Here is a 72089-nt window from a genome sequence, read left to right as displayed (position 1 = left end):
AAAAAGTGGCATGCACAATTTTAGGTGCATTGTGACCCATTGAAAATGAATGGGCTTTTTAGTGCAATCAAGTAAAGCACATGATAATGCTTGCTCAATGTGAGTGCATTAAAGAAACGCACAAGTGTAAGCTGGCCCTAAATTTTTGCCTAAGCTGTTGAGCTCTTTAAACAACAGGCTTAGGCTAAAATGCAATGAAGGTAAAAATAACCTTCTCTATGTAGCAGTGCCCCCAACACTTACCTGAGCCCCATCCAGATCCATCAGTGTCCACGAGAGCCTCGGTTCTCCAAGAGCTCTCACTCCTGATTGGCTGAGGCAGCAGTGGGACCCATTGGTTCCTGCTGCTGTCAATCAGGGTCAGTGATCCAATCAGAAGAGGGAGGGGGCAGGGCTGGGCCATAGCTCTGTGGGTGAATGTATATGAACAGTTGCGGCTCAGGAGCAAGCCTGCTCAGGTGACCCCATATTAAGCTGCTTGCTATGAAGGCACCCGACAGGAGGGAGGGGCCAGGAGCTCCAGTGGGAGAGAAGGATTTGGGGTGGTCTGTGCAAAACCAATGCACAGAGCGGGTAAGTATGACATGTTTGTTATTTTAAAAAAAGAAACAATTTGAAGCAATGTTATCACTCAGTTGTTGCTGTGTAGAAATACAATTGGAGGACCTTTCAAGCTTGAGAAGAAATACATAAAATGAGTGTGCTGCAGGAACTGTTACTGTGTATCCTGCTTGAGAAGCAATACAGAATAGAAGTGTGCTGCAACCATCTGAGTATGGGGGTCATTCATTGTTTAGATATATTTACCTGTGTGTATGTTCAGTTTGAGCTACTGAGCTCTATATACAACAAACTTTTCACATCAGAGAAGCTAATGAGAACCTGGAAAACAGCTACTAGTTTATTATCTATCTACAATATTTATCTGTCTATTCATCTATCTATCTAGGTCTTTTACACTTTCTTAAGACGGTATCTGTTCACCTGTATACCTATATAGACAGACAAACAGAATGAGTGATAAAATAGAGAAAGGTAGATCGATTTACAGATATGTAGATAGGTTTGTTTTGTTATACTTTGTTGCACATTGCATTCTTTTATATTTCACAGAAAGCTTGCTATGTAAATACTAATAACACATACAAGACATGTTGGTGAACTGTGACATGCATACTCGTCTGGCAATCCTTCAAAAAATGTTGACGCATTTTAGGAGATATGAAGGTCATCCCCAAAAAGGGGACTGTGGGGGTGGGGAATTACCTAAAAGGAGACTACCAGTCTACAGAGGTCATTGTTAATTGTAGACCTTTCCCTCCTACACGTAAACAAGGTGTTCAGTTCCTGGGAACTATGGACTAAAAAAGAAGCTGATGATAAGTAGCTGAGCTGGTTGTCAGAAGAAAAACAGGATGTTTTAACCACAATTGACCACAGACAAACAAAGAACTCGAACGAGTCAGTGTCAGTTGGCTTCACATGAAGGGACATTTTTTGACAATATGAAAAAATGTTCCTGGTTGATCACAAGTGCCTCCATCTGCCTCATGTGCTCTTTATCATCCACTAGGAAATTCCATAATTATCTCTGATTAAAATTGAGAGTGCAGGCAGTTTGTGGCCAGTCTAATTCTCAAAATTCTCAGCAAGAATTTTTAAAACAAATTAACAAATTTGTATCATGAGAAGAAAACAAGGAAGTTGTATACCAATGCATTGCAAGCAAAACCTCAACGGACCCAGTTTTCTAGAGTGCATAGTCGTACTTTGCAGATCGCTGCAACTTAGGTGTGTTGTTTAATGCATTGGAGATACATTTGAAATGAATGGTACCAAAGACCTTATCTAAGAGTCCTGGAGCCCCATAACAAAATTTTCATGTGGTCCCCCAATTGAAGCTCTCTGCACCAGCTGGTAGTGTCAACGTTCATTGATCTTAAACTAGAAGTCCAGTCAAAGCCTAAACCTGCCCTCAACCTCATTCTAAGCCCTAAGCTAAATATCCTGTAGAGCAGTAGTCTCCAAACTTTCTAAACATAGGGCCAGTTTACTGCTCTTCAGTCTTTTGGGGGGCCAGAGTGGCCAGTGGGAATAAAAAAATGCCCCGGTGTCAGTGGGAGTAAACAATGTCTTGGGCTTGGAGAAGGAATAATGCGCCATGATTGATATTATTGGGAGGAATAGTGTCCCATCATTGGTATTAGTGGGAGGAATAGTGCCCCATCATTGATATTAGTGGGAGGAATAGTGTTCTATTATTGGTATTAGTGAGAGGAATAGTGCCCCATCAATGATGCTACTGGGAGGAATAGTGCCCCATTATTGGTACTAGTGGGAGGAATAGTGCCTCATTATTGGTATTAGAGGGAGGAATAGTGCCCCATCATTGCTATTAGTGGGAGGGATAGTGCCCCATCATTGGTATTAGTGGGAGTATTAGTGTCCCATTATTGGTATTAGTGGGAGGAATAGTGTCCTATTATTGGTATTAATGGGGGGAATAGTGCCTCATGATTGGTATTAATGGGAAGAATAGTGCCCCATTATTGGTATTAGTGGGAGGAATAGTGTCCCATTATTGGTATTAGTGGGAGGAATAGTGTCCCATTATTGGTATTAGTTGGAGGAATAGTGTCCCATGATTGGTATTAGTGGGAGGAATAGTGTCCCATTATTGGTATTAGTGGAAGGAATAGTGTCCTATTATTGGTATTAGTCGGAGGAATAGTGACCTATGATTGGTATTAGTGGGAGGAAAAGTGCCCCATGATTGGTATTAGTGGGAGGAATAGTGCCCCATGATTGGTATCAGTGGGAGGAATAGTGCCCCATCATTGGTATTAGTGGGAGAAATAGTGCCCCATTATTGGTATTAGTGGGAGGAATAGTGCCCCATTATTGGTATTAGTGGGAGGAATAGTGCCCCATCACTGGTATTAGTGGGAGGAATAGTGCCCCATCATTGGTATTAGTGGGAGAAATAGTGCCCCATTATTGGTATTAGTGGGAGGAATAGTGCCCCATCATTATTATCACTGGGGCAATAGGGCCTAATTGTTTATACCAATGAAAGGAAAAATGCCTCATTGCTGGTGTCACTGAGAGATATGGTTCCCCACTGTTGATGTCATTGGAAGGAATGATGCCTCCTTGTTGAATAGTGCCCCATGGACTGGAAAAGGGCAAGCAAAGGGCTGCATTCAGCCCATGGGCCGCAGTTTAGAGACCCCTGCTGTAGAGGAAAGATTCATATACTGTACTTATATATTCTCTGGCTGCTTCAGTTCGGTCACATGATTAGCTTCCAGCGTTGGTTTCACTGTAGAGGAGGACCAACTGACAACGGATGCCCCATAGTAAACCTATTGGTGACATGATCGCATAGGCATTGCAGTCATTGTTGATGGTCTCTTCTCAACACTGAAGCAGGACACTGGGGAGATCGCATGACCAGACTGGAAACAGGTAAGTATAAGCATCTTTTCTCTACAGGGTAGCTAATATAGGGATTAGAATGGGCTCGGAGCAGAATTAAGTTTAGTTTTTAACCCGACTTCTACTTTAACAAAAAGTATTCCTAAATCAAGGCAAGGCAACAGGAGAGCTATCAGGATAGTCAGACTACTAGGGACCAGTGCTTTGGATAAATGTCATAGTTGTAGTAGCAATAATTATAATAATACTGACCATAAAGATATTTGTTTTTTTTTTTTTTTATTATTATTATTATGTCAAAATGATTAATGCCATTGTGCATAATTATTCTATAAACGTAATATAAACTATTGTTTTAAATAAAACTGCAAACCTCAACTACTTAAGGTTTTAAGGAGGAGGAACTCTGGGAAGTCTGACAGTATTAGGCAGTCTGTAGCAGAAGTTCAGAGAGCAATATATCTACACTGCTAAGACATATGAGCAAATGTTCCCGAAGAACATACTAAAAGAGGCACTGGGAACATAGACTTGCACATGTGGTCAGATGAGGGAAAACTTCAAACAAGCTCAATAGCTCTGGTGTGGTGACTCCCACACGACAAGACTTCCCTTGATGGGCACCCAAGAGTAGCTCAAAGCATAAAAATACTGAAAGGAGCACCTGACAAAAATCAGATAAGAGTCCAAGATCATTTTAATTGTACGCAGCAAACTCATATAAAAACATCCAATGTGTTTCGAGGGCAACACCGCTCCCCCTTCATCAGGGTTACAAGAATAAACATAAAACACAGTGATAATGATGTCTGGATATGCATTCTGTAATAGTATATTATAATTATTATTACTGGTTTTATGCTGTATAGCGCCAACAGTTTGCACAGTGCTTTACATTCTAAACTGCAAATTCTACAACATAACATAATAACAAAAACTTGTCACATGTGCTTTATTTGTCTTAAAGCGGAGTTCCAGCTGTTTTTGTGTTTAATAAAAGTCAGCAGCTACAAAAACTGTAGCTGCTGACTTTTAGTAAACACACACTTACCTGTCCCTGGGTCCAGCGATGTTCTCACCCGCACCGTCTCTTCTCTCCACGGCGCTGGCATCTCAAATGTGGGCACCAGGCTATGACAGCTTGCGGCTTCACAGCCGGGTGCCTACTGCACATGTGCGAGTTGCGCTGCACATGCTGATTGGTCCGGCAGTCTTCTGGAACCTGTGAAAGTTCCCAGGAGACTATGGGAGGAAGGAGGGTGTCCAACCTATGACTCAATTGGCCGCGGAAAACTGAGCCAGAAGTGGGAGCGGGTACCTGTCAAAACCAGGTACCCGCTTCCCCTCCCTAAAAAGTTGGCAAATATTGCAGTGGAGGGGGGGGGGGGGGGAGGAGGCAAACAAGCAGAGCTTCCACTTTTGGGTGGAACTCCGCTTTAATTAAATTAGAAATGTTAAAAGATACAAATGGTATACATAGTAAACCATCAACAAAAGAAAGCAGATGTATAATATACAAATGATACAAATGTAACATTTTACATGTCATTATATACTATATCTCCTTTCTGTATTTGATGTTCTATTATGTTTATAATTTGTATTGTTTAACATTTCTAATTCAAGACAACTAAGTTAAATGAAGATAACTAAAGTTCATGTGACAAGTTTGTTGTTGTTATTATGTGATGTTTTAGAATTTGTAGTATATAGAGAACTCATATTCAGATCTAGACATCAGCTTTCATTATGGCTATGCTTTAAAGTTTATTTTTGTAGCTCTTATGAAGGGAAAGTGGTGTCCCTGAAACATGTTGACCCTTTTTTTGCCAGCAGTTAAATTTATCTTGAACTCTTTCATTCAGTTTTGATCTTGGCTGTCCTATCTGTATTTCTATAGATATGTATGTAAATACTTCTTATGTATATACTACTTTTTAGTGCACAGGAGATCTTTGACCGGCCACGATCCTGATGTCAGTCCTTCTATGATGGAAACTTCACAGTTTATGGCACCCAGCGAATTGATGCACTTAAAGTGCATTATCGCACAATACTTTTAACCATTCTTATTCTCATTATTATTATCCTCATCATTATCTTTTAATGCAGTGGCTCTTTTAATGCTGGACTGAACTTCTGCTGAATCTGTATACATGGACTGAAATCCGCCAGTTCAGCAGGGACCGAACCAGGGGCGGACTGACCATTTGGAAACTCGGGCACTGCCCGAGGGCCCGGGGTCAGTAGGGGGCCCCATGATATGCCCCTGGTACCTTTTTCATAGGCTTTTTTGAGTTTGGGCAAGACACAGGGGTCCCATGATCCCCTATTGCCCGGGGGCCCCATGAATTGTCAGTCCGCCCCTGGACCATACAAATCTTGATCCATGTGTGGCCACTGTGGTTGAACGGAAGTGAATCTACTAATCGACTTCTGTTCCACCAACTTCTGTTCTTGCTCAGTCAGTGCTGCAGGCAATAGACTGCAGGGATGATCTGTGTATTCTGATGCAAGAAAGTCTCCCCACTGTCAGAATACAATGATACAGTGTGAAGGAATCTCCATCCACACACTCGATGTGGATGGGGGAATAAGGTCAGCTTGGCCAGCTTTATGCACTCATTTTGCTATACATGTTAATGTTCTGTTTGTTAAATAGTTTTTCTATCCTTCTATATTATTACACATGTATCATTTACCTTACACACAGCTACAGGACATGATGTTTGGAGGCCACTGATTTAGAGAATCATGAGCTACAACAAACATTAAAAAAATAAATGCCCGTCTACTGCCCTATGCTATCCCTTGGTACGCACTGTGGGCAATCTAAAACTATATGGAAAATGCAACAGATGCTAAAAAATACTTGGGGAATATTTATCAATGCCTATCAAAGGCTCAATAAAGGATTATCTGGCAGTACAAGGTCCATCTAAAGCTGGCCAAACACTAGTAGATTTTTTTCATTCAGGCTACAGGCTGAATAAAAAAATCAAAGGGATTCCCCCATCCACACTATACAGTGCGGTTGAATGAATGTACAGTGCCTGCTATTGAATAATCAAACAGCAGCTACATTTTATTGGATGCAACTGCTCTCCAGCCAAAAATTTTGCGGTCAAAGGATATCGGGCGGGAGGGAACTGACAGGGCCATCTACAAAGAGAATTTTGGCCAGTTCATCAGAAGCATTCACTCAGTGGGGTTGACTTACTAAAGGCAAATAGACTGTGCACTTTGCAAAGCGCAGTTGCACACTGCCAGTGCAGTTGCTCCAGAGCTTAGTAAATGATTATTTTCCTTATTATTTTCCTTGCACGTGATTGTTTATAAAGTTACACTTTACCTCATTTAGGGCTTGTTCACACTTCTAACTCTTGCCAAACACCCCTATAGCATTTGACAGGCGTTAGACAGGGGTTTGGGAAGCAGTTTTAACGCTCCCCAAACGCCCTATGAGCGGTTTTGAGGCATTTGATAGGCGTTTGCCAAGCGTTAAAACCATGCGCCTATAATAAAGTTAAATGGTATTAACACTCCGCAACCGCGTCGCAAACGCCTGCCAAGCATTTGAGGAGCGGCACCATAGACTTGAATGGGAGGCTTCAACTCCTCCTGACTCAACATGAGGCATCAGTTTTGCCGCGACAGAATGCGATGCTACGCTTCAGTGTGAACAGCACTGTGTGCTGCCATGTGCAGAATTTTCATAGGCGTTTGAGAAGCGTTAAAAACGCTTCCCAAATGCCTGTCTGATGCCTGCTGACAAAGCTAGTGTGAATGTAGCCTTACTAAGCTCTGGAGCAACTATACTTGCAGTGTGCACAGTCTATTTGCCTTTAGTAAATCAACCCCAATGCATGACCTGCTTTACACTCAACATCTACAGCAAAGACTAGTCTAAAAACTAGTGCCCTGTTTGAGTGGTTCCTATTCTCAGCCACAGTCATACATTGCCATCTACTGGTAAAAATGCAAAACACTGCAGGTGTTGTGTTATGATCAATATGAGTTTTATGACAAAAAGTATCTGAAAGTGTAGGCTGTAAGGAATGTTCATATAACCAGTCATCTGCCAACTGTCCTTTCTCCGGGGCTGGTGGGAAAAGGAAGAGTTGGATTTATGTGCAATCAGATGCTTTGGTAGATAAAAGTTTTTTTTGTTGTTATTTTTCCCAAGAGACCACTAGGTATCACATACCTGGTCAAGGGGGCTTCCTTTTATACCTCTAGCCCAAACACCCCTGGAGTAGTGTCATGGGGTGTAGGAGCCCAGAGTGGCCTGGGTGCCGAAAATCCAGACTGGCCTAGAGAGAGAACCTGCAAAGGAAGACTTGAATGTGTGGTACTCATGAGGACCAACAGACGGATCAGGATCAGAAGACCGTGGTTGAGCTGGAAGGCAAAGCTTGGTAAGGCTGAGACCAATAGCTGGCTAAAGATGGAACCAGACAGGCTGGAAATCGGTTTTGGTTAGAAGACAAGCCAGGTCAGCAACTAGTAGACAGGAAAAAAACCATGATCAGGAGACAAACCTGAGTCAGGAACAGGAAGACAGGAAAAAGCTATGGTCAGGAGACAAACCAGGTCCACAACTAGTAGACAGGAAAAAGCCATGGACAGGGGACAAACCAGGTCCACAATTGGTAGACAGGAAAAAGCCATGATCGGGAGACAAACCCCTCAGCAACTAATAGACAGGAAAACCCCAAGATCAGTGGACAAACTGGGTCAGCAACTGGTAGACAGGAAAAAGTCATGATCAGGACACAAACCAGGTCAGCAACTGGTAGACAGGAAAAAGCCAAGATCAGGAGACAAACCTGGGTCAGCAACTGGTAGACAGGAAAAAGCCAAGATCAGGAGACAAATAAGGTCAGCAACTGGAAGACACGAAAAAGCCAAGATCAGGAGACAAACCTGGGTCAGCAACTGGTTAACAGGAAAAAGCTACAGTCAGGGGACAAACCAGGTCAGCAACTGGGAGACAAAAGAAAGTCACGATCAGGAGACAAACTAGATCAGCAACTGGTACACAGGAAAAAGCCAAGATCAGGAGACAAACCTGGGTCAGCAACTGGTAGACAGGAAAAAGTTACGATCAGGAAACAAACCGGGTCAGCAACTGGTAGACAGGAAAAAGCCAAGATCAGTAGACAAGCCTGGGTCAGCAACTGGTAGACAGGAAAAAGTTACGATCAGGAGACGAACTCGGGTCAGCAACTGGTAGACAGGTAAAAGCCACAATCAAGATACAAACCAGGTCAGCAACTGGTAGACAGGAATAATCCAAGATCAGGAGACAAACCAGGTCAGCAACTGGAACACAGGAAAAAGCCACAATCAGGAGACAAACTGGGTCAGCAACTGGTAAACATAACAGGGTACTCACATTACATGGAAAAACAACCAGGTTTCGAGCTTTAGCTCTGATCCTTAATACAGAATTAAAGGCAAAACTTTTTCTTTTTCATTTTAAATAGACTAAGAGAGGGTTATAACCTCAGGGTTTTTTTGCCATCTGTGTCCCATTGGGGAGATTTTCCTTCTCTTCCTGTCCTATAGCCAAAACAGTACGTGAGAAGAATACCTCCAAAGTGAAGGAATCCTCTCCACCAGGGTCATCAGAGCTAGTGGGCCAATTTGAAGAATTCCCCTCTATTTCTGTTCTGGTGACTGGGATTTTCTTTCACCCTCACCCCTGGTTATCCCTAACTGGGGTACAGACAGCAATAAAAACCAGACATGTGTTTTCACCTATCTCCACTCTCTCTAAACCCAAAAAAGTGGTTTGCCTTTAGATATACTTGAGGTCTCCACCACCCCTTGAGGTTTCCACCACCCCTGGGCCTGTTGAGGGCTGGGCTGCACAGCAGGGGGGATGGCAGCAGCAGAGAGAGCCAGCACAACTTGCACTGCCACCCTCCAACCACCAGAGGGTAAATGTAATACATGGCTATAGGTGGGTATATACAAAAACAAGTGTCTTAGGCTCCATGTACACGGGACGTTTGGAAAACTCTTCTGAACGATGGAAACTGACTGCTGGAAAACGTAGGTTAAAAAACGTCAGTTTAGCTGCATTTGCATACCGTGTTTATGCACGTTTATGAGCATTTGCATTTAGAAGCGTTTTTTAAACATAACCTCAGGAGACCTTCCAAAATGCCCAGAATGCACTGAAAAACAGTAAAAAAAATAACTATTTCAGACATTTTGAGAGAAATCAAGAGAGCAGAAGCAGAGAGAGCAGTATTTGTTGAGATGACCTGTCTTTTCTGGTAGTACTCACTATGGGTCCCATCATGAGCATAATGCGGCACGTTCTACCATTTATTCCTTCACGGAAAACCTGGAACTGACTGCGCTGGTGTACCGGGTCCATTTGAATACATGGAAAACACTTTGCATGCATTTCTGCTGATGAAAAAAGGCTCTGGACAGCATCTGGATATGGAACAGTTAAAAAACGCTTCTAAACGCAAACGCTTATAAACGCGGTTAGCTGCGTTTATACGCATTTACAAGCGTTTGGCGTTTGAAACGCTGATAAAATCTACTCCTGAACGCAAGTTTGGTGTGTTAAAAAAAAACGACTGGAAACTCAACTGCCTGTAAACGATTGTAAACGACTATGTGTACATGGACACACAGGAAAACATTGGGGAGAGTTCAGGGGCTGCTAAAAAAAAAAAACAGAGAAGCTCCTAAACATCAGTTGAGGAGCTGTAGTGTACATGGGCCCTTAACCTCCTTAGCTGTATTCCCGAGTGTAGCTCGGGGTAAAATTTGAGTACCAAGAGCGGTAACCCCGAGCTACACTCGGGCTTACCATGCGGCGTTGCTCAGGGAGTCCCTGCAGCGTACAGGCCGATGCCAGCATCCGGCTTCCGTGTTCCGATCCCTGTGACGTCGGGACGTACGGGCGCCGGAACCGGCGGCAAATTTGAAATTTTTAAAAAATGTCATTTTTTTAAAAATGATTATTACATAGTAAAACATTGCTGTTTCAATGCAATTCACATACATTTTGTCCCTACTGCTTTGTCCTGTGCCCTGCCTGCATTTTGACTGTTCTTTCTGCCTGGAAACTCAGAAAAGTGGCGCCCATGGCGTCCAAAAAGCGCCCCGTTACGTCAAAAGCAGTTTTAGACCAGCTAGAGAATGTACAGCGCTGAGCGAACTATTGGCGCTTTATAAATACTGTATAATAATAATAATAATAATAGTAAATCAGAACCACTTGCAGAATTGAGTGATAATGATTTGTGGGGAAATTCGTCATCAGACACTGAAAACAATTTTGGGACTTTGCTCAGTGATGTGTGAATTTGCCTCTGTATTTCAAATTTCAGTGTTTTTGGTTTGATTATATTATTGAATTAAATTTATTATTATTATATTATTATTTTTTATGATTATTTATTAAATTATAATTTATGATTTTGTCTTTCAAATTTTAACATACCCAGGATGTTTACTAGACTCTTGTTCAGACAGATTTCAGTGAGTTATTCCTAAAAATTACAGCCTACAATAAAAAAACTACATATTTCCATGCGAAAAATGTTACCGCTTTCAGCACAAAAAATCAGAAAGAATCATACCGCCAAGGAGGTTAAAAGGTGGATAATCCTTTGGAAAAATAGACAGTCAACATTTCTTGTATACGGTTTTGTACTGTCACTGTAGATAGATGATAGACCTACTGTTATGATTTCCTCAGTAACAGTCCTGTAATTAGACCCATCATGCGTGGGAGGGGAGGAAGACTGGCAGCAGATCCCTCAGGCCAATCCTGGGATATCCAGGCTATGGAGAGGTGTTCCTAGGAATTTGTAAAGCTATACTGTGTTTTTTTAGCTCTCTAAATATAGAGATTATACAGAGGAGGATTTTATTTCTGCGTAATAATTATCCATTGTCCCAAAGGTGTACGTGACGGCTTAAAGCAGCATTAAAGCAGCATTAAATCCAAACGCAAACATTTATTATATTGCAGCTTACCAATTCTTAGATGTGATGGCTGCATTCGTTTTCTTTTTTTGGGCTTTCTTTCTTTTATTTTCTCCTGGTGATCCAGCCAGAAAGTCTGTTGCTTTTCAACAGAGCAAGCTGTCCACTGAGAGGGATACTTAAACTGGTCAGCTTTTATTTATTTATCTAAAACCTTTATCCCAAAAGGAACAAAACTGTTGCTGTAACTGCTTATAAAGTGCAAGCTAGAGTTTGATGTTAATTTGTTAGTGTATCTAAATCCACTAGTACATCTAACACTCCCCCTCCCCCCAGGCTGACAATATTGCTGTCCAAAGGTTCCCTTGTGTTCCTTTATCCAGAGTGGGGCACTCTAATACAGGAGGTGTGTTACTGGCCAGATCATCAGGTCAAAACAGAGGGTAAAAAGCCTAAAAAATGAAAACTAATGCAGCCACCGCATCTAATGATTGGTAAGCTACAATAGATTACATTTTTGGTTTTGGGTTTAATACCACTTTAAGGACCATATGGGCCAGAAATAGCATTTCTGAGTTACTGAGTTTCCCCCCAAAAATGCTGCAGATTCTGAATGTTATGACTTTGGATTCAGCAGAATGTACTGCCAGAGCTAAAATTAGCAAATAGACTTTAGCCAGGTGAAAGAAACCATTTTCCTTAGCAATCATTACATCGTGGTGAATGCCTAAAGTGGTTATAAAGGTTCAGCTTAAAAAAAAAAAAACAGATAGGCTACTGGTCTAGGGTTTTTGGTTTGCTGCAAACGTTATTTCATATTACGGTCCATAAGGATGCAAGGGTGGCCCTCCTGCATTGCCCAATTTTGGGTCTGTCTAGGTCTCAGCAGAAATTGGCATCCTACCTATTCATTTCGGCCAAACGTGCTATAGCTCAAGCTTGGAGAACCCCTTCAGTTGTCTTCCAGGGGGTGAAGACCCGGATGAACGCTATGCTGATCAATGAACAGATGTCTAGTGTTCTTCAAGATTCTCATGTGAGATTCCTTAACGTTTGGGAACCTTGGATACGTTATTCCCTGCCATCCCTGCCTCCTACTAGTTATGGCCTCTTATAGTCGTTGCCTATGCTGGCCCTGGATTCATGACTCTTCTAGTCTTCCTTTCTTCCATGTTTTCTTCCTGAATCTTTCTTCCTTCCTTATTTCTTTCTATGTTCTTATATATATTTTTTTTTTATCAGTTTGCCGTTTTTTTCCTGTATGTTCTGAGCTGATACTTCTCGGTAGAGGTTTTTCCTCTTTGTTTTTTTTTCCGGTAATATGATGGATTGCTGCTTCTACTATTTGGTTCGGCTTTTTGCTGTCCCTCCATGGTGTCATTGGACATTCCGTTATTTGGCTAATACAGGAGGACTGGTGGTACCCTCTTACCCACGGCCCTGCTCATATATATATACATGATTTTGTATTTCCGGGTAGGGGGCACGTGCACTACTCGTGCTGCCATTGACGGCTTCAGCTGTTGATCACTGGGTTCCGGCCGGAGATTCCCTGCTTGCACCCGGCGATCGCCTAGTATCACTGCCGGTAGGAGAGACCTGTATGTAAACAATACAGATCTCTCTCCCGTCAGCTCCAGCACGCTGCTTTGTATGGCTCTCCATAGCACAGCCATACAAAGCAATGTGCTTACACAGTAAAGCACACACAGTTAATCCTTTAATTGCCCCAGATATTAACCCCTTCCTGCCCAGTGCCACTAGTACAGTGTCAGGGCTTTTTTTAGCACTGATCACTGTATTGGTGTCACTGGGGATGTCAGTGACACCAAGTCAGTTCCCCCCATGTCAGAATGTCCGCCGCAGTCCTGCTATAAGTCGCTGATCGCCGCCATTACTTGTAGAAAAAAAATCCCAGTATCTATACCGCCATATGTAAACGCTATAACTTTCACGTAAACCAATTAATTTACACGTATTGGGATATTTTTTAGCAAAGACATGGAGCAGAATACAGTTTGGCCTAAATGTATGAAGAAATTTGATTTTTTAAATTTTTTTTACTGGACATGTTTAACCATTTGCCGCCCGGCCAATGGCCATTTGGCGGCGGCAAAAGTGCTTCTGCATTCCGGGTGCACGCCATATGGCGTGCTCCCGCACATGCTCAGTTCGCGCAACTGCAGAGCGGCACAGCGGCGCGATCTGTCACCGGCCGTGTACCTCGGACACGGCCGATGACAGATCTGAGTACAGGTCACATGACAGTTGTATACAATGGATGGCTTCATTCATGCCATCCATTGTATACTAGTGCCTAGCTGTGAATGGTCACAGCAGGACACATGCACATGTCATGTGATTAGCTGTGACCAAATCACAGCTAAGCACAAAAAAAAAAAAACTGAATGAATCGATTTCAATCTGGTAAATGTTTGCTTATAGCAAAATAATTCTTTGCTATAAGCAAATTTGGTAAAAAAAAAAAATACTGATCACTTCCCCAAAGTAGTACAATGTTACTATGGTAACATTGTACTACTTTGGTCATAGTAAAATATGGAAAAAAAAATCATAAAAAAAATGTAATAAAAAATTAAAAATAATAAAAAAAATAAAAAAAATATATATTTTTTTTTTTCATACTGTCACCAGTCAGTGTTCCTGTTCACCGCCATGCCAGTTATATGATGACGCTGTACTGCACTGGTGACAGTATGTAAAAAAAAAAATTGTGAAAATAATTTTTTTAATTTTTTCATTTTCCGAAAAATTATGACAAAAAAAATACAACTTCAAAAAACTCGCCATGCCTCTTATGAAGTACGTCGGACTGTCTACTCTGCAAAAAGGGGTCATTTGGGGATATCTGTATTATTCTGATATTCTTGGACCTTAAGAAATTAGATTTGCTGTCAGTACTTCAGGATTGATCAATATTCAGATCTATACCATAGTTTGTGAACTCTATTACTTTCCTACAAACTAAAAAATACATCCTAATTTGTGTTATTTTCACCAAAGACATGTAGCAGAATACATCTCGGCCTAAATTTATGAAGAACAATTATTTATTTGTAAACTTTTATAACAGAAACAAAGAAAAACGTGTTTTTTTTCAAAATTTTTGGTCTTTTTTTGTTAATTTAGAAAAAAATAAAAACCCCAGCGGTGATTAAATACCACCAAAAGAAAGCTCTAGTTGTGTGAAGAAAATGATAAAATTTTAGTTTGGGTACAATGTTGTATGACCGCGCAATTGTCATTCAAAGTGTGAGAGCGCTGAAACGTGAAAACTGGCCTGGGCAGGAAGGTGTAAAATTGCATGGTATTGAAATGGTTAATAGCAAAAAGTCAAAAATATAGTTTTTTTCTCAAAATTGTCGGTCTTTTTTTTTATAGCAAAAAAATAAAAATGCACATGCGATCAAATACCACTGAAAGAAAGCTCAATTCATGGGAAAAAAGGACGTAAATTTCATTTGGGTGAAGCATTGCATGACCGTGCAATTGTCAGTTACAGTAACACTAAAATTGGCCTGGTCAGGAAGGGGGGTAGATCCTCAGGAGGGCAAGTGGTTAAGGCCTAGCTTGATGTTAGAATCCAGTATATTTGGTGATATGTGTAGCTCATCTTCCATCCTCTCTCGCCATGTGCAATAAATTCTTTTTCAATAGTAAAATCTACTGAAGTGACTGGCCTCCTTTTCTGAACATCCAGAGGAAAGAACCACACCTGAGATGACTGTTTCCAGCACTTTACTGTACATAAACTTATTCACTTACTGGTTATCTCTTGCCTTGACTATTGTAATTCCCTCCTCATTGGCCTACCTCATTGCAGGCTATCCCCTCTTCAGTCTATCATGAATGCTGCTGCCAGACTCATCCACCTTACTAACCGTGCCCTCTCTGCCAATCCCTCCACTGGCTTCCCATTGCCCAACGGATAAATTTCAAAACATTAACAATAACATATAAAGCCATTTATAACTCTGCCCCAAATTACATCAACGATCTTGTCTCTAAATATCACCCAAACTGTCCTCTCTGCTCCTCCCATGCTCATCTCCAGGACTTCTCCAGGGCCTCCTCCATCCTCTGGAACTCTCTACCCCAATCTATCAGACTATCATCTACTCTGCCCACTTTTAGGTGATCTCTGAAAACCTATCTCTTCAGGGAAGCCTATCCTGCCTTCAGCTAATACTGGAATCTTCTATTCCTCCTACCGGTCTATCCCCCACAGTTATTACCTTTTGTACCACCAGCCCCACCCTCTTAGATTGTAAGCTCCAAGGAGCAGGGCCCTCCTTTCCCTCTTGTACTGAACTGTACTGTTGCTGTATTGTCTCCCGTTATATTGTAAAGTGCTGAGCAAACAGTTGGCGCTATATAAATCCTGTATAATAATAGTAATAAATGGGCTTAGAGAATTTTCAGTGTATTTGTCAGGTAGCTGAAGATCCATTGAAGATTGGTACAAATAGTTTCACATACTTATTATGACATACTTTAGCTCACATTTCAACTTTTAACATTGCACAGCAAGCTCGCTACGCCATTGCCAATGACACACATCATGTGATCGTCATAATGTAAACAAATACAATGAAAGCTTAAAGTGGTTGCATTAGTGTGTCAGAGACGCGTCGGTGAACTGAGACCGTGCATGCTCATCTGGCAAGCGTCCGATGAATTCTGACGCACTGTAGGCTGATTTGTGTTTTCAGGAGTTATGAAGGTCACCCCCAAAGTGGGGATTCCTCCATTCAGGTGCTTTCAGTGGGGAAGAGGGGGATTACCTAAGAGGAGACTACCAGTCTACTGAGGTCAGTGCTAAGCTTAGACCTTACCCTCTTACATCATACAAGGTGTTCAGCTCCTGGGAACTGAATTACAAAACACTGAGCTGGCTGTATGATGAGAAAGAATTTTAAAGAGAACCAGTCAGTTAATAAATGAATAAAAACAGATATATGGGCAGAATAAACTCTGACTGGTTCCTGATTGTAGGATTTCTTCTGATCCACGGTCAGGATCCAGTCCAGCCATTTACTCAGCATATCTGCCAACATTCTAAGTGGAACTACAGGCAAAATCAGAAATGACATACAGGGTGTAGCAATATGTTATATGCTGTGTATGGCCTCTAGGGGTCTCACTACTTAGATACTGGTACAACTGTGTGATGGCCTCTCTTTGGTTGTAGTTCTAGGGCAGACACATGTATAATGGCAGCTAGAAGCACCTAATAAAATGTCTCCTGTTAACTACAGTGTGTGAGCATCTGAGCAGGATCGACTAACAGAACATGGTGGCAGCTGGGCACTGAACCTCTGAATAGCAAGTCTTCTGTCTACAAATACAGATTGTGTGACACTGGAACTGTACAGAGAATCAGCAATTGTAAGTACAGAGTCCCTATCAGACTGCACTATGGAGAGTGGCCTGAAACCCCCTCAGAGACTGGATGTCACTTCTTCCAATCTCTCACAGACATGGAGACACTGGAAGGAAGAGTTTACTCTGTATGTGGACCTGACAGTGGCACCCAGAGATGAGCAGAGGGAAGTAAAGCTGTTTTATTACTTGATTGGGGAAAAAGGCAGAGAACTAGCCGAGACCCTGCTCACAGACAGCATGGCACTGACAGACATACTGCAAGCATTTGATAAGCACTGTGACCCCAAAAAGAATGAGACGGTGGAGAGATACAAGTTCTTCTCAAGGAATCAGGAGATTGGGGACAGTGTGGACAGATATGTGACAGAGCTGAGGAGACTGGCTGCAACCTGTGGATTTAGGGACATCAGGGACTCCCTTATCCGAGACAGGATAGTGTGTGGCATCAGAGACTCTCACCTCAGAGAAAGATTACTGAGGGAGGAAGAGCTGGCGCTGGAGAAATGTATACAAATCTACAGGGCTGCAGAGCTGACTAAAGACAGGCTGAAGATGATGGAGGGCACCAGTGATGCCTCAGTACATGCAGTATCTGTGAAAGGCAGAGCAAGGTCCAGGCTCCCTGTGAGCTCAGTCCAGTGTAAATACTGTGGCAAAAGACATGAAAGAGACAAAGAGAAATGTCCAGCGTATGGGGAGTCCTGCAGGACTTGTGGCAAGATGAACCACTTTTCAGCTGTGTGCAGATTCAAAACCAGCAAACAGTACAGACAAGTCCACACAGTGACCCAGGACACAGACGAGGACAGCATAGAGGGCATCACATGGCTGCAGCTGCAGTCTGCAACAGAGAACGTCAATGTAGTCAATCAGCCAGTAGCCAATGATGCAAAGCAGCTCTTTGCCATATTTATGGTGGATGAACAGCCCATAAGATTTCAGCTGGATTGTGGAGCAAGTTGCAATGTCATTCCATTTACTCTGCTTAACAAACAGGTTCCCATTGAGCCCACTGATAAGGTACTGGTCATGTACAACAAAAGTGTTCTGAAACCCATGGGAACATGCAAGCTAAAATTAAGAAATCCACGTAACAGAAAGAGCTACAGAGTGGAGTTTACTGTGTTGCAGGAGGACGATCACATTCCTTTGCTGGGAGTTAAAGCAGTTCAGGCTATGGACTTAATAAAGGTGCAGTCCCATAACATCATGGCTCTGGAAGTTTCTGACAATACTCAAAATCCCACACAAAAGGCAGAATACATTTTGGATTTTCACCACATAAAAACAGAGTATGCTGATTTATTTGAAGGTGATGGGTGCCTGGAAGGTAAATACAAACTAGAAATTGATCACACAATACAGCCTACCAGACTGCCTACAAGAAGAGTACCTGTAGCCTTAATGCAACCGCTTAAAGAGGAACTGCAGGATTTGCACAGCAGAGGTATGATAGCACCAGTACAGGAAAGCACAGACTGGATAAGCAGTTTGGTGATAGTGAAAAAACCATCAGGCAAGTTAAGAATATGCATTGATCCTAAGCCACTGAACAAGGCCCTTAAAAGAAATCACTATCCAATGCCAACAATAGAAGATATTCTACCAGATCTATCAAAGGCTAAAATATTTTCGGTATGTGATGTGAAAAATGGGTTCTGGCACGTGGAACTGGATAAAGAATCAAGTTTATTAACAGCATTTTCTTCCCCATTTGAACGCTATAAGTGGCTTAGAATGCCAATGGGAGTAAGCCCAGCTCCAGAAGTGTTCCAACAAAAATTGATGCAAGCTTTGGAAGGACTGTCTGGAGTAAAAATAATAGCAGACGATATACTAATAGTTGGGGAAGGTGATGATCTAGAATCCGCAACAAAGGATCACGATAAAAAGATGATACAATTCTTAGACAGATGTAGAAAAGAACAAATCAAACTGAACCTGGAAAAATTCAAACTAAAAATGACAGAAGTACCATATATTGGACATCTTCTTACCTCAAATGGTGTTAAAGTCGATCCAGAGAAGGTGAGGGCGATACAGGACATGCCGACACCTACAGATATACGTGGAGTACAACGATTCCTGGGCATGGTGAATTATCTTTCCAAATTTTGCAAGCATTTATCAGACATGTGTGAGCCACTGAGACAGCTAACTCACAAAGACGTACTCTGGGAATGGACAGAAAGCCATGAAACTGCTATTCAGTCAGTGAAAAATGCTATTGCAGACGCAGCAACGCTAAAATATTTTGATCCAGATCAAGCAGTGGTAGTACAATGTGATGCCTCAGAAACCGGCCTTGGAGCCACACTAATGCAGGATAATCAGCCAATCACATATGCAAGCAGAGCGTTAACTCTAACAGAGCAAGGATATGCTCAAATCGAGAAGGAACTACTAGTGGTAGTATTTGGGTTAGAGAAATTTCACCAGTACACCTACGGTCGACAAGTGGTGGTGCATTCAGATCACAAGCCTTTAGAAAGTATTACAAAGAAGCCACTACTGAATGCCCCAAAAAGACTGCAGCGTATGCTGTTAAGGCTTCAGAAATATGATTTTAACATTTGTTACTGTCCAGGGAAGGATTTACTGATTGCAGATGCCCTAAGCAGAGCTTACTTACCCATCACAAATGAAGAAGAAAAAGACATTGAAAGCATCAATATGTGTGAATATCTGTCTGTCTCAAAAGACAGACTGAAACAAATACAGACCTGCACAGCGGAAGATAAAACTCTACAGATCCTATCGACTGTCATCTTGAAGGGATGGCCAAAACACAAGCAGCATGCTCCAATGGAGGTTTCTCCATTTTTTCACATAAGAGATGAACTCTCTGTGCAGCATGGAATCATCTTTAAAGGAGAAAGAGCTGTCATACCAAAATCCCTTAGAAGAGACATTATAGAAAGATTGCACTCGACTCACTTAGGTGTAGAAGGATGTCTACGTCGTGCACGAGAATATGTTTATTGGCCTGGAATGAATGACCACATAAAAAACTTTATAGCACAGTGTGAAATATGTGCATCGTGCAATGATAAGCAACCGAAAGAGACATTGCAACCACATACAATTCCAAACAGACCATGGTCAAAAGTAGGAACAGATCTGTTCACGTGGAACGACAAGGAATATCTGGTAACTGTGGACTATTTTTCCAACTTCTGGGAGATAGACTACTTACAGGACACAAGGGCCAAAACAGTAATTAAAAAACTCAAGGCCCATTTTGCCAGATATGGCATTCCGGATATTGTGTTCTCTGACAACGCCGCTCAATTTACATCGGAAGAATTCAAAAAATTCAGGGAGAGGTGGGAATTTGAGCACCAGACATCATCTCCTGGATATCCACAGAGTAATGGTAAAGCCGAGTCAGCAGTAAAAACAGCCAAAAGACTCATGCAAAAGGCAAAACAGGCAGGTACAGAGATATACCTGTCTATACTGGACCACAGAAACACACCCACACAAGGCCTAGACACCAGTCCAGCACAGCGGCTTATGAGTAGACGTACAAGGACTCTCCTACCAACTGCATGTCAACTACTAAAGCCAAAGCTTGTGGGCAATGTTAAAGCCAAACTAACGAAGAATTAAGATAGGCAAGCTTTCTATTATAATAAATCTGCAAAAGATCTGCCTGTTCTCCAGAGCAATGACAATGTACGGATTCAGCCAATAGGGAAATATGACAAACACTGGAAAAAAGCGAAGGTTGTACAGAAATTGGGACCACGGTCCTATGAAATTATAACAGAGGAAGGAAGAAGATGGAGGAGAAATCGGAGACATCTGAGAAAAACACAAGAAGGAGATGATACAGGGCCCTGGGAACAGTATATGGACACTCAAAGCGATGAGACTATGAATACCAGCAACAAAGAAACAGGGACTGCTGAGGAGCATAGGGAGGTCTCTAGGCAGAGAGAGACAGTCCCAGAAAATAGACTGCCAGAATCAGAAGAACACCAAGATTTCTGTGAAGAAACCTCATATGTTACGCGAGCTGGCAGAACAATCAGAAAGCCGGCTCACCTCAAGGATTATATCTAATTTATAGCTATGTTCTACTTCACCATTTTGTGTTTGTTATATTTCATTGTTCTTTTATTTAAAAGAGAAAGGATGTAGCAATATGTTATATGCTGTGTATGGCCTCTAGGGGTCTCACTACTTAGATACTGGTACAACTGTGTTATTGTCTCTCTTTGGTTGTAGTTCTAGGGCAGACACATGTATAATGGCAGCTAGAAGCACCTAATAAAATGTCTCCTGTTAACTACAGTGTGTGAGCATCTGAGCAGGATCCACTAACAGAACACAGGGGTTTATTTACTAAAGCGTGTTCATGCAGAATCTGGTGCACCTGTGCATGGTTACCAGTCAGCTTCTAACCTCAGCATCTTCAGTTAAGCTTTAGCAATAAAATCTGGAAGCTTACTGGTTTCTATGCGGAACTGTACAAAATTATGGGCAGCACAGTGGCTAAATGGTTAGCACTTCCGCCTGACAGCACTAGGGTCATTGGTTCAAATCCAAACCACGGCACCACCTGCCTGGAGTTTGCATGTTCTCCCTGTGCCTGCGTGGGTTTCCTCCTGGTACTCCAGTTTCCTCCCACACTCCAAAGACATGCTGGTAGGTTAACTGGCTCTTGTCTAAATTGGCCCTTGTATGTTTATGTATGAATGTAAGTTAAGGACCTTAGATTGTACACCCCTTAAGGGTTAGGGACCAGGGGCAGACTGACCATTTGAAAACTCGGGCACTACCCTAGGGCCTGGGGTCAGTAGGGGGCCCCATGAGATGCCCCTGGTACCTTTTTCATAGGCTTTTTTGAGTTTGGACAAGGACACAGGGGCTCCATGATCCCCTATTGCCCGGAGGCCCCATGAGTTGTCAGTCCACCCCTGTTAGGGACTGATATGAATCTACAATATATATGTAAAGTGCTCTGTAAATTGACGGCGCTATATAAGTACCTGTAATAAATAAATAAACCAGCTTTAGTAAATAAACCCGCAGTATATTATGCAGTGTGTCACCAACATTAAAGCAGAGCTCCACCCAAAAGGGGAAGTTCCGCTTTAAGGACTGCTCCTTGGCTCCCCATTAAGGATTGGCACCTTTGGGGGGCGGGGGGGAGCGGGTACCCGAATTTGACAGGTACCAGCTCCCACTTCCGGTCAGATCGACTAGGTGATCGGAAGCGGAAGGCGTCCTCCCTCCCTGTAGTCATTGGGACACGTGACAGGTCCCAGAAGACTACAGGACCATTCATGAAGCGCAGCGCTACTCGCGCATGCGCAGTGGGTACCCGTCTGTGAAGCCGCAAGCTGTCACAGCCGGGTGCCCACACTGACGATGCCGGCCTCCTGGAATACAGGACGGCCGGTGAAACAGGCTGTGCGGGACACACCACGGGAGCGAGGCACAGGTAAGTGCCAGTTTTTGTAGCTGCTGACTTTTATTTTTTGACAGCGTGAGTGGAAGTCCACTTAAGGGTGGAACTAAAGTTGCGCTGTTACATAATGTGAGCAGGCTTTTTATTTCAGAAGAGACATGCAATAAAATACACCTACCTTCCCTCTTACAGTGATCCCTGGAATGGAAATTGAGCTGAGCATGCACAGCGCAGCTTACAGCAGCTGACCCAATCCATGTTTGCCGCAATGACTAGCTCCTGTGCTAGCACAGAAGTGACGTCATCCGATTAAAATGAATGAAAACCAGCACACAAGAGAAGATGCCAGTATCGGCCCAGGGAGTAATGGGACTGTTGGAGGAAAAGTGAGTATCATTCCCTTTAACACTGCATGTTTTGTAACATAGTCTGTTTTTTTTTATCACCTGCTGATCCTGCCAGACGTTGTTATTTTCCCACTTCCTTTAAGGCCAAGCTGGCCAAAAAATAAAAGGACATGACTATTGCACCAGAGATAGGCTCGTCCACTTCCCCATTACCACCATTACCGTTCCGCACCAACCCCCTTCCCCTTAACCAATTCTACTAACAAAAGACATAACACCAATTTTGGAGTAAATGGCCAACATGGCCTTTTAATAACAACTCAAGTTACAATACACCAACCATTCCTTATAACAGAAAACCCCCCAGAATTGTTGTTGGTCTTCGAAGGCACCCGAAAATGATCCGAAATGCACCTGCGGACAACCATATACACTAGGCCTCCAGCCGCTACCAACCAGCTCGGAGACAACCATACCGTCCGCAGTGCAGCACCACCACCTTCCAGTTAAACCTTGGTTAACTGGGAATGTCCCCGGGCATCCCATACCACGGATGGGTCCCACACCATTGTTGTTTACCTTCCAAATAAGAACCGCCTCCAAAGACCAACAACCGCCACCAACCAGACCGTATAACAGAAACCCCCAGAATTGTCGTTGGTCCTTGAAGGCACCCCAAAACGATCCGAAATGCACCTGCGGACAACCATATACACTAGGCCTCCAGCCACAACCAACCAGCTCGGAGACAACCATACCGTCCACAGTGCAGCACCACCACCTTCCAGTTAAACCTCGGTTAACTGGGAATGTCCCCGGGCATCCCATACCACGGATGGGTCCCACACCAGTGACGTTCACCGTCCAAATAATAACCGCCTCCAAAGACCAACAACCGTCCATTAACCAACATAGTCCCCCCCTTCTACCCGGAGGGACCCAAAACTCACCCAAACAGGGAGGGCGGGAGGGAAGCTCACACTCTTGCCGTCCAGCTAACTGACGCCCCCTCACAGAACCTCCCACCCTAAGGTGCAGCAAAACCCCACCTACACAAACCTCTACCAATCAGCTACCCCCCACTAACAATAACAAATCCCCCTGGAGCTACCTTAACCCTTTCTGCTCTTCCTTCCCCCACTCTGGGCCTAGTCATGTATGCCCTGCGCTATTTCTTCTTTATTTCGCTACGGGCATTTCTGTTGTAAGGGTTGGAACACAGTTTAAAACTGACAGAAGTGCTTATAATGACCATATTTCATTCATATGGTTTAAACCTTCTTTTTCCAAAGGAAGGAAAACTGGCTGCTGTAATTGCTTAAAAATGTTATCCTGGAGGCATGCTTTAAGGAGGATCTTTACCCCAAGCCTCCCCACTCTGGGGTTATTTTGTTTTAATCCCCCCTGGCATTGTCCACTAGGCCAGTGCCAGATTACAGTGCCTTGAAAATGTATTCAATAACAATTCAAAGTATTTTGTCATGTTAAAACCAAAAACGTAAATTTTTTGGGGGGGATTTTATGTGATAGACCAACACAAAGTGGCACATAATTGAGAAGTAGAAGGAAAATGATAAAAGGTTTTCAAAAGTTTTACACATTATTATCTGAAAAGTGCGGCTTGCATTTGTATTCAGTCCCCTTTACTCTGATACCCCTAAAATCTAGTGGAACCAATTGCCTTCAGAAAGCACTTAATTAGTAAATAGAGTCCACCTGTGTGTAATTTAATCTCATTATAAATACAGCTGTTCTGTGAAGCCCTCAGAGGTTTGTTAGAGAACATTAGTGAGCAGATACAACATCATGAAGGCCAAGGAACACACCAGATAGGTCAGGGATAAGGTTGCGGAGAAGTTTAAAGCAGGGCTAGGTTTTAAAAAAATATCCCCAGCTTTGAACATCTCACAGAGCACTGTTCAGTCCATCATTCGAAAACTGAAAGAGTATGGCACAACTGCAAACCTACCAAGACATGGCCATCCACCTAAACTGACAGGCCATGCAAGGAAAGCATTAATCAGAGAAACAGCCAAGAAGCCCGTGGTAACTGTGGAGGAGCTACAGAAATCCACACCTCAGGTGGGAGAATCTGTCCACAGGACAATTATTAGTCGTGCACTCCACAAATTTCGCCTTTATGGAAGAGTGGCAAGAAGAAAGCCATTGTTGAAAGAAAGCCATAAGAAGTCCCATTTGCAGTTTGCGAGAAGCCATGTGGGGGGCACAGCAAACATGTGGAAGAAGGTGCTCTGGTCAGATGAGACCAAAATTGAACTTTTTAGCCTAAATGCAAAATGCTATGTGTGGCGTAAAACTAAGACTGCACATCACCCTGAACACATCACCGTGAAACATGGTGGTGGAAGCATTATGTTGTGGGGATGCGTTTCTTCAGCAGGGACAAGGAAGCTGGTCAGAGTTGATGGGAAGATGGAAGGAGCCAAATACAGGGCAATCTTAGAGGAAAACCTGTTAGAGTCTGCAAAAGACTTGAGACTGGGGTGGAGGTTCACCTTCCAGCAGGACAATGACCCAAAACATACAGCCAGAGCTACAATGGAATGGTTTAGATCAAAGCATATTCATGTGTTAGAATGGCCCAGTCAAAGCCCAGACCTAAATCCAATTGAAAATCTGTGGCAAGACTTGAAAATTGCTGTTCACAGACGCTCTCCATCCAATCTGACAGAGCTTTTTTGCAAAAAAGAATGCGCAAAAATTTTCCTCTCTAGACGTGCAGATGTAGAGACATCCCCACAAAGACTTGCAGCTGTGATTGCAGCGAAAGGTGGTTCTACAAAGTATGAACTCAGGGGGGATGAATACAAATGCACACCACACTTTTCACATATTTCAGTGGAGGCCCCTAGGCAGTGAAATCCTTGGGGTGCCCTCGCAGGTTTTTGGAGGTTTCTTGTGCGTATGCTCTAGTGGGATAACAATAACTTAGTAGTGTGCATGTTGGCCTGTAGATGAAGGTGGCCATCACTACTGTACATTACAAATAGGTAGGCTGCACCAAAATCCTTTACACATTGACAACTGAAAGAAGATGAGCTTTTAGGAGACAAACTGTATTGTGATCCTGATGTCTATTGTTTATGTACTTTAAGTTGTTATTGGGTACATTACATTAATACAGTAATTTCCATATAGAATTATTAATGTAAAGCTGTTGTTTCTTTGAGTTGATTCATTTTTTTCTCTATCTTTTGTAAATTATTTAAGAAAGCTTCATTGTAATTTTCTTTCAAGATCAAATTGATATTATTTTGATCTTTTGTCACAGGGCCCTTAAACAGCTTGGGGCCCATAGGCCGGTGCCTACTCTGCCTATTTGGTAAACCGGCATTGGACTGGGTTGAGCTTTAATGGCATGCTCACCCACTATATGAATCCAGCGTTGTCCAGCTGTAACCCGCAGAAAGCCACCGGCTCTGCATCTGGGTCCATGAAACCATCCCTGCATACTTATCAAACTCAGCTGTGTGGGTGCGTCCATACAGCTGATGCACGTCCTTTCACTTATATGGGCTGCCTGCATGCAACTCACTGCTAGTAGAGAAAAGTAAACAAATGGCTCATTCGCAATGTACGGGCCTCAGCACCCATGTGAAAAACATGACATGACTAATCTCCGAAGTGCACAGAGGTAGCTGACTTATAGAGTGTCACCAGTTCTACAGAAACAATTGAGTACTGTCTGTGATTCTTATTTTATTTGCACTAACATACAGTTTTCAGGACACGCTCTCGGGGTATGTCCCCTTCTCCAAGCAGTACTAATACACAAAGTTTTAGCAGAATGTTAAAAAAAAATAAAAAATCTTTGAGGGAAAAAAAAACAAAAACAAAGAAAACAAATGTACATAGCAATGGAAATAAAGCTAGGATAGTTAATGAAATAAGACAGAAGGAGAGCTATAGATTGGGTGGGGGGAGGCTTTGACAGTCACAGAGGGGGTCAAAAAACTGTTCGATAATGAGTAAGAAATTCCAAGTCTAAATTTAGCGAATTATCTTTTGTGTGAAATAGCACTATCATTTAGATAAAAAGTTTTCCTTTCCTGAAAAGTTTTGAAATTCCCTTTAAGAACTAAGACAAAGTTGAAAGAAATGATGTCCCCTTCTTCAAGGTCCAAGCAGTATTAATAAACAAAGTTTTAGCAGAATGTTAATAAAAAAAAGTCCCTCTGGGAAAAAAACCAAACAAAACAAATGATAGAAAAACAAGGATAGCTGTGAAATAGGACAGAGAGCTTTAGACTGGAGGGGGGGTGACAGTCACAGAGAGGGTCATAGAACTGTTGGATAACGAGTAAGAAATCTCAAGTCTAAATTTAGGCCGTTATCTTTTGTGTCTAATCGAACTATCATTTATAGATCAAAAGTTTTCCTTTCCTGAACAGTTTTGAGATTCCCTTTAAGAACTTTGACATTGAGGTCCTCCATAGTGTGGTCTAGTTGTGAGAAACGATGTCCCACAGGTGTGCAGAATTCATCTTCTTTAAGTTCCTTGATGGTATGTCTGTGCAAATTCATCCTGCTTTGTAACTCCTGTCCTGTTTTGCCAAAATAAGATCCTTTGCTACCTCTTTTGCATTTGATGAGGTACACAACATTACTGGAGGTGCAGCTGTGTGATGCAGAAGGTCCCTCTTGGTGTGGGTCACTCATTGATAGATTGATTTTCTTGCAGTTTACATTGGTTTTTATTGTAGGGTTTGCTTCCATTAGTTGTGACTTCATAATTAGAATGAAGTTTCCTACTGATTAGCTTATGTCTGAGGTTGGGGGGTTGTCTGAAAGCCAGTATTAGGGGTTGTTGGAATATGTATTTCAGAGTTCCATCCTCTGTTATGATGGGTTGCAAATCTTTGATGATCTTTTTTATCCCTTTTAGTGCTGGATTGTATGTGGTTACTTGGTATTTGTTTGTTTTTTTCTGTTTGTATTGGAGGAGATTTTCCCTTTGGGTTTTCAAGGCTGTGTTTGTGCTGGTATTGATAGTTTTGTCCTTAGAACACTAGCAGACTCCTTCCATGAGACAGTTTCCGAGGTGTTTATCTCTGGCTTCTGGGTCAGAGCATATTCAGTGGTATCTGATGGCCTGGCTGTGTCTGATGGCCCTTTAGTGTGTTGGGGGTGAAAACTGGAAATGTGTAGATAGTTACATCCATCAGTGGGTTTCTTGTATATTGAAGTGTGAAGATGTAGCAAAGGATCTTATTTTGACGAAACAGGACAGGATGAATTTGCACAGACACACCATCAAGGAACATAAAGAAGAAGAATTCTGCACACCTGTGGGACATCCTTTCTCTCAACCAGATCACACTATGGATTACCTCAATGTCAAAGTTCTTAAAGGGAATTTCAAAACTGTTCAGGAAAGGAAAACTTTTGATCTATAAATGATAGTTCAATTAGACACAAAAAATAATGGACTAAATTTAGACTTGAGATTTCTTACTCGTTATCCAACAGTTCTATGACCCTCTCTGTGACTGTCACTCCCCTTCCAGTCTATAGCTCTCTGTCCTATCTCACCAACTATCCTTGTTTTTTTAACATTTGTTTTGTTTGTTTGTTTTTTCCCCCAGAGACTGTTTTTCTTTAACATTCTGCTAAAACGTTGTCTATTCATACAGCTTGGACCTTGAAGAAGGGGACATACCCCGAAAGCTTGTCCTGAAAAATTGTATGTTAGTGCAAATAAAAAAGTATCACAGACAGTACTCGGTTGTTTCGTTCAAAAGTCCACTAATACTGCTACATTCACCAATTCTAAAAATCAGACACAATCCTGCATTGCCATCTACTGGTCAGTCTTCATATTACATATTAAAGATGTACAAAGAACTTAACATTTCAATGCTCAAAAAAGGAGGAGGCCCACATCTATGCTGTAGAGCAGGGGTCTCCAAACTTTCAAAACAAGGGGCCAGTTCACTGCCCTTCACATATTAGGGGGGCCGGACTGTGGCTAGTAGAAAATGAATTGGTGAGAGTAAAAAATGCCATAGGCACCAAGTCAATGGGAGTAACAAAATTAAATCATTGGTGTCAGTGAAAGAAATAATGCTCCACCATTGGTAAAGTGGAAGGAATAGTGCACCATCATTAGCACCAGTAGGAGAAATAGTGTACCATCATTGGTACCATTGGGGGGAATAGTGTCCCATCATTGGCACCAGTGAGAGGAACAGTGCCCCATCATTGGTATCAGTGGGAGGAATAGTGCCCCATCATTGGTATCAGTGGGAGGAATAGTCTCCCATCATTGGTATCAGTGAGAGGAACAGTGCCCCATCATTGGCATCAGTGGGAGGAATAGTCTCCCATCATTGGTATCAGTGAGAGGAACAGTGCCCCATCATTGGCATCAGTGGGAGGAATAGTTCCCCTTCATTGGTATTAGTGGGAGGAATAGTGCCCCGTCAGTGGTATTATTAGGAGGAATAGTGACCCATCATTGGAACCAGTGGGAGGAATAGCGTCCCATCACTGGCACCATTGGGAGGAATAGTGTCCCATCCTTAGTATCATTAGAAGGAATAGTGCCTCATCATTGGTACCATGGGGGGAGTAGTGTCCCATCATTGGCAGCAGTGAGAGGAATAGCCTCCCATCATTGGCACCAGTGGAAAGAACAGTGCCCCATAATTGGTATCAGTGGGAGGAATACAGCCCCTTCATTGGTATCATTAGGAGGAATAGTGCCCCATCATTGGTATCAGTGGGAGGAATAGCGCCCCTTCATTGGTATTATTAGGAGGAATAGTGCCCCATCATTGGTATCAGTGGGAGGAATAGTGCCCCATCATTGGTATCAGTGGGAGGAATAGCGCCCATTCATTGGTATTATTAGGAGGAATACTGCCACATCATTGGTATCAGTGGGAGGAATAGTGTCCCATCATTGGTATCAGTGGGAGGAATAGTGCCCCATCATTGGTGTCAGTGGGAGGAACAGTGTCCCATCATTGGTATCAGTGGGAGGAATAGTGCCCCATCATTGGTATAGGTGGGAGGAATAGTGCCCCATCATTGGTATCAGTGGGAGGAATAGTGCCTCATCATTGGTATCAGTGGGAGGAATAGTGCCCCATCATTGGTATCAGTGGGAGGAATAGTGCCTCATCATTGGTATCAGTGGGAGGAATACTGTCCCATCATTGGTATCAGTGGGAGGAATAGTGCCCCATCATTGGTATCCGTGGGAGGAACAGTGCCCCATCATTGGTATCAGTGGGAGGAATAGTGCCCCATCATTGGTATCAGTGGGAGGAATAGTGCCCCATCATTGGTATCAGTGGGAGGAACAGTGCCCCATCATTGGTATCAGTGAGAGGAATAGTGCCCCATCATTGGTATCAGTGGGAGGAACAGCACCTCTTCATTGGTATTATTAGGAGGAATAGTGCCCCATCATTGGTTTCAGTGGGAGGAATAGTGCCCCATCATTGGTATCAGTGGGAGGAATAGTGTCCCATCATTGGTATCAGTGGGAGGAATAGTGCCCCATCATTGGTATCAGTGGGAGGAATAGTGTCCCATCATTGGTATCAGTGGGAGGAATAGTGTCCCATCATTGGTATTATTAGGAGGAACAGTGCCCCGTCATTGCTATCAGTGGGAGGAATAGTGCCCCATCATTGATATCAGTGGGAGGAACAGCACCCCTTCATTGGTATTATTAGGAGGAATAGTGCCCTATCATTGGTATCAGTGGGAGGAATAGTGCCTCATCATTGGTATCAGTGGGAGGAATAGTGTCCCATCATTGGTATCAGTGGGAGGAATAGTGTCCCATCATTGGTATCAGTGGGAGGAACAGCACCTCTTCATTGGTATTATTAGGAGGAATAGTGCCCCATCATTGGTATCAGTGGGAGGAATAGTGTCCCATCATTGGTATCAGTGGGAGAAATAGTGCCTCTTCATTGGTATTATTATGAGGAATAGCGCCCCATCATTGGTATCATTATAAGGAATAGTGTCCCATCACTGACACCATTGGGATGAATAATGCCCCATCATTGATATCAGTGGGAGGAACAGCACCCCTTCATTGGTATTATTAGGAGGAAAAGTGCCCCATCATTGGTATCAGTGGGAGGAATAGTGCCCCATCATTTCTAACAGTGGCGGAATAGTGCCCCATCATTGGTATCAGTGGGAGGAACAGTGTCCCATCATTGGTATCATTAGGAGGAATAGTGCCCCATCACTTGCACCATTGGGAGGAATAGTGCCCCATCATTGGTATTAGAGGGAGGAATAGTGCCCCTTCATTGGTATTAGAGGGAGGAATAGTGCCCCATCATTGGTATTATTAGGAGGAATAGTGTCCCATCACTGACACCATTGGGAGGAATAGTCTCCAATCATTGATATCAGTGGGAGGAACAGCACCCCTTCATTGGTATTATTAGGAGGAATAGTGCCTCATCATTGGTGTCATTTGGAGGAATAGTGCCCCATCATTGGTGTCAGTGGAAAGAATGATGCCTCGTATCGGTGGAAGGAATAATGCCCCAAGGGCCCGATAAAAAAAAGCAAAGGGCCACATCCCGCCCATGGGCCACAGTTTGGAGACCCCCTGCTGTAGAGTATGCCAGAATAATGCAACCCAAACTGGAAGGGTATCCGGTGCAGCCCTCCTGAAACTGGGGAAATTCAGTGCTAAAAAACACAAACAGAAAGGGTGCAAACACCTATTGCATTATCTTCAGCACTTTATTAGGTGAAGTAAATAAAAATATACTCAGAAGCCTGATAGGCTGAAAGCATGTAAACACACAAGGCACAGTATACAGATGTCCGCTATCCAGCTCCAACTTCTAAATGGGTGACTGAGCTTGCTGACGCGTTTTGGGGAACTTGCTCTGAGGAAAGGGGCAAGTTCCCCGAAACACATCAACTGGCTTAGTCACCCATTTTCTAGTTTGAGCTGGATAGCAGACATCTGTATACCGTGCCTTGTTTACATGCTTTCAGCCTATCGGGCTTGTGAGCAGGAGCGGGCTGATCATTTGGAAACTCGGGTACTGCCAGAGGGCCCGGGGTCAGTAGGGGGCCCCATGAGATGCCCCTGGTACCTTTTTCATAGGCTTTTTTGAGTTTGGGCAAGAACACAGGGGCCCCATGATCCCCTATTGCCCAGGGGCCCCATGAGTTGTCAGTCCGCCCCTGCTTGTGAGTATATTTTTATTTGCTTTACCTAATAAAGTGCTAAAGATAATGCACTAGGTGTTTGCGCCTTTTCTGTTATTACACATGCACAGCATATTCAGCCTGGATGGTATTTGACATAAATGAATAAAATCTAACCATTGTAAGCACCCCTATCAGTGGTAAATGGTTTGACTCAGCCCTCTAACTGCCACTTTTGCTGGATAGCGTTGTCTGTTAATAGAAGTTAAAAAATAACAGACTTACTGGCCAGAACACTCTTCTTTTAGACACTTTAACAAATGGTTTTTTTTTCACAGAAAATGACATAATTACATCTGCTAAGAATCTGAACAATATTTTTGCACAGTATAAAAATGTAAATTGATAACATTTATAATAGAAAAAGTAAATTCTAATTCAAATGATCATGTCTGAATCTTATCAATACTTATGTTCTCATATATACAGTTTTTTTATATTTCAGTTTGTAACAGACACCAGCCAAAAAAAAGCGGGAGAAGGTTATTTTTTAGTAGTTGTATAGGACGCTTTCTGTAAATGTTTCTTTTTAAGCCAGGACTTGTGTTATCAGAGTCCCCCACACGGTATAGTGGCTGTACCCCAAGAGTCCCCCACACGGTATAGTGGCTGTACCCCAAGAGTCCCCCACACTGTATAGTGGCTGTACCCCAATAAGTGTGACACCACCTTTAATACTCCTCTATATTGTCCATACCTCCTCTAAAAAAACTGCTAAAAGCATAACTCCGGAAAAAAAATGGTTTAAAGTAAAAAAGCCCCCCCCCCCCCCACAGTTGCTTGAAGTAGAGAGCAGAAGAGGATGCAAAACTTATTGCAAGCGGTAATACCATTTTTTTTCCCTAAGATCTCCTTAGACTTCCAGTTTGACTGATGCCCAGTCTCGTTCAGCCTGGAAGACCAAGGGCTCATTTGCATGTATGGCCGCCCTTGCCACCCCTCTGAAAAGTGATCTGTGGTGCGACTGTTGCACAGCCCATAGACTTGCATGGGTCATGTTCAGCAGCAGTAATACTCGCCATATGTGAGATGCAGTTTATTTTTTGCCATGATGCTGTGCTTTGCAGCTGCTGCACGTGTACAGCCCTGAGCAGCTACATGTTAGTGTTCAGGTGGGCAGTTGGGGGGGGTTGGTAAATCTAAGGCTCAACCCCCGGCCGCATGTGTAAATGAAGCCTTAAGTTGGCTATAAGTTACTAGAATTTTGTTGGCCAACTTAAGGGAAATCCTGTGAGCGTAGGGTAATATGCCACCAGGGGCAGACTGACCATTTGGAAACTTGGGCACCGCCCGAGGGCCCGGGGTCAGTAGGGGGCCCCATGAGATGCCCCTGGTACCTTTTTCATAGGCTTTTTTGAGTTTGGGCAAGGACACAGGGGCCCCATGATCCCCTATTGCCCGGGGGCCCCATGAATTGTCAGTCCGCCCCTGTATGCCACCTAAAGGGGCATCTCAATGGTGTACTTTATTCACAGTGGAATGATGCAAAGAGTGATGCTGATGTAATCATACCAGAGCCGCTTTTTGCATTATTGAGGGCCACGCAACATTGGTCAAAGAGAAAGAGGACCAGGCTATAAACATGTGTGAAAGCAAAGTATATTAAAAAATGTACAAGGAAGTGGAAAAGGAAAAGAAGGTGGTGGGGGGGGGGGGGGTAGGGATTTGGGGGCTGAGCCCAATTCTGGACTCTAAAGTGAATTTGTGCCAAGTGGCCATTTGCGAAAGAAAGGTAATGAGTCGAGTGCTCTCCATACCCAGATAGAAAGGTAAGTATATTGATGATCAAAACCGAATATAAATAAAATTTAGTGCAGTTTAAAATACATATATACATGTGCCCTGTTTGGGCCTTTTCAATAAAAGTGCAATGGTAAAAGAGCAGAACCTGGACCAACTAATCAGAATATATCTTCTACTACTGCAGCTTGTATAAAGAGAATTTTGATTGGTTGATGTTAGCTATTGCACTTTGTGTGTCGATTATGCTCATGATGGTCAATATCCCATTTCTGCTTCTTCCAATGGTTGGCCTGCGCTGTAGTCTGGATCTCTCACACACAGGAACAGCAGGAACAGCAGAACCAATTTTTACAGCATATCCTCCTGGGAAATTGTGGCTCGGAGACAGACTCTTGGCAGCTGCCCGTGGGCTGCCTGCTGATCGGAACGTTCTTTGCAAAAACTTTGAGTTCTGAATCTGCGTCCAAAGTCTTGCTAGCCGACCGTGGGCTATCCTTCTCAGACTTCACTGCTAAAAACGCAGTTAGGTCCAGGTCTAGCATGGCCACTCCACCACGAGGTGTTGGCGTGTTTTGGCGGCACTGAGGGCAGGGGATCCATCTTTGCTCGTTGGTCACGGAATCGAGGCGACGGATGCAGGCCTGGCAGAAGGTGTGACCGCAGTAAAGCCGCCTGGGAAGCCTGTTGGTGAGGTTGTAGTTGGAGAAACAGATGATGCAATCGATCTTATGACTACTGCATTTCACTTCGGCTTCGTATGGAAGGCTACTGGTGATGTTAAGCTCTGCCTTGCTGCCACATTCAGGGTTGTTGTTGCTGTGAAACATCATCAGTCTGAAAAGATACAACAGAGAAAGATTGTTTAATTTTATACACTAATCTCAAGTGATAACCAAATGAACCACAGATAGATAAAGTGGTTGTAAACCCGAGACATGAAATATGGACAAAGCATATCACTCTATAGTGTACACTTGTTTCAATTAAGAGCATTAAGGGTCATTTCTCTCTGCTGCTTCGTTCCTCTGATATCAGTATGAATCGCATCTGGCAAATTGTCCTGACACCAAGAGAAAAAAGGTGAAGGAGGGAGCCCCAGCACACAGCCTGTGATTGACACCCTCCGCTCTCTTCCTGTGTGCTGTGTAAAGGGGGTGGGGGTTGTCCCTTCCTTCCAATCAGCCCTCAGAACTTTACTCACTGAGCTCTGCAGTGTGTTATTTCAGCTCTCAGCTCCCTGTTTTCTGAAGGCTCAGACAAGCTTTTTAAATTCTGGACTTTCAATAGATGTAGAGGAGAGAAAAATGTAAAGTAATGAACTTGGGGGCTAAACATTTGAACACAAGTTACTCACTAGGGGGAGAACCTTTGAGGGAATCCAGGATGGAAAAAGATCTGGGGGTCCTAGTAGATGACAAACTCAGCAACGGCATGCAATGCCAAGCTGCCGCAAGTAACGCTAGCAGAATATTAGCATGCAATAAAAAAGGTATCTACTCAAAAGGCAAAACTATAATCCTACCACTCTAAAAAAAACTCTGGTTCGGCCACATCAGCAGTATGTTGTCCAGTTCTGGTCACCAGTCATCAGGAAGTGTCACGGTGTAAGGTCAGGTTCAGAGACCAGTTGCTATAGCAGTAAAAGGCTTACCTGGAACCAGCAGGATAGGTACACCAGCGGATCCCCCTGGGAATGACGCAGGCTCACCTGAGGTGCGGGGTCTAAGTATTAACTGGTATTCACCAGTGCTCCTAATGGTGGAGATGGATTGGGCTGCGTGTTAATACCAGGTCGCAGATCTCAGGATCACCCCACCAGGGAATGAGCAGACTGGGAACCAATAGCGGATCAACAGGTTAGGGATCAGACGAAAGCAGAGTCGGTCACAAGCCAAGGGTCAGTCACAAATGGTACCAGATCAATCGTGGTCAGGAACAAGCCAAAGGTCAGTAGCGGAGGTGTAGACAGCAGCAGGAACAGTAGCAGGATATTGGCTGGAAAGGCACAATAATCTGGCAAGGAGGAAGTCCAAGGACATGGCTTATATAGGAAGTTCATGGGAGGAGCAAGGAGTTCAAGGTTCAAGAGCAAACAAGGCACAAGGCAGGATTATCCAATAGATGAGGCAAAGTGTTGTCCAGCATCCCAGGTAGTTCAGTGAGTAGAGTTACTGCCTGACACAGTAGAAGTCCCAGGTTCAAGTCCAGGCCCTGACAGTACTCCCCTCCTCCCAGGACGTCCTCTGGACGTCTTAGGACTAGGCTTGCGTGGAAACCTCTGGTGGAATTCTCTTGTTAGTCTAGGAGCATGAACATTCTCCTCAGGCTCCCAAGAATTTTCTTCTGGTCCATATCCTTCCCATTGAACCAGATACTGTAACTTATTCCTAAAGATCCTGGAATCAAGGATTTTCTCCACCACAAATTCTTCTTCACCCTGTACCTCAACAGGTGGAGGAGGTGAAAAAATTCTTCCAGGGAAAGGATATTCCTGAAACGGTTTGAGTAGTGATATATGAAAAACAGGGTGAATCCTCATACTATCCGGAAGCTGTAAGCGAAAGGTGACTGGGTTGATTTGGGCAGAAATCTGAAAAGGACCCACAAACTTTTGACCCAACTTAGCAGATGGCACCTGGACCTTCAAATTCTTTGTTGATAACCAAACTTTTTCACCCACATGAAACGTAGGAAGTGTTCTCCGGTGTCTGTCTGCAGACTTTTTGTAATACTCCTGAGCTTCCCTCAAAGTCTCAATCAATTTCTCTTGAATCTCCTGCAATGTAGTTAGTCTATCGGTAACAGCAGGGATTGGAGTTGTGATAGGGAGATCAGGAATAAAAACTGGATGGTAACCGGCGTTTAAGTAAAAAGGACTTTGAGAGGTGGAACTATGTTTAGAATTGTTGTATGTAAACTCTGCAGTGGGAAGACAGTCCACCCAGTCATCCTGAAGATAAGTGACAAAGCATTGAAGATACTGTTCCATTGTTTGATTAGTTCTCTCAGTCTGACCATTAGACTGGGGATGAAAAGCAGAGGACAGATTAATTGTAACACCTAAGGCTGAGCAAAAACTTCTCCAGAATTTTGAAGTAAACTGCACACCTCTGTCAGACACCACATCATCAGGGATTCCATGCAGTTTAAAAATTTCTCGAACCATCAATTCAGCAGTCTGTTCAGCAGTGGGCACCCCCTTAACTGGAACAAAATGGGCCATTTTAGTGAGACGGTCAACCACTACCAAAATGGTGGTCATTCCTTTTGAGGGAGGTAAATCCACCACAAAATCCATAGAAATAGACCCCCATGGTCTTGATGGAACAGGGAGTGGCTGAAGCAACCCCAAAGGGGAGGCTCGGGGAATCTTATTGCGTGCACAGGTCAAGCATGAGGTCACATAGCGTTTGACATCTTTCTTGTACCCCGGTCACCAAAAGGAACGTGATAATAGTTCTTCGGTCTTAGCGACTCCAAAATGCCCAGCAAGTTTGGAATCATGAACCAACTTGAGAGCTTCCACCCGAACAGATTCAGGTACATAAAGATGATGTCCTTGAATCCAAAAGCCATTCTTATAAGTCAGGTTAATGTCCGTAGGTGGATGATTGTGAAGTGGGTCATTCTCATACCCCTCTTTAAGAAGATTCAAGAATGCCTTAGGACTTGTGGTCCCTAGAAAGTTCTTTTGAGGCAGGATTGTGCATTCAGAAGTGTTCTCCTGGAGAGGCCCAGACGACATTCGTGATAAGGCATCAGCCTTTCCGTTTCTTGACCCAGGTCGATATGAGATAATAAAATTGAACCTGGAAAAGAACAGTGACCAACGTGCTTGTCTAGAAGACAATCTCTTGGCAGAACGGATGAATTCTAGATTTTTATGATCCGTGAAGACAGTCACAGGATGCTTAGCCCCTTCCAACAGATGCCTCCATTCGGAAAAGGCTTCCCTAATTGCCAGCAACTCCTTATTCCCAATGTCATAATTCCTTTCAGCAGATGACATCAAACGAGAAAAATAAGCACAGGGATGAAGCTGCATTTTTTCTCCTCGTCACTGAGAAATGATAGCTCCCACGGCGGAGTCTGAGGCATCCACTTCCACAATAAAAGGTAGCTCAGGATCAGGATGTACCAATATTGGTGCAGATGTGAAGAGAGTCTTTAGCTTACTAAAAGCAGTTTGTGCCTCAGTTGACCATGCAAAGGGCACTCCTTTCTTTGTCAGCTGTGTAATTGGTGCTATTACCTTAGAGAAGTTTCTTATGAATTTCCTGTAAAAGTTTGCAAATCCAATAAATCGTTGTATTTCCTTAACGTTTCCAGGGGCAGTCCAATCCACCACTGCCTTGATCTTTTCAGGATCCATGCTCACTCCTTCTGAAGAAACGATATATCCCAAGAACTGGATCTGGGCTCGTTCAAACTCACACTTCTCCAGTTTGATGTAGAGTCGGTTCATCCTTAACCTTTTGAATACAGTGCAGACATGCTTGCGATGCTCCACCAGGTTGTCCGAAAAGATGAGGATATCGTCCAGATAAGCAATAACAAACTGGTCCAACAAATCTCGAAACACATCATTTATGAAGTGCTGAAAAGTCGCGGGAGCATTACATAGGCCAAAAGGCATAACTAGGGACTCAAAGGGGTTTATTTACTAAAGCTGGAGAGTCCAAAATCAGACTCCCTTCTGCATAGAAACCAATCAGCTTCTAACCTCAGCTTGTTCAATGAAGCTTTGGCAATGAAACCTGGAAGCTGATTGGTTTCTATGCAGAAGTGAGTCTGATTTTGGACTCTCCAGCTTTAGTAAATAAACCCCAAAGTGTCCATATCTGGTTCTAAAGGCAGTCTTCCATTCGTCGCCTTGACGCATGCGTACCAGGTTATATGCCCCCCGTAAGTCAAGTTTTGTGAAGACTTTGGCAGAGCGGAGTCTTTCCAACATCTCTGCGATTAAAGGGAGTGGGTAACGGTTTTTAACAGTGATTTTATTCAAGCCCCTAAAATCAATGCATGGACGCAAGGTGGAGTCCTTTTTCTCAACAAAGAACAGGGCTGCTCCTGCAGGAGATGTTGAGGGTCTGATAAAGCCCTTCTCCAAATTCTCATCAAGCCACTCCCTTAGCACCTTTAACTCAGGTTCTGATAAATTGAAAATGCGGCTGAATGGTATTTCTGCTCCTGGAAACAGTTCAATGGGACAATCATATGGACGATGAGGAGGTAGTTGATCCGCATTTTTCTTATCACAGACGTCTCGAAACTCATGGTATTGTGGAGGCAGATTGTCATATGACTGTGTAGTTACCATATCATCCTGTGATTTCCTGATTGGTAGACAACTTGTAGCACATGGTTTCCTACAATGTTCCTCACAATGGGGGGATGTAAAATTTATGGTCCGTGCTCCCCAGTTGACGAAGGGATTATGGGTAGTAAACCAAGGGATGCCCAGGATGACAGGAAATTTAGGTGATATAATCAGCTGAAAGCTGATGGTCTCAAAATGGTCAGCCTGAAATTGGAGTACTAGAGGAACTGTTTCATGAGTAACTGGTCCTGATGATAAAGGTGAACCATCAACTGTCTCCATATCAATAGGGGCAGATTTGTTTCTCCTGAGAATATTATTATTGTGGGCAAACCCTATGTCCATAAAGTTTCCCCCAGCCCCAGAGTCCAGCATAGCAGAACAAGGAATTTCATGGCCCTCAGTAAAAAGTTTGATAGGGACAACAAAATGAGACTGTTTAGGACCAACTTTATTTTCTTCATCAATCAATGGGGAGATAGACTGGGTAATTGAATTTATGCGTTCAGGCAGGATAACATCAGTCGCAGCAATTGTTCTTTTGGCTTTATTAGGACAATTGACTGCGTAATGCCCAGAGTCCCCACAGTATAAACATAAATTCTCCAAACGTCTTCTCTCCTTCTCTTGAGTAGAAATTGATCTTTTAACTTTTATCTACTTGCATAGGTTCAGGTGTGTTATAATCTGAAGAAATGTTTAAATCCTTCTGACTGAACTGATTAGCAGAAAAACGCATGCCACCATTACTTCCCAATCTCTCCTTTCTTCTTTCTGTCAGTCTTTGGTCAATCCGAATGCATAATTGGATGAACTCCTCAAGATCGTTAGGAGTCTCTACTCTGGCGAGCTCATCCTTCACCTGTTCAGAGAGCCCCTGCCGGAACTGACTCTTTTGCGCTGCTGGGTTCCAGGTGGTGTCTGAGATCCAGTGTCGAAATTCAGTTGTATACTCCGCAACAGGGCGTCTACCCTGCCTCAAACTATGCAGCTTTGCTTCAGCGGTAGCGCAGCGGTTGGGATCATCAAAGACCTGGTTCATTGCAGTCACAAAAGTCGCAAAACTGTTTAACATTGCATTGTTTTGCTCTATATAGGGAGAGGCCCAAGCTAGGGCTTCCTCAGTCAGGAGGTTTATAACAAACAATACCTTCTGCCTCTCAGTATTAAATGCAGCAGGTTGCATCTGGAAATAAATGCGGCATTGGTTAAGGAAACCCCTGTAGTGGCGGCGGTCTCCATTGAACTTGAGTGGCAGAGGCATGCGTGTATTAGCAACATCGCGGGAGCACATGTCCAGCAATCGTGTCTGCAGAGCATGGATCTCTTCCTGTTGCCCCTCTACTACACTTTGCAGTTCAGCAAATTTCTTTTGGTAGGTAACACCAAACTCTTGTAGCTCTGAAATTTGCTGCCTGACAGGAGCCATGGCATTTGCTATAGCGGCCTCCATGTGTGGGCCAGATTATTCTGTCACGGTGTAAGGTCAGGTTCAGAGACCAGTTGCTATAGCAGTAAAAGGCTTACCTGGAACCAGCAGGATAGGTACACCAGCGGATCCCCCTGGGAATGACGCAGGCTCACCTGAGGTGCGGGGTCTAAGTATTAACCGGTATTCACCAGAGCTCCTAATGGTGGAGATGGATTGGGCTGCGTGTTAATACCAGGTCGCAGATCTCAGGATCACCCCACCAGGGAATGAGCAGACTGGGAACCAATAGCGGATCAACAGGTTAGGGATCAGACGAAAGCAGAGTCGGTCACAAGCCAAGGGTCGGTCACAAATGGTAGCAGATCAATCGTGGTCAGGAACAAGCCAAAGGTCAGTAGCGGAGGTGTAGACAGCAGCAGGAACAGTAGCAGGATATTGGCTGGAAAGGCACAATAATCTGGCAAGGAGGAAGTCCAAGGACATGGCTTATATAGGAAGTTCATGGGAGGAGCAAGGAGTTCAAGGTTCAAGAGCAAACAAGGAACAAGGCAGGATTATCCAATACATGAGGCAAAGTGTTGTCCAGCATCCCAGGTAGCTCAGTGAGTAGAGTTACTGCCTGACACAGTAGAAGTCCCAGGTTCAAGTCCAGGCCCTGACAGGAAGGATGTGCTGGAGCTGGAGAGAGTCCAGAAAAGGGCAACAAAGTTAACAAGGGGAATGGAAGGCCTCAGTTACGAGGAAGGACTACAAACATACAAACATTAAACGTATTCTTCCTGGAGAAGAGACGCTTGAGAGGAGATATGATAGCGAAATACAGGTACCTCAGTGGTGATTCTAGCATAGGGAATAGACAATTCAGTCTCAGGGAGTATAAGAAGACACAGGGCCAATCAATGAAAGTGGAGGAGTAGCAGTTTAACCCTAAAGTGATTCTAAATTTTTTTATTTTTTAAATAACAAACATGTTTATACTTATCTGCCGTGTGTATTGGTTTGGCACAGAGCAGATGGGATCCTCCTCTTCTTGGGTCTCCCGCAGACTCTCCTGGCTCCTCCTCTCTGTCGGGTGACCCCACATCAAGCAGCTTGCTATGGGGGCACCCACTGCTCCGTGTATCCATTCACACATGGAGCCACGACAGCGCCCCACTCCCTCTCTCTTCCCATTGTCTCACTGGCTGTCTCAGCCAATAAGGAGAGGGAGTTCCTGGACAGCCAAGACTCCAGTGCACATTGCTAGATTGAGAGGGGGCTTAGGTGAGTATTAGAGGGGTCTGGGGAGGATGCTGCACAGAGAATGTTTTTTACCTTCATGCACAGAATGCATGAAGGTAAAAAACCTTGAGCCTTTACAACCACTTTAAACTACGTGGGGGGAGGGGGGTCACTATCAATGCAGTAATGATGTGGAACTCACTTCCACCATCAGTAGGGTCAATGGGAAGTATTGATAGTTTAAAAATTAAAAAAAAAACCTCTTAGATGGGCATCTTAGCGAGCACAATATACAAGGATATGGGATATGATTTTTAACATGAGCGCACACACGTACACGCATTGAACTAGGTGGACTGGTGTCTTTATTCATTTTTACAAACTACTGTATGTAACTATGTAAGAGAAGACTGCAGATAAACAAGTACAACTTATGTTGGTGGATATGTTTCATCTCTGTATCTTCTGAGGCCAGCCACTTCACTGGGTAAATGTAAGGGGGTTTACTGGTCTTGTGACCACATAGGAAGCTAAAAGAATGTACAGGAAAGTACAAATTTCTCCAAGTACTCCCAGCAGTTGAAATTATATTTGCTATGTAGAAGGGCCACACTTTAATAAGACGGTATTGCATGGAAAAGCTAGTCTGTGTTGTTGGTATTTATTTTCTGCTGCTGTCACATGTTTAATAGAAGTGTTACTTTGTGGGGGAAGGGCCTGAACATGGGGCCGGGAGGCTGTTGAGCACAGGAGCTCCTAACACCCGCCATGCAGATTAGACCTGTGCCAGACTCTCCTTGATGGTACCCCAGTGAGCTTACCTGCGCTGGACGGTGGCTCTGGTCAGGGGTCTGGGAAGAGCTGGCAGGACTGGCAAGGACCACGTGGCGACCGGCGGTGGTGTGAGCCCAGCGAGCAGGGCGGCGCTGCAGCAGTGTGGGGCTGAGATCCCGGCTCCTGGCAGGTATGGTGCTCGCCTACAGAGATGCTTCTGGGAGAGGACCCTGAAGAAAGGTAGAAGGCGGAGGTGCCTGAAGGACCCCGGGGGTGCCTGCACCCACGGGGCTGTGCCAGCTAGCGACTAGACGCTCCACCCGTCCAGAGATAGGCTGATAGTCTGGGAGCCCAAGAGACCCGAAGACATCCGAGGATGAGGCACTGCTAATAACAGCCCAGTCCCCACTCAGGATACGATTCGGGACAGGAGTCTCACAGCAGGACAGGAGAGGTACATAGAGGCAGAGGAAATCGGAACCTTGGAGGGTGAGGGTGAGTTGCCAAGGATGATGTAAACTTCTACTATCTTTGTTATTTGTATTTGTAAAGGTATATCTGAGACGTGGAGCTGGGTGGTCAGAAGACCAAGGAATGTGAGGAGCACAGAGGCCAAACATCGATGTAAAGAACATAAATATATTTAAAGTGTCCTAGGACTGTACAAGTTTCTTGAGAGGAGTGGAAAAGAGGGACTTTTTCTTTCTCCCTGTCTCAGATCTGACAATACTGTATTTTGAACTTTTGAGTTAAAATCTACGGTGAGTCAATATGAAGAACAGATCCGCTAAAGGGGGGTGAGTAAAACCCCTGCAACTCAATGCAAATACTAGTACAATAAAGAAATATATGCCATTGCAAGAAAAAAGCCAAGAGATAGAAGGCATGGAGAAACAACAGGAAGGAAGTAGGAAATATGAAGGTGAGCAGTCTAAATTATCAATTGGAGTAAGGGAGGGGAATGAGATCAACGAATCTATAATTGTCGAAAATGTAATCGATCAAAAAGTTTTGGAACAACAGAGAACAATATCACAAATTCCTACAAGAACAGAGATGACGGAAATGTTCGCAAAGTTAGGGTTTTCCATGAAAAATGAAATGGTGATATTTCACAAGGATCTGGGATTAATGTTAACAAGGGTAGAAGAAGTGGCGGAGAAAACAGAGATACAAGCCCAGCAGATCATTAATCTGTAGAAGTAGCAGAGGAGATGAGAAGGGAACAGAGGAAGTTCTCTTTTAAACTGGAGGATCAAGAGAACAGAGAGAGAAGAAATAATCTAAGGGTCCGAGGATTACCAGAAGATTTGCATGAGGAGGACATTAGGGAAAAAATAAGGAGAGTGTTTAACTCTAACTTAACTTTAATGGACAGGTCAGTCTTAGATCCTTTGAAAATTGAGAGAGAATTAACGGGCTAAGACGCCCGCCAGGATTAGCATCAGACATCCCTAGAGACATGATTGTCCATTTTCACCATTATGAGGATAGGGAGAGAATATGGAAAAAATTGTGGGAGAACCCTGAAATAAGATTCGGAGAATCGAACTTGCAGGTTTTTGTGGACATTGCATCCGCGACACTAGGGAAAAGAAGATTGCTGAAACCTTTATTGGATCAGATGCGGGAGAAAATAGTGTGACACAACTGGGGGTTCCTGGCATGTCTGATTGGATGGAAGGATGGGAAGTCGGCAAGGTTAAGATTTCCAGAAGAACTCAGTGACTTTTGTGAAAAACTGGAACTGAAGAATGTGGACGATGAGGGATGGTCAGAGGGGCTAAATAAAAGTGTAATGTTGAAAAAAGAGAAGTAGCAGCCAGTTTGTAAAAAGAAAGAATAGATGGAGTTTGGGATGGGGGGATGGGTGATGGAGAGATCTTAGGGTGAGTGGAGAGAAGGGGGGCAGTAAATTTTGTTCTGCCCCCCATCCACTATCCCCCTCTTTTTCTTTTTTTTTTCTTCCTCTCTCTGTCTCCCACCGCTCCTCCTCCCTTCTCCCTCTTTTAGTACTCTTAGTGAGTTGCTGAGGAAGTAGTAAAATAGAGAGAGCGGTGTGTCAGGATTCTAAATAGTCGAATAGGTTTCAAATTTATGTTGAGAACTGGGGGTAAGATCAAGTGCACATGTTCAGAGTTGTACCCCAGAAAAGGAATCATTAATGGGGGAATCTCACGCCAGATTCGAGAGCAATGTGCAGGCCAGGGGTTTTTTAGTAGTAGGTTAGGGAGGGGAGGGGGAGGGAGGAGTAGTGGAGGGAAGAGGGGGCAGGATAGATGGGGTAGAGGGAAGGTCCATGATTTGAGCTATACATATCTCTCTTCCTTTGAATAGAAACATAGAACGATAAAAGAAACATCAAATGGCTATTAGTAGGATTAATCTCATGACCTATAATGTAAAAGGTTTAAATTCTCCCACTAAAAGGCATAAGATACCGGTACTTAGAGAAATCCAACAACATTCTATAAAGGTAGTGTTCTTACAAGAGACACATTTAACATACAAATCTAATGTTAAGTTATACTCTAGGCATTACCCAACCAGGTACTATGCAGACTCACCAATAAGGAGGGCTAAGGGAGTAGCGATTGGGTTTTCAAGGAGGGTAGGCTTTGATGTGGAGAGGGAATTGGTAGACCCAGATGGCTGTTTTTTGTGTGTAAGAGGGTAATTGCAGGGGCAAGGTTATGCATTGGTCAACATCTATTGTCGGAATCAAAATTCAGAGGTGTTTTTGCAGGGAGTGCTGGGAAAAAGTATGAACTTTAAAAAGGGTAGTCTTATTCTGGCAAGAGATTTTAATTTATGTTTGGATCCATATATGGATCCACATATATGGTGGGATTGTCCCAAAATACAGATGTTTTGGCAAAATATAATACAAGTCATACAAGAGATACTGGGGATCACTATGCAGAAAGAACCATGGGGATGTTTATTTTATAGGTCAGAAATACCAGTGAAACAATACAATAGTAGTATCTTTTAATTAGTGTGGCCAAGGGACTTATTCCCAAATTTTGGCAGGTGCAGGAACCCCCAACATTGAGGGACTGGACTGACAGAGTTGTATAAATCAGATGGAAGAGCTATGCCATATAGATGAAGATAAAATAGAAAAGTTTAGAAAGGAATGGAGTAGCTGGCATGATTTTAAGACATCTAAAAAATATCTGGAAGTAGTGGGAACCCCAGACATACAGATGTAATAGGAGAATTGAACTGAGTGACTAAGAAATGAATAGGAGGAGAGGAGTAAAGAAAAGAGATATAGATATAGATATGGATAGGAATTGATGGAAAGAGTTGGATAGAATCATATGGACTGGGGAAAAGTGGTGGGGAGGGGGAAGGAAGTGGGTGGGTGGGTTGGATGAGGAAATATAGGGGAATGGTTTGTATTTCTCATTTGATAACTATGAATGTATGTTGTTTAAGCTTTGGGGAAAAAAAGGAAAAAAAAAGATATAATAAAAAAATAAAATAAGTGTTAATTTGTCTTCTGATAGGGAAACTGTATATTTAATATTCCTTGTTAATGTTAGCCTCACAAATATCTAAGAAAGCCTCTAATATCCTGGTTATTCTGGTTACCTTAGCTGACTATAGGAATTTCATTGTAAGCTAACTATACAGACAAGCCAGCCCACTAATCTCCTTTCAGGAACATGTGATTGCAAACTGACCAAGTCCTTTAGGTTAGGTTCACACCTATGCAGGGGTTGGGTTTGAACCGTTTCTGCATTGCGTTTTGCATTTTTGCACTTGCGTTTTTGATGCGTTTTTGCTTTTTTTTTTTTTTACAATTTTTCTTTTTGCTAGGCAGATTTAAGACGCAAAATGCATCAAAAGTGCTGCAAAAACGCAATACATGCTTTTCTGCTCTGTTTCCATTGAAGTCTGTAGATCCCAAAACGCAACTTTTTGCATTCAAAAAAGTCCCTGACCCTTTCTAAAAAACACGCCGGGTCAAAACACACAGGTGTGAACTTGTCCCATAGGAAATCATGTTAAATGGACTGTACTGTGTTTCTGCAAAATGCTGCTAGGTGTGAACCTAGGGTAAAAGGTCAAATTGCTTGCAAGGATAGTTGACCATTTTCTTACATTCAAGTCCTATATTGCCACAGCCATATTTTTGAAGTCTCGAACTCGTCTTCAGAGCTTGCAATCATGCATGCGTTTATGATCACCTGTGTGCCACGCTGCGTAAGCAGATGGGACTCCATGGTGGAAACAGCATCTTTCGTTAAGTATTCTTATTTATCTGTCAATACTTTTATTAAATGTTACACTTCTAAGTATTTGTGTGATCTCTCTTTGCACATGCCGCTACAACCCCAAAACCGTGACGGAACATCTTCCAAAACAAACCAAGCTCTTATGCACACAGTTGCTGCAAAATTTTGTGCTTTGCCTGGATAGTAAAAAAAAAAGACATCCAGTTTAAATTAGCAAAATACATTCCGATTGCTTGAAAACAAAAGACATGGAAAGTCTTAGGTTTTAGAGTTTGTTTTTATAAAGATCTGCCACAGGTTCAACAGAAAAACATGTCTCCTGCCAGCAGATGAAGAGTTGGAACCTTCTCTGTGGGGAAGCAGTGATCTCTCTGCAGAGGTCTGAACCACCCCTGCAAATTCAGAGTAAGAGCTTTGCAATCTGCAGGTACCTTTGCTGATTGCAGATGGGCATGTTGGGCATTTGCATTGAGACCACTGCTTTCACACTCTGCAGCTACTGGCAGGAGACTTTGCACACCATTTGTTTTGATGCACTTAGAATGTATTTAGTACATTTTATACCAAGGATTTGATTGGTCTTTAAGTCATATAAGACTCACTTATGGGGTGAGGCCAATACACCCTAAACTGTAGGACCCCGGAGATAGATAATCGTGTCCTCTTCCCTCCAGGGAAATTGTCACACATTGTCTACCTATGAAAGATTAATGTTCTCTATTAATTATACAAGGTAAGGTATACCCTCTGCAGCACAGAAGGTAGGATACTCAAGGGATGTTCGAGGAGATTCCAGCTTCAAAACTGAGACCTCTTCTATGAGGGGCTGAGCACACCCTGTGCCATTGGACACCCCATCCAGAACTTCAATCTGGGACAGAACGTAAATGGAAAACTTTGAATGTCTTGGCTTTTGGTATTCTTTATGCTGAAAATGCTGATAAGCATATCTTAAAAATATAATATATACATGACTATATAGTTCCTTTAAGGAGAAACAACCTAACTCCCAATTCTTGATTTTTTCATTCTGATCACTATGATGAAAATGTAGAGTGTGTGACACGTTTAATCTGAGTTTCCCTTTCTTTGCACAATATCCCTCCTCTCTATATTCATTGGAATTCTAGTTGGCTCATTAAATGTTCACACCGATTTTCTTACGTCTCTTACTGCTCACACCCACATCAGGGTACTGGGTTGCGTTAATGTTGTGATGCCTTCAACAGCACAATCCAAGATTCCACAATGTTGCAGACTACAAGACTGATACTTGACTTTTCTGTGCAAAACTGAAGACAGGTGCTTAGTCTAAATCAGGGGTCTCCAAACCTTCTAAATATAGGGCCAGTTTACTGTTCATCAGACTTTCGGGGGCTGGACTGTGGCCATTGGAAGTAGAAATTGTTCCATTATCAGTGGGAGTAAACAACATATCTTTGGGGTTAGGATGAGGAATAGCGCCCCTTCATTGGTGTAAGTGGGAGGAATAGTGCCCAATTGTTGGTGTCAGCGGGAGGAATAGTGCCCAGTTGTGTCAGTGGGAGGAATAGTACCCCATCATTGGTGTCAGTTTGAGGAATATTATCCTGTTGTTGGTGTCATTGAGGGGAAATAGTGCCCCATCGTTGGTGTCAGTGGCAGGAATAGTGCCCCATCATTGGGGTCAGTGGGAGGAATAGTGTCCTATTGTTGGTGTTAGTGGGGTGAATTAGTGCTCCATCAATGGTGTCATTGGGAGGAATAGTGCCCCATTATTGGTATCAGTGGGAGGAATAGTGCCCCATTGTTGGTGTCAGTGGGAGGAATAGTGCCCAATTGTTAGTGTCAGTGGAAGGAATAGTCCACAGTTGTGTCAGTGGGAGGAATAGTAACCCATCATTGGTGTCAGTTTGAGGAATATTGTCCTGTTGGTGTCATTGAGTGGAAATAGTGCCCCATCACTGGTGTCGGTGGCATGAATAGTCTCCCATCATTGGTGTCAGTGGGAGGAATAGTGTCCTGTTGTTGGTTTCAGTGGGGGAATTAGTGCCCCATCAATGGTGTCAGGGGGAGGAATAGTGCCCCATCCTTGGTATCAGTGGAAGGAATAGTGCCCCATCGTTGGTGTCAGTGGGAGGAATAGTGTCCTTATTGTTGGTGTCAGTGGGGGGAATTAGTGCCCCATCGTTGGTGTCAGGGGGAGGAATAGTACCCCATCATTGGTATCAGTGGGAGGAATAGTGCCCCATAGTTGGTGTCAATGGGAGAGATAGTGCCTCATTGTTGATGTCAGTAGCAGTAATTATGCCCCATTGTTGGTGGGAGGAAAGGAATATTGTCTTGTATCAGTGGGAGGAAAAGAAGAGGGCCAGATAAAGGCAAGCAAAGGGCCAGATCCGGCCCTCAAGCCGCAGTTTGCAGACCACTGGTCTAAACCCAGTCCAGAGGATAAATATATCTGTATTGCCAAATCATTTTCCATTTTTTGAGAAAACGGTACATCTTTCTTTCTGCTAATAAAACTTACTCCTCTGAGTACTGGCCAGGGATAGATCACATGGGTGCACTGTGGGTACTTAATTTCATTAGAGATTGCAGAGAATTTATTGATTTCAGACAGATCTTAGCAGGGAGATAGGTGGATAAACAGAACAATAGCCAGGCTTATGACAAACAATACAAACTGATTATGTAGATTAGGAGACACAGAACAATGCAAGTGATATAGTAGGGACAATATTTTCCAGGTCACTCCTCACTTCCTGCCCAGTAATCCCATGCTGGCAAAAGTGCCAAGTGTCAATTAGTTGCTTTCTTTTGATATAACAGGCCTATTAGGGCTCGTTCACACCTGCGGGCAAAAGAGCAAGCAGTAAAACAAGGTGTTTGAGCCACAGTTTTACTGCCTTAGGACTGCCAGTGTGAAAGGTAACACATGCAGTACACATGCTGTGACCATGAATGCTGTGCTTCCTGACCACAGCAAGAATTAAACAGCATGTGGTTTCCAGTAGGTGCTGCTACCACTGATTGTGATTAATGCAGGACTATGGGGCCACCTTGAAAACGTTCTGCAATTGTATCCAATACACACAATTGTGGCACTATAGTGCTGCATAAAGGGTTAAATCAGGCAGCGAGGAGGCAACATATCTCCTCCTCACCACTGAAAAGTGATCCGAGAAGTGGCAGCCCTTGCTGCATGTCTGAACGATCCCTTTTTCTGAACATTTAGCCTGCTTTCACACTACTGCAGTGCATTTTTACTGAACTTTGGGTGCAGTGCAGCTTACCTGTATGATTGGAGCAAGTTATCTGTTCTTTCCCATGGAGTTATATTGTGTCCAGGGGCGGACTGACAACTCATGGGGCCCCCGGGCAATAGGGGATCATGGGGCCCATGTGTCCTTGCCCAAACTCAAAAAAGCCTATGAAAAAGGTACCAGAGGCATCTCATGGGGCCCCCTACTGACCCCAGGCCCTTGGGCAGTGCCCGAGTTTCCAAATGGTCAGTCAGCCCCTGATTGTGCCCTGCATGTTTGGTGCACTTTCTGAAAACGCATTAAAATACCTGCATGCTACGTCTTTGGTGCGCTTTTAGAAACAAAATCTAACCCCCAAACAGGCAGGTAAGCTGGGCTGCACCCGTGGTGTGGGAAAAATGCACCATGGCAGTGTGAAAGCAGGCTAATGTGTCCATGTATCAATGCTTTGACACAAGTTTACCCAGTATTCACACATTTTTCTAAATGATTCAACCAGAAAAATGGATGGAAGTTGTGTGAATCTCGGGTGAAAACACTGATAAACATACCTCTCTGTTTACATTAATGTTGGATATCTCAGCTTATATGCAGTTTTTATAAGGACAGTCAGAGTAATGACATAGGAGGTGGATTGAAACTAATCAACTTTGATTTGATTGCAGAAATAGAAGCTTGTAGGCTTTAATAATAATAACAAGGTAATAATTAATGTGTCCATTAATGAGCTTTCTCCTGGGATGTAGACAATCACCCATAGTGGTACTGCTGCTGATTATCCAAGAGGTCCTCAGATATGTCACCCATTTTAGGGTGTGGTGACCATTTCATGGACCTTATGATTTTCAGGTACTACGATCTCCATGTGTAGATCAGGGCTCTCCAAACCTTTCAAACAAAGGGAAAGTTTACTGTCCATCAGAATTTAGGGGGCTCGGATTATGGCCAGTAGGGGTAGAAAATGTCCCAGACCCAGCATCTGTGAGAATAAACATGACCTCAGGGTTGGTGTTCAGTAGGAGAAGGAGTAGTGCCCCATCATTGGTATTGTTGAGAGGAATAGTTCTCACCATTGGTATCAGTGGAAGAATAGTGTTTCTTTGTTGGTGTCAGTAGGAGGAATAGTGCCCCATCATAGATACTAGTGGGAGGAATAGTGCCCCATAACTAGTGTCAGTGGCAAAAATTATGCCCCACTGTTGGTGTCAGTGGGAGTAAGTGTCCCATCACTGGTATCAGTGGAAGAATAGTGCCCCATCATTAATACTAATGGGAGGAAAAGTGCCCCATAATTAGTATCAGTGGAAGGAATTATGCCCCACTGTTGGTAACAGTGGGAGGAATAGTGCCCCATCATTAATATCAGGGGAAGAATAGTGCCCCATTGTTGGTGTCAGTGGGAGGAATAGTTCCCCATCAATGATTCTACTCAGAGGAATAGTGCCCCATCATTAGTGTCAGTGGCAGGAATTATTCCACACTGTTGGTGTCAGTGGTAGGAATAGTACCCCATCGTTGATCCTAGTGGGAGGAATAGTGCCTCATATCATTGGAAGGAAAAGTGCCCCAAGGGCCAGATAAAGGCTAGCAAAGGGCCACATCCGGCCCCGGGCCACAGTTTGGAGACCACTGCAGTAGATGTTCACTAGGAGGCTCAGTGCATTCCCCCATTGCATACTATCACCACTGTTGTCCAGCTACCTGCCTATCCGTGGAATGTGTTACCTACAGAGAAGGTAAGTACATGTGACAAGGAATTTGTGATTTCATAAATTTAAAGTTGACCTTTCAGTCTGTATGAATAACTCCTGTCATATGACAATGTACAGTGTAATTTTTCAAAAAGCTCTACCTTCTATCAATGAAAAGCAGTCCTTTAACTTTAGCCAAGTGACTTTGCCAAGGCTGAAATGATATCATTAATCTGCTGCAGACAGGAGGAAGCATATCATCAATCTCCTTTTCCCTAGCAAAAACTCAGGCTGTACATGTAGCAAGTCACAAGGTGAAAGGCTGCAGAAGGGGCTGATCTGTGTCAGCCTCTAACATCAGACCATGGCTGATGATAATTATACTATGCAAGGGCTATGAAGATAACTAATTCCACTCACCTATTAATGCAGCATGGTCTACAGCTGACCGACTCCGAGGTAACTGAGGTCTTCGGGTATCATAAAGAGACATTTGAGAAGATGATGTCATAATTCTGCCCTGTTTCTCAAATAACTTTGAAAAATGTAATGATATCCTGAAATGGTTGGAAAAAAGGACTTGTTGCCATCACAGAACCATCAAGTGTAGTAAGCCATCAACTGTCTCTCAAAGAGAAAAGAAATGCACAGCAAGAGGAGCAAAGAGGCCACAAGGCCTTCTTCTGCCAAGATAGAGGATACATCAGTTTTCGCAATTTCTTCTTTTGAATAGTTGAATGCTTGAATTGTTGTGTTTCCTGTACTGTACTGTCCTTCGTATACTAGAGGCAAGGCTCTGTGTTCCAAGTTTCCAGAAGCTTATCACTCCCATAATTATGTCAGTCTCATGTTACTGGCCCCAGCTAGAGTATCACATGGAAACACGGCCTTGTAGAAGACTCAGCCTGACAAAAGCTCAAGAAACTCAATATATTCCTTTGCTCTTTTCCCTCTCTTACAGCAGATGTGCAAAACCTGTTCTTCTGAGAACAAGAATTATTTTAGAATATGAGAAAAGTGGTCCGTCTATCCAAGACTGATATTTCATTGGTTAATATTTGGTGCACATTTCTCTGCAGATCTCTTTCAGGTCTCTCAGTGTATTGGTGAGATCTATTTGTTGAGTTCCCAGTTCTGCACATCTACTGTTCCCATTATGTGTGGTTCCCACAGGGTTGCCACCTCATCAATCTAAAACCAAACACATATTAATTAGGTTCTGAGCCTAAATGAATAAGGCAGATAAGGCACTCAGTGAGTGTCATGTTTCATATGCCTTTAAATGTTTTCTATATTTTGTCTCTGCTCCTCCCTTTCCTTTGGTTTAGTTAATGTTCTATAGATAGACCTCCCCCTTTCCCAGAGATGCATTGCAGCAAGCCTCATGGCATGGAGCAAGAAACAGTATGATCTTTTGACCTATGGAATTTCATTGTTGTAATATTCTCTCAGATTATGGAATAAACTTCACAAGATCTACAAAATGTCATTCTCATTGAGTCACTGACTGTGGTATCCAACTGAGGTTGAAGTTATCGCTATCTCATCACAACTGTAAGTTACAGAGATCACGCTATTATAATTATTATTATACAGGATTTATATAGCGCCAACAGTTTGCTCAGTGCTTTACAATATAACGGGAGACAATACAACAATACAGTTCAATACAAGAGGGATAGGAGGGCCCTGCTCCTTGGAGCTTACAATCTAGGAGATGCATAGATTGGAAAACAGTGAGTTTAATTACCACGTTATTCATCCAAAGAACCTGTGTAAATAATATGTGTTCGATTTTAAAGGGATGAGGTGGCAACCCTAGGTTCCCACCATGCCAGCTGGATTTTTATTGTGTATTATGAAGAATATAACAGGAGCACAAACTTGCGATCTCGATCCAGAGGTATGTCGTCTTTTGTATAAGCTGGAGGTAGATCTAATATGCAGTTTGAGTGGAGTCCTCTAACTCTCAGTCCTTTGACTCTTTGGCTGTTCACCAATGTGTCTCTTCCTGTCATTGTGGTGAGTTTGAGTTTCACTGGTTCTGTGGCCACTTGTAATTTCTTGCAGATTTTTTGATCAATGAAGGTGACGTCACTCTGGGCATCCAGTAGCGCATAGGCGTATACCTTCTTGTTCTTCCTTTTAGGCTTTTGAAATACACACTGGTACAACCATTGACGTGCCATTGATTTCTCTTTCTCTCACTCTGCAAGAGAATACTGTTGCTTTGTTTTCTTCCTCAGTGTCCTTGGGCATTAAGGATTTCTCTTTCTTTGGATGTTCTTCATGTAGTGGGGTAGGATGACATCCTTTACAAACGCTGCAAGTGGCCTTTTTCTTGCATTCTTTAGTAATATGGCCTTTTCTTAAACATCCAAAACACAGCTGATTATCAAACACAAACTTCTTTTCGTCTGGAGACCTTTCCTTCAATCGTTGGCACTTATGTATGGAGTGATTCTCTTCACAGAACATACACTTGAAGGTAGTCTGAAGACTTGTCGGTTCTGACTCTTTACTGATCCCAGTAGTGATGTTGAACTTGCTCTCATGGGCATCTGGACCTTTAGTAGCTGTGTTGGTTGCAAAGCTAGTTGCTCTTGAGCGTCTTATCTCTCTTGTAGGCCTTTCTTCTAAGGGTTTTAAGACATGAGATGCTGTTACTGGATTACACGCTATTCGTGCTTCCTTATTGACAAATTGAGAGAACTCTTTGAAACTTGGGAAATTTTTGCCGTGGTCTAACTGTTTAGTCACATAGCGATTCCATCCAGAAGCCACTTGTTCTGGTAGCTTGGCTAGCAGCCTGTGGTTTTCTAGATAGTCGTTCAATACTTCTAGTCCTTGAACATGTGGGATAGCATTGCTGCATGCTTGCAGGAAGTCGCCATACTCTTGGAGCTTGAAGTGTTCTTTAGGACCTATTTTGGGCCAGTTTATCAACTTCTCTCTGAAAGCTCTTTGCACTAAGAAGGGATGACCATATCTTGCATTTAATTTTTCCCAAGCTTGCTTGTAGGCTTCTTCATCTTTCCTATAGAAGTTACCTTCAAGAACCTTTTTTGCTTCTCCGCCAGTATACCGCTGGAGGTAGAATAACTTGTCCACTGGACGGGAGCAATTATGTTCAATGATCATTTCAAAACTTGCCTTCCATTCTATAAACTTCAGTACGTTTCCAGAGAATACAGTAGGTTCCGGAACAGGAAGTCTAGTGAGAAATATTCTCTGAGGTTTCGTCGGGTCAACAGTTGTAACATCCTCGTGACCACTGCCATGACATATGGGAATTGAATTATCTGGTTCTCTTTTTCCACTTTGTCCTGAATCAGGTGAGTCTCTCTTCTTTTCTCTCTGTGCAGGGATGGAAGGACTATGACTTATTTCTTCACTACATGCTGGAGATTTCCTTCCATTTTCCTGGGCGTATGAAAGAACGTAGGAGTCAGCTTCTCCACTTAGTACTGATTTGGATCTATGACTACCCTGATTCGTATCCTCTTCGTGCACTCTGAGTCTGGCTTCTATAATCTTAATTTCCTTCTGCCTTTCCAAACTGTTCATTTCAGCTTCCATTTTATGGCGCTGAGCCTCAATGGCAGATTCCATCTCAACTTCTGCTCTTTTGGCAGCGAGTTGTTCAGCTAATTCCTTTCTTTTGGCTGACGTACTTGAGAACTCTGTTATGTGGCTGGCACTTCTGCTAGTGATGGAAGTCAGACTTGAGATTGTGGTTCCTCCTATGGACCTAGCATAGTCTTTCATGAAGAGCTCATTCATTCTCTTTCGTGCCTTGACTTCATCATAATTTGCTGCAGATGATAGTTCTCTCATAAGCTTCACTAAATCCCTAGTGACTGCGGTACATGTATCCATGTTCCTTACAATATCCTGGGAGGTTGTCAAGGACGAACGTAAGTTGACATATGCTGTCATAAGCTCTGACTCAGAATCTTCTACTGTCTCTATCATTTCACTCAAATTCTCCTTTATGCTTTCTTGTTTTAGCTTTCTGTGAATGTCTATGGTGTATACTTTCCACCTCTCATACATTCGGGTGAACTTTTTTTCTTTCAGTGCTGCCTCTTGCTCCAAATTTTCTAGCACCTTTTGGGCCGGTTTTCTGTCCCGTGATGAACGTCTTAGTTCACCTGTTTCAGCTATATTTGTTTGGGGCGAGACTACCGTTTCATTGCACCTTTCAGATTCAGACAGGTTCTCTTGCTCTTCACCTTCTACCATATCTATCATTGCATCCGCTAACAGTGGGGTGGCAATGCTAGGCTCAGCCATTTCTGAATGCTATAACAATTAATATAAATAAGGACCTGTCACTTTAAATGCAATACTACCAAATGCAAGAATAAATGACTTTCACTTCACATGTAATAGCACCAAAACATAGGCAATAAATGACTTTCACTTTAAATACATCAGAATCATATACTATAACTGTCTCTTTTTATTAAAAGTCTGTATTCTCTTGAGCACAAAAATGTCTCTTGCAGAAACCTATGTGCATAAGTGAGTAATAAAGGAAAGCTCTGACCTTAATTGAAAAGCAGGATACCGTAATCTGAAGGTTGCAGAAACAAACGTCAGTCTTAAAGGTGACTTTTCTTTTCTTGATACGATGACTTGCGATGCTCTGCGGTGACTTGCGATGCTCTGCGGTGACTTTGCGATGCTCTGCGGTGACTATACGATGCTCTGCGGTGAACTCTCTGAATGCAACACGTGGTCTCTTGATGGATAGCGGTGCGGGCACTCTAGCTCTGGACTCTGGCCCTCCCCCCATGCATCTCTTTCTCTCTCTAGGGGTGCAGGAGGTTTGGCGCTCTTTCTCTGACTGTCTTGCCCTTGCCGTTATGCCACTTTAAGAGTTGACTAATGCGCACGTGCTATGGCCTGTACTGTTGTTCCGCTGAGGTGTCTCTGCATGGCGGTATATGCTGGCGCTCTGTTTCTCTAGTGTACTCTTTACTGTGCAAGTTGAGGAGCGCTGTTGCTTGACCTCTGAGGGTAATAGTTCCACTGTGGCAGGCGCAGCACCCTTTGGTGCCTTGTGCGCTGTGGCATTAGAAAAATTATGCAATTGCTGTTTCTTTGTTTGATTAGACTGACTTTACTCTGTAATTCCTCCAATGCCGCTCTATGGATGCAGTAGGTTTAAAGAGCACACTGAATACTTTAATTAACTTCTTTAATAACTTCAATCTTCTTCATATAACACTGCTTACAATGACTTGTTTCTTTCATATTACAATGGTTTAATTCGTATTACATTGGGTTGATTCGATAGCTTATCTCGATAGGTTCAATAGATTTGATAAATTCGTTCTGTATATTTCGATAGATTGATAAATTCACTTGGATTTATAAATTCGATAGGATTCGTACGATTATGATTACTCTACAGTGACTTGATTCGTAAGTTCGTAAGTTCGGTGGAACTACAAGTAAACACATACAACAGTTTTTAGACACAGATCTACCTGCACTGTTAAACAATAGAGGAACACACAAGTGCATTAAATACCTATTTGGCCTTCTCTACTTCCATGGAGCTTCTCTGATTGGAACTTTGTCTGTTTCCTCCTCTGTCTGGTGAGCATGTGTCTCTAGAAAATCCTAGCAGGGAGTTTTACACAGGCATAAATGTGAAACTGGCTGGGATTGATTAAGGCTCTGTACAGTGTGAGGCTGTCTGTGATTGGCTCACCTTATACTAACTCTTAAAGGCATATTTTCCTTTTCTGCTTCTGCTAACACAATTAATATAAAAATGTCATATAACAATCAAAGACATAAATCACAGCAATGATTCTGCTTTTGGCTTTAACATATGCACATATACACTGTACTGAGGTTATTGGCAGGTTTGGTATACACATATACAGTGGGGCAAAAAAGTATTTAGTCAGCCACCAATTGTGCAAGTTCTCCCACTTAAAAAGATGAGAGAGGCCTGTAATTGGCATCATAGGTAGATCTCAACTATGAGAGACAAAATGAGAAAAAAAAATCCAGACAATCACATTGGCTGATTTGGAAAGAATTTATTTGCAAATTATGGTGGAAAATAAGTATTTGATCAATATCAAAAGTTCATCTCAATACTTTGTTATATATCCTTTGTTGGCAATGACAGAGGTCAAACGTTTCCTGTAAGTCTTCACAAGGTTGGCACACACTGTTGCTGGTATGTTGGCCCATTCCTCCATGCAGATCTCCTCTAGAGCAGTGATGTTTTGGGGCTGTCGCTGGGCAACACGGACTTTCAACTCCCTCCAAAGGTTTTCTATGGGGTTGAGATCTGGAGACTGGCTAGGCCACTCCAGGACCTTGAAATGCTTCTTACGAAGCCAATCCTTCATTGCCCGGGCGGTATGTTTGGGATCATTGTCATGTTGGAAGACCCAGGCACGTTTCATCTTCAATGCCCTTCCTGATGGAAGGAGGTTTGCACTCAAAATCTCACAATACATGGCCCCATTCATTCTGTCCTGTACATGGTTCAGTCGTCCTGGTCCCTTTGCGGAGAAACAGCCCCAAAGCATGATGTTGCCACCCCCATGCTTCACAGTAGGTATGGTGTTCTTTGGATGCAACGCAGCATTCCCTCTCCTCCAAACACGAGTTGTGTTTCTACCAAACAGTTCTATTTTGGTTTCATCTGACCGTATGACATTCTCCCAGTCCTCTTCTGGATCATCCAAATGCTCTCTAGCAAACTTCAGATGGGCCTGGACATGTACTGGCTTAAGCAGGGGGACACGCCTGGCACTGCAGGATTTGAGTCCCTTGCGGCGTAGTGTGTTACTGATGGTAGCCTTTGTTACGTTGGTCCCAGCTCTCTGCAGGTCATTCACTAGGTCCCCCCGTGTGGTCCTGGGATTTTTGATCACCGTTCTTGTGATCATTTTGACCCCACGGGGTGAAATCTTGCGTGGAGCCCCAGGTCGAGAGAGATTATCAGTGGTCTTGTATGTCTTCCATTTTCTAATTATTGCTCCCACAGTTGATTTGTTCACACCAAGCTGCTTGCCTATTGCAGATTCAGTCTTCCCAGCCTGGTGCAGGTCTACAATTTTGTTTCTGGTGTCCTTCGACAGCTCTTTGGTCTTCACCATAGTGGAATTTGGAGTGTGACTGTTTGAGGTTGTGGACAGGTGTCTTTTATACTGATAACAAGCTCAAACAGGTGCCATTGATACAGGTAATGAGTGCAGGACAGAGGAGCCTCTTAAAGAAGAAGGTACAGGTCTGTGAGAGCCAGAAATCTTGCTTGTTTGTAGGTGACCAAATACTTATTTTCCACCATAATTTGCAAATAAATTCTTTCCAAATCAGCCAATGTGATTGTCTGGATTTTTTTTTCTCATTTTGTCTCTCATAGTTGAGGTCTACCTATGATGCCAATTGCAGGCCTCTCTCATCTTTTTAAGTGGGAGAACTTGCACAATTGGTGGTTGACTAAATACTTTTTTGCCCCACTGTATGTGAACCATATTAACAACCTAGGACTGGTCTTAGCTGGCCAGCTACAAGGCCCTCTGCCCTCCACACAGTATTGACCTCTGCCCCCTCATCACAGTAATGTCCTCTGCCCCTCTGTCCACCCCCATGGCAGTGCAATGTACCCCCAAATATCCTGTGTCCACAGTATCAGTGTCCTGGGCCTCCCCACAGTAGTGTTCTATGCCCCCCAAAGCAGTGTCCTGTGCCCCCCCCCACACAGTATTGTCCTGTGCCTCCCCCACAGCAGTGTCCTGTGCCCCCCAAGAAGTGTCCTCTGCCCCCAAAGTGTCTCACTCCCCAAAGCATTGCCCTGTGCCCTCCCCCCCACAGTATTGTCCTGTGCCTCCCCATAGTTGTGTCCCGTGCCCCCCACGGTAGTGTCCTGTGCCTCCCCCACAGTAGTGTCCTGCATGCCTCCCACAGCAGTGTCCTCTGCCTCCCCCACAGTAGTGTCCTGTGCCTCCCCACGGTAGTGTCCTGTGCCCCCCACGGTAGTGTCCTGTGCCTCCCCACGGTAGTGTCCTGTGCCCCCCATCCCCCACAGTAGTGTCCTGTGCATCCCCACAGTATTGTCCTGTGCCCCCCACGGTAGTGTCCTTTGCCTTCTTCACATCACCCCTCCACACATACAGCGGTCTCCTTCACTCTCCTACCTACACAGCTGTACATCAGAGCAGGGAGGGGAGGCAGCACGGTTCTGGAAGGAAGGCGCGAGCTGCCAGAGTTAACTGGTGATTGGTTGCTAGGACTGCCCTGTGTCCTACCAACCAATCACCTGCTGCTTAACTTGAAAAGTTCACTTGGGCAGCTCCAGCTCCAGCCCCCTATCCAGAACTGCTCTGCCTCCCGCTCTCTGTTTTGCTGTGAGGATGAGAGAGGAAGAGGCTTTAAGGGAAGGAGCGGCATCTTGTGGTGTGGGTCGGCAAAGCAGTGATGTGGTCACAGTAGATCGTGATCGATGGGTTGCTGACCCCTGGTTTACAGTAAGTCTGAGTGAGCGCATTTAGAGAGGAACAGCAAGGCACACATGATGTTCTGCATTAAGCAGCTCACTGATAAGTCTTTTTTTTTTTCTAGCTCAACCAGTGGGTTGAAAAAAAAGGCTTGATTTCCCCATCCACATGACTAGGGTAGTTCAGATACACCTGTTCCCTATGCCCACTCTAAACCGCCCCCCATTTCCATCCCCTTGTTTCCTTAAATAACTACACCATCATCCCAAATGCAATAAATGGCCGAATCGACCCCTTTATTAAACAAAACCATAAATAACAAACAAAACAAACATTCACCGTTATAACAATCCAGCTCCAAGAACAGTTGCGGATACTTGATGACGACCTCCTCCCACCATTTTGGAGTCCGTGGTACCATTAAGCTAGGTTCTATCCCCAGCTGCTAAACACTGCCTCGGGGACTATCCTAACTGACCACTGACCCCTACCAACCTTACATCCCCGGTCAGTCTAAACTGAACCAGACCATCCAGAGGACTCCATACCTGAGATGGGTCCCACCATTTACCAACATACCACGTTTTTAGACCCCCCTCAAGGACCCCAACCGCAGCCCACCTCCTACAAACCAAACCAACCCAATTACCAGGGCGGGAGGGAGGGACGTTTCACCAACGATTTTTCACTCTACCCCCACCAACGGTTCTCTCATCAGCTCCTCCCATTACCCCGTCCACTCCACCAATCCGGTAAGTGTTCTTTGATTTCATATCTCAAGCACACCCTAACCCAATACTGTCAGGTTTTATTCCACCCTGTCATGTATGACCTGCACTTATTCTCTTCTTTCCAAGCTCCAGGCATGTCTCATTCGATATGGATGGGGGAATCCTCCTCACTGAGCTATTGTATTCTGACTGTGAGAAGACGTCCCCTCCATCAGAATACACTGATCAGTTCTGCAAGCTATAGTCCGTGGTGCTGATCAAGCAGGGAAATCCCAACAGGGCAGTTGAAGTTGTTCAATAGATCGACTTCTGTATAACCACAGTGGCCATACATGGATTGAAATTCATCCAGCCTCTGAAAAACTGGATGAATTTAAATCCATGTATGGCTGGGTATATTAAGTGGCAAGTATATAGCAAAAAGCAAACATGGTTTGTCTCCCAATATTATTTTACCTTTGTAGTCATATTTGAGAACCCCTCATTGTTATGTGTTCCCATTCACACATCATATAAAAATATATTTAAAAATATACTTCTTAAAGTGGTTGTAAAGGCATAAAGGTAAAACAAACCTTCTGTTTGCAGCAGCCCCCCAAATTCTTACCTGAACCCAATTGCAATTCATCTATGTGCATGAGAGTCTCCACTCTCCCGGGACTCTCCCTCCTCATTGTCTGAGACATTGACTTCTGCTGCTGTCAATCACAGCCAATGAGGAAGGACAGGGTCAGGGCTCTGTGTGTGAATGGACACGAGTTTGCTTGCGTGCCCCCTAGCAAGCTGCTTGCACTAGGGGCACTTGGCAGGGGGGAGGGACCAGGAACACCGATGGGGGGACCGAGAAGAGGAGGATTGTGGCTGCTCTGTACAAAACCATTACATCGAGCAGGTAACTATAACATGTTTGTTTGTTTTTTTTAATTGCCTTTAATATTACTGTAAAGGCAATCTATGGAAATATATGGCCATAATATACACATTCATTTTATAACAACAGCATTGTAATAATAATACAAACAATAGTTATATATGACAATCCAATATAAGATTACTTCTCCTTGACTATTGCACCAGAGATAGGCTCATCCACTTCCCCATTACCACCATTACCGTTCTGCACCAACCCCCTTCCCCTTAACCAATTATACTAACAAAAGACATAACACCAATTTTGGAGTAAATGGCCAACATGGCCTTTTATTAACAACTCAAGTTACAATACACCAACCATTCCTTATAACAGAAACCCACATAATTGTTGTTGGTCTTCGAAGGCACCCCAAAACGATCCGAAATGCACCTGCGGACAACCATATACACTAGGCCTCCAGCCGCAACCAACCAGCTCGGAGACAACCATACCGTCCACAGTGCAGCACCACCACCTTCCAGTTAAACCTTGGTTAACTGGGAATGTCCCCGGGCATCCCATACCACGGATGGGTCCCACACCATTGTTGTTTACCTTCCAAATAAGAACCGCCTCCAAAGACCAACAACCGCCACCAACCATACCTTATAACAGAAACCCACAGAATTGTGGTTGGTCTTCGAAGGCACCCCAAAACGATCCGAAATGCACCTGCGGACAACCATATACACTAGGCCTCCAGCCGCAACCAACCAGCTCAGAGACAACCATACCGTCCGCAGTGCAGCACCACCACCTTCCAGTTAAACCTTGGTTAACTGGGAATGTCCCCGGGCATCCCATACCACGGATGGGTCCCACACCATTGTTGTTTACCTTCCAAATAAGAACCGCCTCCAAAGACCAACAACCGCCCATGAACCAACATAATCCCCCCCTCTACCTGGAGGGACCCAAAACTCACCCAAACAGGGAGGGCGGGAGGGAAGCTCACACTCTTGCCGTCCAGCTAACTGACTCCCCCTCACAGAACCTCCCATCCTAAGGTGCAGCAAAACCCCACCTACACCAACCTCTACCAATCAGCTACCCCCCACTAACAATAACAAAATCCTCCTGGAGCTACCTTAACCCTTTCTGCTCTTCCTTCCCCCACTCTGGGCCTAGTCATGTATGCCCTGCGCTATTTCTTCTTTCTTTCGCTACGGGCATTTCTTTCATGTTGTGAGAACTGCCTGTCTACTGGTCATCTTTTTCCACAACTTTCAGGATTCCCTTCATGCTTTGCAGCTTCTTCTCTACTGTTTACGTTCCATTTCTAAGGACTACATATCCCATGGTACCTTGATCTCTGCAGGTGGTGCTGACTCTGCCTCCTGAAACTCTTCTCTCAGCACTTCTGTGGTTCAAAAGGCAGGCTCTGTGAAATGTGTGACACGGCATATATTCAAGGAAGTCAATGTGTGGGGATCTTCACACGTCAAGATCATTCAGAATAATAGGAATAGACAAGAAATAATTGAAATACATCATGAAAATAATTATATGATTTTATATTTTGTCTATAGATACACTTTACATTTCTAATTCTCTCAAGCAGGCTTGTACATAGAACGGTATAGGTACCTATTAATCAAAATACACTATATTGCCAAAAGTATTGGGACCCCTCCAAATCATTGGATTCAGGTGCTCCAATCACCTCCATGGCCACGTGTATAAAATCAAGCACCTAGGCATGCAGACTGCTGCTACAAACATTTGTGAAGGAATGGGTCGCTCTCAGGAGCTCAGTGAAGTCGGGCGTGGTCCCGTGATAGGTTGCCACTTGTGCAATAAGTCCATCCATGACATTTCCTTGCTACTAAATATTCCACGTTCAACTGTTAGTGGTATTATAACAAAGTGGAAGCAACTGGGAACAACACCAACTCAGCCACCAAGTGGTAGGCCACGTAAAATGACAGAGCAGGGTCAGCACATGCTGATGCGCACAGTGTGCAGAAGTCGCCAATTGTCTGCAGAGTCAATAGCTAAAGACCTCCAAACTTCATGTGGCCTTCAGATTAGCACAACAACAGTGCGTAGAGAGCTTCATGGAATGGGTTTCTATGGCCGAGCAGCTGCATCCAAGCCTTACATCACCAAGTGCATTGTAAAGTGTTGGATGCAGTGGTGTAAAGCACGCTGCCACTGGACTCTAGAGCAGTGGAGATGTGTTCTCTGGAGTGACCAATCACGCTTCTCTGTCTAGCAATCCGATGGATGTGTCTGGGTTTGGTGGTTTCCAGGAGAATGGTAGTTGCCTGACTGCATTGTGCCAAGTGTAAAGTTATGGTGGAGGGAGGATTATGGTGTGGGGTCATTTTTCAGGGCTTGGTCTTGGCCCCTTAGTTGCAGTGAAGAGAACTCTTAAGGCATCAAAAAGACATTTTGGACAATTTCAACTTTGTAGGAACAGTTTGGGGATGGCCCCTTCCTGTCCCAACATAACTGCGCACCAGTGCACAAAGCAAGGTTCATAAAGACATTTGGGGTGGAGGAACTTGACTGGCCTGTACAGAGTCCTGACCTCAACCCAATAGAGCACCTTTGAGATGAATTAGAGCGGAGACTGCAAGCCAGGCCTTTTCGTCTGACATCAGTGCTTGACCTCACAAATTCGCTTCTGGAAGAATGGTCAAACATTCCCATAGACACACTCCTAAACCTTGTGGATGGCCTTCCCAGAAGAGTTGAAGCTGTTATAGTTGCAAAGGGTGGGCCAACTCAATATTGAACCCTATGGACTAAGACTGGGATGCCATTAAAGTTCAAGTGCGTGTAAATGCAGGCGTCCAATACTTTTGGCACTATAGTGTATCTTGGAATGTGCCATAAGGGGATAGATGGAGGGACAGATGGGTTTATAAGTGCATTTACATACAATGTACCACTTCAGCCTTGGGATCTTTAACCCTTTGTAAGGACAGACAATGTCCACATCTAAAAAATATGTAAAAAACTTTTCACGCTGCTACTAGAAAAGATGGGACTATTGGGACAGCAGCACACACCTGGCTATACCACTAGCAAAAAACAACAAACAGAAAATTGATGTTGTGCTAATCACAATAATGCCACAGACATTCCAAAACAAATAATGAGATGAGAAGACAATAGGTAATACACCATAACAATCAGTAAATAGAAGGAATATGGGAGTGAAGGGAAAAGTGAAGGGAAAAGTGAAATAATAAAGGTCCAGAATGAGGACTAAAAGGTGTAACAGATAATAAACCGTGACCGTGGGTAAAATGCACGGAAATGATCAGTGAAAAATTAAATATTAACCAAATCACAGTAATAGTGGGACATATGAGTCCGTCATAACATAAATGAAATAACATGAATACAACTGATAAGAAAGTGGAGCAAGATGTGAAAGCGATAAAATGAAGTGCTTAAATATTAAAAGTGGACAAACCACTTATCACAGAACAATGACAATAACAATGCACAGTAAGGCCAAAAATTGTGACCATGCGACTAAAGAGTCACAACACAATGTGCAACAAAAGGCCATGTGACATAAAACGACTAGTAAGAGACCATATAAATACCATAAATAAATGTGGTAAACATATATAGAGTGCAACTAGTAAAAAACAGAAAATGGTACCCTGATGAAGTCACGTGACAGTGATGTAACGCGTAGGTCGGAGAGCGGAATGTGGTCATTTCCAACTCGAACGGCTGTAGCCATATTGGTACACCCAGTACACCCATATCAGCACATGTGATTGATGCCTTGTTTGATCTGTTCCCATGTAAGTGTGCACTTGCCTTTACAATAAATTTGATTCATTTACAATATTACACTATGGAAGCACTTTTTCTTGTCTCCCTGGGAGTGCTGCAAGCTGGCTGTTTTTTCTGGTCCAACAAACCCCTGGCAGGAGTTCTGTGCCCTGGCTGATTTCTGTGTCCAAAGGTGAAAGATATATTACCACCGCTGAACAGTATGGTCCATCAGTGAGGGGGATATCATCCCTACATCGCTGTTTAGGATTCCACTTAAAGGGCCCCTGCAGTGAGTGTCCTGAAAGCCTTTTGGCCCCTTGGGGTCTGGGCGCAGAGGTGAGGAGGCAATTTAGCCGGTGTGGGATTCAACATTTAGCTATCCACGTTGTGGTTTTTTTTTATGCGTTTTTGTTGGACGTTTTTGCACATGGACTTTATGTCACATTTACGATTTTTTTAGTCACATGTTATTTATTTCTTCATTGTGTTATTGTATTTTACGGTGCACAGTAATACATTAATTTGGTTTCACTGTGTGTTTGTATCACCATTTTTTGTTTTATACTAGTTGCACTCTATATATGTTTGCCACATTTATTTCTGGTATTTATATGGTCACTTATTAGTCATTTTATGTCACATGGCCTTTTGATGCACATTGTGTTATGACTCTTTAGTCGCATGGTCACAATGTTTGGCCTCACTGTGCGTTGTTATTGTCATTCTTCTGTGATAAGTGGTTTGTCCACTTTTAATATTAAGCACTTCATTTTGTAGTTTTCACATTTTGCTCCACTCTCTCATTAGTTGTATTCACGTTATTTCATTTATGTTATGACGGACTCATATGTCCCACTATTACTGGGATTTAGTTAATATTTTATTTTTCCCTGATCATTTCTGTGTGTTTTGCCCACGGTCACGGTTTATTGTCTATTACACCTAAATCTGGCCTTTATGGAAGCGTGGAAAGAAGAAAGCCATTGTTGTAAGAAAGCCATAAGAACTCCTGTTTGCATTTTGCGTGAAGCCATGTAGGGGACACAGCAAACGTGGAAGAAGGTGCTCTGGTCAGATGAGACCAAAATTGAACTTTTTGGCCTAAAAGCAAAACGCTATGTGTTGCGGAAAGCTAACACTGCACATCACCCTGAACACTCCATCCCCACTGTGAAACATGGTGGTGGCAGCATCATTTTGAAAACCATTTATCACTTTCGAATTCACAATTATGTGCCACTCTGTGTTGGTCTATCACATAAAATCCCAATAAAATAAATTTACGTTTTTGGTTGTAACATGACAAAATGTGGAACATTTCAAAGGGTATGCATACTCTTTCAAGGCACTGTAAATCCTCTGGGGGGCAGAACCTGACAAGTAAAAAAAAAATGTGTTTTGTTTTTTTTAATTGTTTCTCTGTTAACCCTTAGTTTACGCTAATCAGCCCTAATTAACTCCTCCATTTAATTATAACTAGCTATTTATTTTGTTGTTTCTATTTTATTAATAATATTTAAACTTTTTTTGTTTTTGTTTGTTTCGTTCACATTTTTCCACCTTATATCTATATGTATCACATTGAAAAAAAGCGTAAAATTGAAGAAAACCCACTTTATTTTCATTTGTGAATAACTTTGCAATGCTTTGTACGAGAATCATAATTTTGGTGTCTTTATAAACAGGACAAATTACAGAATTAAATGCACACTTTTTATATGCAGTGACATTAGGTATTTTAAACTAACTGCTTAAAAAGAAAAAAGTCTGTTTTGTTTAGTTTTGTTACGTTTAATTGTCTAAGGATTGCAAAAAAAAAAAATTATTAAATATTGAATACTTTTTTCAAGGCATTGTATACAGTTGCAAGAAAAAGTATGTGAACCCCTTGGGATTACGTGGAGTTTTGCATGAATTAGGCATAAAATGTGCTCTGAACGTCATCTAAGTCACAACAATAGAATAACACAGTCTGCTGAACATAATACTACACAAACATTAGATGTTGCCATGGTTTAATTGCACATAACATGTAAACATTCACAGTGCAGGGAGGAAAAAGTATGTGAACCTTTGGACTTAATAACTGGTTGACTCTCCTTTGGCAGCAATAACCTCAACCAAACGTTTCCTGTAGTTGCAGATCAGACCTGCACAATGATCTGGAGTAATTTTGGACCACTCCTCTTCACAAAACTGTTTCAGTGTAGCAATATTCTTGGGATGTCTGGTGTGAATCGCTCTCTTAAGGTCATGCCACAGCATTTCAGTCGGGTTGAGGTCAGGACTCTGACTGGGCCACTCCAGAAGGCGTATTCTGTGCTGTTGCAGCCATTGTTTTGTTGAATTACTTGTATGCTTTGGGTCATTGTCCTGTTGCATCACCCATCCTCTGCGGAGCTTCAGTTGGCGGACAGATGGTAGTACGTTTTCCTGCAAAATGTCTTGATAAACGTTTTTTTTTCAAAATTTTTGGTCTTTTTTTGTTAATTTAGCAAAAAATAAAAAACCCAGTGGTGATTAAATACCACCAAAAGAAAGCTCTAGTTGTGTGAAGAAAATGATAACATTTTAGTTTGGGTATGATGTTGTATGACCGCGCAATTGTCATTCAAAGTGTGAGAGCGCTGAAACGTGAAAACTGGCCTGGGCAGGAAGGTGTAAAATTGCCCGTATTGAATTGGTTAAAAAAAACTTCAACAAAGAAATGATGCCCTGTTCTCGGCAAGGAGCTTTGGCCCTACCTTCTACAGACTTTACTACTGCATCTTTTTTTTGTATCGCTTTGGATGGAATGTGGAACGGCTAGATCATCAGTGAAGCATTTATTACTGCTTGTGTCTCCAGTAGGAAGCTTCACCCTCTCTATTTGTCCTGGTGACCATTGCCACTGAGACAGAAAGTGATTGGAAATAAAAGGATTCCCTGTTCTGTTCATCAATCACCACTAGAGGTCAGTACAGTCATTCAGGAAACCTAAATCATAGCTCTCTATGTGGAGCCTGTGCTTTAGCTAAAGCTGCTTTCACACTGAAAAAATGCATCCCTTTAGATCCTATGTAGCTCTTCAAACTGGTCCGTTGCGCTTCAGTTGTGATAAAAAAAAAAATCCTGCTTGCCACATTTTTGGTTCATGTTTGGTCCGGTAAATAAAACACACCAAAAACCCTTCCCTCTATTGAAATGAATGGAAACCGCAACAAAAACGTATCAAAAATGTATGACAAAACGCATGAAAAATGCAACACACCTATCAGAAGTTCTCAAACCCTTGTTTACAGAATCACATGACATGGGAAATCACTTTATATTCAATGGTGCCCCTCTAATCAACTCAGCATAGTTCAATTTTGGAAGAGGTTTCTGGTGGACTTCAGTGCGATTTCAGCCCCATCGACTTCTATGTTATCCCACAGAAGTCGCATCAGCATAGATAAGAAGCATTCCTATACGACTTTGATGGTTTCAGTATTTTGTCACTTCTGACATCATTGCTTACTACGTGTGAAATCTGTGAATGATCACAGAGGTCACATGGTACAAGGCTATTCACAACAGCCTTGTACCATGTGACAGGCTGTGCCCAATCACATAGTATTTCTCAATGGCTGCAAGAATGCAGCCAGAGAGAAGGAGAAATGATTGCTTTTACAGCCTTTATGGCTGTAAACGCAATCAGTGTAAAAAAAAAATCTTTATCACCCCCCACAAGTAGTACAGTGTCACCATGGTGACACTGTACTGCTAGGGTGACAGTATGTAAAAATAAAAAAAAAAACATAAATAATAATATAAAAAAAATAAAAATGTTTAAAAATTATAATTTTTGGTTATAAACTAATTTGGGTCATTTTTTTTTTACTAAAAAGATAACGGAATAAATTTTGGCCAAGATTTATGATGAAATATTACTTATTTGCAAAATTTTATAAGAAAAACACTTTTTTTCAAAATATTTGGACTTTTTCATTTACATAGCAAACAAAATAAAAATCCCAGTGGTGAATAAATACCACCAAAATAAAGCTTTATCTGTCTCACAAAAATGTTAAATTCATATGGATACAGTGTTGCATGACCGCGCAATTGTCATTCAAAGTGTGATAGCACTGAAAGCTGAAAATTGGCCTGGACAGGAAGGGATTAAAAGTGTCCAGACTTGAAGTGGTTAAACAGAGCGGTGTGAAAGTAGCCTTGGCAGGGCAAAGCAGCAAAGGGCCAGGACACACTTTTGGAGATTCTTTAGTTTGTGGTATTGTGCATATAGAAAAAAAAATGCCACATGTCCTTTTAGGTCTGTTGTTGTGCATTGGCAACCCACTCAATATGAACAGGCTGCCTTAATGCTACGCACATTGAAGCATGACACAACGCACAGTGCGTAAAAACAGCAAATTGTGAACGGGATTGTATTGTTTGCTTTTAAATAGTTCTCTGTCATGCTGAGCCCCAGGGTTTAATACTTGAAATCACCAAGCCAGAACAGATATGTAGATGTGTGATTACGCAGGAGCTTGATATGCAGACTTGTGTTGGTTCAGGGAACATTTGGAAGCCATAGGGTCAGCATAACAACCAGGCAGATAGACGATGGTCAGCCATTCCACTACCTGAGTTTCCTTTAATAATGGTTTTTCCTTTAATAAGTGTTTAAAAAAAAAAAAAATGCTGACAGGCAGGATTTTATGGCAGACACTGGATACTATATATGCATTCCTCCTGCTTGTCACTGGTAATGTACACTGAACCACGCACGCGCAGCTTAGCATACATTAGTACAGACTGATGTGACTCCCATGTGCATGCACGATAGTGGCATCATCACAGCCCAGCCATTTAAACGACCATACGGAGTGAACCCTGAAAAAAGACCATGTGAAGACAGAAGTGCCCCCCGCACTGACAAAGCAGCACTGGAGGGCATATTTTGAAAGGTAAGTCTGTCATAATGTGCTAATATGCACTGCACTTTAAGATAAGGTGCAATAATAAAGTGCTTGCTGAAAATAAGCTATGCTTTTCATTTAACCCTTTCAATGCAGTCAATTTAACTACTACATCAGCAGCAGCAGCACCAGCATGTAGCAGATAGAGGGTGGAGACAAACCATTTAACACTAGCAGGGATGCTTACAATATTATAATTATTTATTCATTTAAAACCTTTATCCCAAACGGGAAATAAAACAGTTTTCTATAACTGCATGTGTAACTGCAATGATAGCTAGAGTTTGACTTCAATTTGTTAGTGTATTTAAATCTGCCAGTGCATCTGTTAGTGTATTTAAATCTGCCAGTGCATCTAACACTCCTTTCCCCCCCAGACTGACATTGCTGCTTTACAAAGGTGCCCCTGTGCTCTTTTATCCAGAGTGGGGGCACTCTAATAGAGGAGGTGTGTTACTGGACAAATCATCAGGTGATAACAGAAGAAAAAAAGCTTAAAAAAAGAATGCAGCCACCACATCTAATGTTTGCCAGTGCAAGGTCATCCAATGTCCAAGAGCAGGGGTCTCCATACTTTTTTAGCAAAGGGCCAGTTTACTGTCCTTCAAACTTTATGAGGGCTGGACTATGACCAGTGGGAGCAGAAAATGCCCTGGCATCAGTGGACATAAACAATCCACGTCATTGGTTTGAATGGAAGGAATGCTGCCCCATTGTTGGCATCAGTGGGTAGAATAGTGCTCCATCAATTGTTCAGTTGGTGGAATAGTGCCCCACTGATGGTATCAATTAGTGGAATAGTGCCCGATTGATGGTGTCAGTTGGTGGAATAGTGTCCCGCTGATGGTATCAATTAGTGGAATAGTGCCCCATTGATGGTGTCAGTTGGTGGAATAGTGCCCCATTGATGGTGTCAATTGGTGGAATAGTGCCCCATTGATGGGGTTAGTTGTAGGAATAATGCCCCATCGATGGTATCAATTGGTGGAATAGTGCCCCATTGATGGTGTCAATTGGTGGAATAGTGCCCCATTAATGGGGTTAGTTGTAGTTTTAGTGCCCCATAGATGGTGTCAATTGGTGGAATAGTGCCCCATTGATGGGGTCAGTTGTAGGAATAGTGCCCCATCGATGGTGTCAATTGGTGGAATAGTGCCCCATTGATGGGGTTAGTTGTAGGAATAGTGCCCCATCGATGGTGTCAGTTGGTGGAATAGTGCCCCACCAATGGTATATATTGGTGGAATAGTGCCCCACCAATGGTATAAATTGGTGGAATAGTGCCCCATTTATGGTGTCAGTTTTAGGAATAGTACCCCACCGATGGCATCAGTTGGTTGCATAGTGCCTCAAGGGCAAGATAAAGGCAAAGCAGGGGCCACATCTGGCCTGCATGGCCACAGTTTGGAGATCACTGTCCAAGAGGATTATACCAAACTGTGACCCCTTTTGCCCTGATGTGAGTTCCCCTGCTCATCTTCTGTGGCTAGGATCTATGATACTAATCTGACAGTTGCAGGGTGCAGCAAAGAAAAAAATTGTCGAGCGATCGGCCAAAATCCCCAGAGTGCCGGTACTCAGTGCAGGCTGCACCCCACTGCTGCAGACAATGGACCTCACCACTGCAATCATCTTCGCTTTTCTGCTCACCTTCTGTTGGGTAGGGCTGCCCTCAAGCAGTAGGGCTGAACAGTAACGGATGCAAGGGGTGAGGGTGGTCTCCCTGGTCAGTCGAATGTACTCTATGGGCTGTCCTGTGGTGTCCCCCATTCCCCCCAAAACATAAAAACACTGAGCACAGCCCTCCCCCC

General features: G+C 43.2%; 1 protein-coding gene and 1 long non-coding RNA gene across 3 annotated transcripts in view; one reads left to right on the top strand and one right to left on the bottom strand.

Moving 5' to 3' along the window:
• Nucleotides 1–33542: 33542 nt before the first annotated feature.
• Nucleotides 33543–52235, bottom strand: RNF224 (ring finger protein 224). 2 transcript variants are annotated; one of them, XM_089675341.1, is made up of 2 exons: nt 51888–52235; nt 33543–34371 (listed from the first exon to the last, which is right to left on the bottom strand). In XM_089675341.1, the coding sequence occupies exon 2, from the start codon at nt 34365–34367 to the stop codon at nt 33849–33851; it is 519 nt and encodes a 172-aa protein (XP_089531467.1). In that variant the 5' UTR covers nt 34368–34371; nt 51888–52235; the 3' UTR covers nt 33543–33848. The 2 variants fall into 2 exon arrangements, with proteins under 2 accessions (XP_089531467.1, XP_089531468.1); XM_089675342.1 differs by lacking the exon at nt 51888–52235 and adding an exon at nt 35189–35409.
• Nucleotides 52236–70125: 17890 nt separating this feature from the next.
• LOC149463445 (uncharacterized) overlaps nt 70126–72089 on the top strand; it is a 16622-nt gene continuing 14658 nt past the window's right edge. The window contains exon 1 of the long non-coding RNA XR_016312433.1: nt 70126–70266. This is a non-coding gene — a long non-coding RNA (uncharacterized LOC149463445). The remainder of the gene's footprint in view (nt 70267–72089) is intronic.

Source organism: Staurois parvus, unplaced genomic scaffold (genome assembly GCF_062004578.1).
Source record: "Staurois parvus isolate SC_StPar_1 unplaced genomic scaffold, SC_StPar_1.0 ptg000154l, whole genome shotgun sequence".
Classification (NCBI taxonomy): Eukaryota; Metazoa; Chordata; class Amphibia; order Anura; family Ranidae; genus Staurois; species Staurois parvus.
The sequence above is the reverse complement of the archived record's forward strand: the minus strand, read 5'-3'. Positions and strand labels throughout refer to the sequence as shown.

Bases quoted from the DNA above. Each gene is read 5' to 3' on its own strand.
- RNF224 (XM_089675341.1), bottom strand. From the start codon at position 34,367: ATGATGTTTCACAGCAACAACAACCCTGAATGTGGCAGCAAGGCAGAG.